This window comes from Chiloscyllium plagiosum, unplaced genomic scaffold, assembly GCF_037043375.1.
Source record: "Chiloscyllium plagiosum isolate Xiang-an unplaced genomic scaffold, Cpla_swu_hap1 HiC_scaffold_39, whole genome shotgun sequence".
Classification (NCBI taxonomy): Eukaryota; Metazoa; Chordata; class Chondrichthyes; order Orectolobiformes; family Hemiscylliidae; genus Chiloscyllium; species Chiloscyllium plagiosum.
In genome coordinates this window covers 34,771,235-34,843,323 of record NW_028270177.1, presented here as the reverse complement: position 1 = coordinate 34,843,323, position 72,089 = coordinate 34,771,235, and the positions used below count along the sequence as shown (strand labels likewise).

Below are 72,089 nucleotides of genomic sequence, written 5' to 3'. Positions count from 1 at the left end.
CGGGACAAGACTGCGACACCGGGACAAGACTGTCACACCGGGACAAGACACCCACACCGGGACAAGACTGCCACACCGGGACAAGACTGCCACACCGGGACAAGACCAGAATACCGGGGCAATACTGCCACACTGGGACAAGACTGCCACACTGGGACAAGACTGCCACTCCGGGACATGACCAGAATACCGGGACAAGACAGCCACACCGGGACAAGACCAGAATACCAGGACAAGACTGCCACACCGGGACAAGACCAGAATACCGAGACAAGACTGCCACACCGGGACAAGACAGCCACACCGGGACAAGACTGCCACACCGGGACAAGACCAGAATACCGGGACAAGACTGCCGCACCGGGACAAGACTGCCAAACCGGGACAAGACTGCCAAACTGGGACAAGACTGCCACACTGGGACAAGACTGCCACACTGGGACAAGACTGCCACACCGGGACAAGACACCCACACCGGGACAAGACAGCCACACCGGGACAAGACAGCCACACCGGGACAAGACAGCCACACTGGGACAAGACTGCCACACTGGGACAAGACTGTCACACCGGGACAAGACACCCACACCGGGACAAGACTGCCACACCGGGACAAGACAGCCACACCGGGACAAGACTGCGACACCGGGACAAGACTGTCACACCGGGACAAGACACCCACACCGGGACAAGACTGCCACACCGGGACAAGACTGCCACACCGGGACAAGACCAGAATACCGGGGCAATACTGCCACACTGGGACAAGACTGCCACACCGGGACAAGATTGCCACTCCGGGACATGACCAGAATACCGGGACAAGACAGCCACACCGGGACAAGACCAGAATACCAGGACAAGACTGCCACACCGGGACAAGACCAGAATACCGAGACAAGACTGCCACACCGGGACAAGACAGCCACACCGGGACAAGACTGCCACACCGGGACAAGACCAGAATACCGGGACAAGACTGCCGCACCGGGACAAGACTGCCAAACCGGGACAAGACTGCCAAACTGGGACAAGACTGCCACACTGGGACAAGACTGCCACACCGGGACAAGACTGCCACACCGGGACAAGACTGCCACACTGGGACAAGACTGCCAAACCGGGACATGACAGCCACACCAGGACAAGACACCCACACCGGGACAAGACTGCCACACTGGGACAAGACTGTCACACCTCGACAAGACAGCCACACCAGGACAAGACTGTCACACCGGGACAAGACAGCCACACCGGGACAAGACTGCCACACCGGGACAAGACCAGAATACCGGGACAAGACTGCCACACCGGGACAAGACCAGAATACTGGGACAAGACTGCCAAACCGGGAGAAGACTGCCACACCGGGACAAGACCAGAATACCGGGACAAGACTGCCATACCGGGACAAGACCAGAATACTGGGACAAGACTGCCAAACCGGGGCAAGACAGCCACACCGGGACAAGGCAGCCACACCGGGACAATGACAGCCACACCGGGACAAGACACCCACACCGGGACAAGACTGCCACACCGGGACAAGACTGCCACACCGGGACAAGACTACCACACCGGGACAAGACTGCCACACTGGGACAAGACAGCCACACTGGGACAAGACAGCCACACCGGGACAAGACTGCCACACCAGGACAAGACAGCCACACCGGGACAAGACAGCCACACTGGGACAAGACACCCACACCGGGACAAGACAGCCACACCGGGACAAGACTGCCACACCGGGACAAGACAGCCACACCGGGACAAGACTGCCACACCGGTACAAGACAGCCACACCGGGACAAGACAGCCTCACCGGGACAAGAGTGCCACACTGGGACAAGACAGCCACACCGGGACAAGACTGCCACACCGGGACAAGACACCAACACCGGGACAAGACTGCCACACCGGGACAAGACTGCCACACCGGGACAAGACACCCACACCGGGACAAGACTGCCACACCGGGACAAGACACCCACACCGGGACAAGACTGCCACACCGGGACAAGACACCCACACCGGGACAAGACTGCCACACCGGGACAAGACACCCACTCCGGGACAAGACTGCCACTCCGGGACAAGACTGCCACACCGGGACAAGACAGCCACACCGGGACAAGACAGCCACACCAGGACAAGACAGCCACACACGGACAAGACCAGAATACCAGGGCAAGACTGCCACTCCGGGACAAGACTGCCACACCGGGACAAGACAGCCTCACCGGGACAAGACAGCCACACCGGGACAAGACAGCCACACAGGGACAAGACAGCCACACTGGGACAAGACTGCCACACTGGGACAAGACTGTCACACCGGGACAAGACACCCACACCGGGACAAGACTGCCACACCGGGACAAGACAGCCACACCGGGACAAGACTGCGACACCGGGACAAGACTGTCACACCGGGACAAGACACCCACACCGGGACAAGACTGCCACACCGGGACAAGACTGCCACACCGGGACAAGACCAGAATACCGGGGCAATACTGCCACACTGGGACAAGACTGCCACACCGGGACAAGATTGCCACTCCGGGACATGACCAGAATACCGGGACAAGACAGCCACACCGGGACAAGACCAGAATACCAGGACAAGACTGCCACACCGGGACAAGACCAGAATACCGAGACAAGACTGCCACACCGGGACAAGACAGCCACACCGGGACAAGACTGCCACACCGGGACAAGACCAGAATACCGGGACAAGACTGCCGCACCGGGACAAGACTGCCAAACCGGGACAAGACTGCCAAACTGGGACAAGACTGCCACACTGGGACAAGACTGCCACACCGGGACAAGACTGCCACACTGGGACAAGACTGCCAAACCGGGACATGACAGCCACACCAGGACAAGACAGCCACACCGGGACAAGACTGCCACACTGGGACAAGACTGTCACACCTCGACAAGACAGCCACACCAGGACAAGACTGTCACACCGGGACAAGACAGCCACACCGGGACAAGACTGCCACACCGGGACAAGACCAGAATACCGGGACAAGACTGCCACACCGGGACAAGACCAGAATACTGGGACAAGACTGCCAAACCGGGACAAGACTGCCACACCGGGACAAGGCAGCCACACCGGGACAATGACAGCCCCACCGGGACAAGACTGCCACTCCGGGACAAGACAGCCACACCGGGACAAGACTGCCACACCGGGACAAGACCAGAATACCGGGACAAGACTGCCACACCGGGACAAGACCAGAATACTGGGACAAGACTGCCAAACCGGGACAAGACAGCCACACCGGGACAATGACAGCCACACCGGGACAAGACAGCCACACCGGGACAAGACTGTCACACTGGGACAAGACTGTCACACTGGGACAATGACAGCCACATCGGGACAAGACAGCCACACCGGGACAAGACCTGAATACTGGGACAAGACTGCCACACCGGGACAAGACTGCCACACCGGGACAAGACCAGAATACCGGGACAAGACAGCCACACCGGGACAAGACCAGAATACCGGGACAAGACTGCCACACCGGGACAAGACTGTCACACCGGGACAAGACCAGAATACCGGGACAAGACTGCCACACCGGGACAAGACAGCCACACCGGGACAAGACAGCCACACCGGGACAAGACTGCCACACCGGGACAAGACAGCCACACCGGGACAATGACAGCCACACCGGGACAAGACAGCCACACCAGGACAAGACTGCCACACCGGGACAAGACAGCCACACCGGGACAAGACCAGAATACCGGGACAAGACTGCCACACTGGGACAAGACTGCCACACCGGCACAAGACCAGAATACCGGGACACGACAGCCACACCGGGACAATGACAGCCACACCGGGACAAGACAGCCACACCGGGACAAGACAGCCACACTGGGACAAGACTGCCACACCGGGACAAGACCAGAATACCGGGACAAGACAGCCACACCGGGACAAGACTGCCACACCGGGACAAGCCTGCCACACCGGGACAAGACCAGAATACCGGGACAAGACTGCCACACCGGGACAAGACAGCCACACCGGGACAAGACTGCCACACCGGGACAAGACAGCCACACCAGGACAAGACCAGAATACCGGGACAAGACTGCCACACCGGGACAAGACAGCCACACCGGGACAAGACTGCCACACCTGGACAAGACAGCCAAACCGGGACAAGACAGCCACTAGGCCGGGAGAAGCCTCCTGCTAAAACCATTAAAAGAAGGTAAGATGAATCTTGATAATAACTATCATAACTGGAAACATTTTAAAAAAGCAGAGAAAGAAGAGAAATGTAGAACTGGATGGAGTAGGCGAGCTCTGCGCTCTGCGCTCCTGGGCTGAGAAGTTCACACATAGTGCTCCTTCTCCACCACCACCTTAAATATGACAAGGAGAGATGGTCTCCAAAGGATGTACAAGGACAGAGCCAGCAGTGAAGCAGTCTCATTCAGGGTCACCGGACTTCAAACACTCATTCTGCTCTATCTTTACAATGTTGCCAGACCTGCCGAGATTCGCTAGTAGTTTCTGTATTTGTTTGTTTGAGTCAAGGTGCTTCTTAGACACAGACGTTAATAGCTCTTATTCCATATAAAAATCTACACCACAATTATGGTCCCACAGACAATCTGCCAACCAGTTCCCTGAATTCTCCATGCTCGTATTGTTATGACTCCCTATACTTCGCCTGTACCTGCTGAGCTCATCATCCAAACAGACAACAGCAGGAAGGAGGATCCTAAACAAGGCTAGCTATTACTTATACTAGCCCAGCTGTCAAAAATGTACACCATGAATATATCTGCCAACTGCCTTATTGGGGCACAATCTCTGTAAGAAAGAGGTAATATAGGAAACTGGTACGTTACCATGAAACTACCCATATGAACAATATATACAAGAGTTTATTCAGACACTGCCATAAAAATTGTTAGCAGTAATCATGTTGACAAATCTATTCCAAAATTACCCACTATCGATGGATAATGATAAAAAACTGGATTTGGATATACATGATTTGCCATCCAATATTGCTTATCTCTGTAATAATCATGAATGAATCATGTGTCATACAATATACAGCTAGTGTAAGTGCTCCTTAAGTTAACAATACAACTGAAGGATAGTGTTGATATCCAATCCCTTTATTTAATTGCCGAGTGAAAATAAAGAAAGGCTTTTATTTATGTTCACCTTTCATATTCACTGGAGATAGCAGATAGGGACTCAGTTTAACATGTTAGCAGTTCCAAAACACAACACTCCCTGCATGAGAATATCGGCCTACATTTATTTTACATTGATGTCCTGAAAGTTACAAATCACACAACACCAGGTTATAGTCCAACAGGTTTCATTGGAAGCACCAGCTTTCGGAGCACCGCTCCTTCATCAGGTGGTTGTGGAGGGCTCGATTTTATATAAATTTATATAAATTCTGTGTCTTACAGTTGTGCCCTCCACAACCTCCTGATGAAGGAGTGGTGCTCCGAAAGCTAGTGCTTCCAATTAAACCTGTTGGACTATAACCTGGTGTTGTGTGATTTGTAACTTTGTACACCCCAGTCCAACACTGACATCTCCAAGTCTTGAAAGTGGGATTTGAACACAAAATGTTCTGGCTCAGTGTTGATAGTGCCACACCAACTGAAACACAGCTGACACATTTTCTCCAATTCCCCACCAAGGAGGCTGGAGACCTCTGTGCAGATCTATTTGGCTCTCTCTTGGTTGCAGGTCCTGTCAAAGGCAGGAGCTTGGACAACTCATTGCTGCATTAGCCTCACTCAACCCAACAGATGACAATGGCAGAGAGTCAGGGTACACTTCTCCATGCTCTTTGCTTGAGAATAGAACACTCAAATGGCCATGTTCTTCTCAGCTGCCAGCCTTGGCATTGCCACTTGCATGGGCAATGTCCAGCACTGCCTCTTCATTGAAACCATGGGCTGGTCCAGGTCTAGTGCACCATCACCAGTCCATGTCATCTCACAACTGTTTGCCAGCTGTCTTTGCCCACAGGATGTCAGGAGGATCATGTGTGAGTCAGCTGCTATTACTTAGCTTTGGCAGAATGACATTGATATCAGCTGTTAAGCTGCCATGATGCCCCATTTACAATTTCACCTCACACATCAGGATGCCTGGCACCTCAGTGATGCTGCTGGGCAGTCACTCCACTAGTGGGCACCATGGGTCCACAGGTTGTCACATACAGGGGTCAGCTGGAAAAATGACATTCCAAAACCTGATGACCTCTCAAAACTTAGCATAGACATTATTTAGAATTAAATGCAGAAATTGTTTGCATTTACAGAGAACCTTATCACATTGTTATAATGTAGGAAAGACATCAGCCAATCTGCAACAAATATGTTCTCACAAATAGAGCTGTTCTGGTTTGGTGATACTTGTTGAGGGATAGGAGACTGAAATACTGTATATTATATTGGTCAAAACAGGCAGATACAGCCCCCATCAAAGGCCCCAATGGAAAGACTGCTCTTGTCTTTCTCTTGAGTTCTCTTGAGTTCTCTGCCTTACTATCGTCACCACAGGCAGGGTAAGGAGGCAGGTCTCAAATTGACCCCAGCCAGAATGGACCCCAAAAATACTAACAAGAATCCCTCATCCCTACACTGTGGAGACAGCCTGAGGGCATGTGCCCCAGTCCACAATGAGCATTGATACCATGAGGGGTGACCTTATAGAGGTTTACAAAATTATGAGGGGCATGGATTGGGTAAATAGGCAAAGTCTTTTCCCTGGGGTTGGGGAGTCCAGAACTGGAGCGCATAGGTTTAAGGTGAGAGGGGAAAGATATAAAAGAGACCTACGGGGCAACTTTTTCACACAGAAAGTGGTACGTGTATGGAATGAGCTGCCAGAGGAAGTATTGGGGGCTGGTACAATTGCAACATTTAAGGGGCATTTGGATGGGTATATGAATAGAAAGGGTTTGGAGGGATATAGGCCGGGTGCTGGCAGGTGGGACTAGATTGGGTTGGGATATCTGGTCGGCACGGACAGGTTGGACCGAAGGTCTGTTTCCATGCTGTACAATTTCTATGACTCTTATGACTCCCAAATCCTGACTCAGAGGCACAACCGTTATCAGTTAGCTGAAGCTGATATTATGATTCAAAACAAATATCTAACTTCAGTGTTAATATCTTGGTCCTAAAAGAAAATGGATGGAAATGAATTTTCCCTTATTCTGTGTCAAGGATACAATAAAATTGGCAATAAATTAGCTCTCTGTCCTGATAGCGCAGTGAGAAAAAGCAACAGTCAGTTCTGTAATAACACACAGAATAGGTCACAGATCTGATTCACTATAATTCCCAATTAGCTGTTCTCGGTTGGGTAGCAATAGGGATAAAAAGAACAGAGCTTGGCTCCCTATAATCATGTTTTCATGACTTCAAACCATTCCAAAGTACTTTATAACCATTAAAGTGCTTTTAAAGCTGAGCTATTGTCATGATGTAACAAAAACAGCAGTTATTGTTCACAGAAAGATTCCATAAAAAATAGCAATGTGATACTGACCAGCCGAGACTGGGCAAGGAGCCCACATTCACAGACAAACTGAAAGCTTCCATGATGATTTGCTCTATTCTCAGCCTCACATGGGAATCAGATACGCAGCCATGGCCAAAATACTGACCCATCATTGAAAATCAGCGTCAAGAGTTTTCAGTCATGTACTTCATTCATTCATTGGCGGTCCCTCACAGACGAGGATGACTCTCTCCCATTCTCAGGGTGAGTCTGTAGGTGGCTGGACAGTCCGATGGTGCTACCACAGGCTCTGTTACACTGGGGGCAGAAGGTGGTCATGGGAAGGAGCTGGGTAGGGCATTGGTGTGGCAGTGTGCTGTTTTCATCTGGTTTCTGCTTTTCCCAAAAATGACAGCAGTGACGGACAGAGAAATGACAAAAGAGATGGAAACACAAGGTAAATGCTAGTCAACTCAACAATCCACTACCACCTCAGCTCACTGATCACTGATGGCCCGATGTAGGAGAACCTTGAAGACTTAAATAGGGCTCAGAAACTATTTGCGGTTCCACTGCCAACACTAACATTTCACTTCTTATTATTATTGCCTCTGACGTTGGCATCACTGGTAAGGCCAGCATTTGTTACCCAACCCTAATTGCCCTTGCAAAAGGTGATGGTGAGCGTTTGTACCCACTGTAGTCTATCGTGTGAAGCGACACCTACAGTGCTTTTAGGAAGGATTGTAATAATTGTAATCTAGCAACAGTGAAGGCCATAGTCCCACTTCAATTGAATGCGGCTTGGATGGGAACTTGCAGGTGCTGGTGTTCCCCATGCACCTTGTTCTTCGCAATGCGATAGGGATCAAGGGTTTGCAATGGCTCTTTTAAAGAAAGATATCATGTTACTGTACTGTGTTGTGTAAATGGTACGCATGCTGCTATCATACATCAGGAGTGTAAGTTTAAGGTGATGATCGAATGGGTGGTTTTATCCTGAATGATATTGAGATTCATGAGTGTTTTGGAACCATATTGATCCAGGCATGTGGACAATATCCCATCACACTCTTGATATGGGCTTTGCAGATTGTGGCTGGATTCTGGAGATCAGGAGCTAAGTTCTTTGCCACATAATTTCTATAGTATATAGCAATGTACAGAATGCTACATGGCACATAGCAATCCTATACTGTCACAGTTACTATATGGCTGGTCCAGTTAAATTTCCAACCAATGGTACCCCACCTCCCCGCAGACATTAATAGTTGGGTACTCAGTGATGGTGAGAAAGTGAGGGCTGCAGATGCTGGAGATCAGAGCTGAAAATGTGTTGCTGGAAAAGCGCAGCAGGTCAGGCAGCATCCAAGGAACAGGAGAATCGACGTTTCGGGCATAAGCCCTTCATTCCTGAAGAAGGGCTTATGCCCGAAACGTCGATTCTCCTGTTCCTTGGATGCTGCCTGACCTGCTGCACTTTTCCAGCAACACATTTTCTCCTCAGTGATGGTACTGACATTGCATGTTAAGGGGAAAGGCTCTTATTGGAGATGGACATAGCCTGACACTTGCGCAGCAGGAATAATACTTGTTGCTTATCAATCCAAGCCTGAATGTTACCCAAGCTTTGCTGCAAAAAGACATGAACTTTTTCAATATTCAGCCATATGCAAGGAATAATTATCCTGGACAAAATGAATTGCTGAAGAATGAATTACTAGATCACCTGTTGTCTTGATGTTGATCGAGGAATACCAATAAATTCTGGCCTGGACACTGAGGAGAGCTCTTGGGTTTCCCTATGAAAGTTTCTCATTGCAACTTTCACACCTACCTGACAGAATTGTTGTCATCCAATATTATCATGCATTCTCGTATGGTCCTTTTGCTTAATGTCCTGATTTTCATCCTGAGGAGACTGCTAATGATCCATACCTTTTTTGTGTCCAGGATACACATTAATCCAGTATTAAGCTATAGTTCAGCCTGCATTATATGCTCAGATTTCTTCAGGCTGCTTTGTGTGGATGTGGGATTGGACCTGGATCAAGTTAATTGTGATAGCCATTGTCTAGCCTCACAAATTTGGGAAAAGTAATCAGAGCTAAAACTTCACTTTAAGATTAAGATATACTTTAATCCAACTATAAATAAGTTCAACAACTTCAATCAAAATGTCTTCTGTGCCTACCAGGTGAATTATTTGCTCTGTTGGCAACTTACTCTTGAATAGGACATCAGAAACCTTTCAACCAAAAACTGCCCCTGGGCTTTGTAAGAATTCATTGTAAATACTGTTCAAATTAATTTGGTATGCTTCAAATAACCTTTTAGATTGATGAGGTTTCAACTTACATTGTTAGATACACCAGCAGGTTCTTAAGCATATCCTGACATTATTCCAATACAATCGCAGAAAAATCCTCCAAAGGCAGGTGCAGCACCAGATTATTATTATCCGTCCATCGTGGGTGAGGATGACTGTCACTGATGAGGCTGTTGAGGTTGTTTTGGGATCTGCAGACTTGTAGCCACAGAGGATATTTCTCGCCTTGTGAGACATCTGGTCATGGATTACTAGTTAAGGCGATGGCTAGTTCTAATCACCTCTGCATCTTTCCAACAATGTTCCCAGACTCTATCATCACCTGCCTCAATTCAGGACAGTGTTCTCCCAGGGGTTGTGATGCTGCTTTTGCCATTTGCTGCTAAACTTAACAAATCAAGTTGAGTTTATTTTCTCCAAATGCAGTCAAATTGTTTCATGAAATGGATTGATTAATCAATCATTGATCAATCATGTATAATTGTCCATCTTTATTAGGAAATTAGAAATTGAACTTTCTCAAACATTGCTTAATATCATCATCTCATCATTACTCTGCCATACTGAGTTTCCAAGTATATACCATACATATTGATTGATTGATTGATTTATAGTTGTAACATGTACCAAGATACAGTGAAAAGTGTTGTTTTGCATGCTATACAGACAAAGCTTAACATACGAAGTGCATCAGGGTAGCAGAACAGACTGCAGAATACAGTGTTACAGAGACGGTGGAGAGAGATCAGAATTAACATTTGAGAAGTCCATTCAAAAGTCTGATAACAGCCAGTAAGAAGCTGTTCTTGAATCTATTTGTACATGTATTCAAACTTTTTTATCTTTTGCCCAATGGAAGAGGGTGGAAGAGAGTATAACTGGGATGGGAGGTGTCTTTGATGATGCTGGATGCTATCCTGAGGCAGTGGGAAGTATAGATGGAGTCAATGGATGGGAGGCTGGTTTGTGTGATGGAGTGAGCTGTGCTCACAACTTTTGGAATGGCAATAGGTCACTCAGCCTTTCATGGCTGATCGGATTTAATTTCAAGTCCATATTCCCGCCCAGCCCTAATAACCTTTCATCCTCTTCCTGATCGAGAAGATACCAATGGCTGCACGGTGCTTCAGTGGTAAGCACTGCGGGCTCACAGCACTAGGGACCCAGGTTCAGTGACACCCTCAGGCAACTGTCTGTGAGGAATTTGCACATTCTCTCTGTGTCTGCATGGGTTTCCTCTGGGTCCTCTGGTTTCTTCCTGCAGCCCAAAGATCTGCAAATTAGGTGGATTAGTCATGCTAAATTGCCCTATAGTGTACAGGGATGTGGAGGTTAGATGTATTAACCATGGAAAATGTAGGGTTATAGGTTAGAGGAGAATGGGTCTCAGTGGGATGCTCTATGGAGAGTCGCTATGGACTTATTGGGCTGTTTCCACACTATAGCTATCATACCACTACATTAAAATATTCAAAGACTTTGCCTCCACATCATTTTTGAGGAAGAGAATTCCAAAGACTCACAACCCTCTGAGAGAAGAGAATTCTCCTTATCTGAGTCTTGACAAGGGTTACCTCAATATTAGAGCTGAAAATGTGTTGCTGTAAAAGCGCAGCAGGTCAGGCAGCATCCAAGGAACAGGAGAACCGATGTTTCGGGCATAAGCCCTTCTTCAGGAATGAGGAAAGTGTGCCCAGCAGGCTAAGATAAAAGGTAGGGAGGAGGGACTTGGGGGAGGGGCGTTGGAAATGCGATAGGTCAAGGTGAGGGTGATAGGTTGCAGTGGGGTGGGGGCGGAGAGGTCAGGAAGAAGATTGCAGGTTAGGAAGGCAGTGCTGAGTTTGAGGGATTTGACTGAGACAAGGTGGGGGGAGGGGAAATGAGGAAACTGGAGGAATCTGAGTTCATCCCTTGTGGTTGGGGGGTTCCTAGGCGGAAGATGAGGCGCTCTTCCTCCAACCGTGGTGTTGCTATGGTCTGGCGATGGAGGAGTCCAAGGACCTGCATGTCCTTGGTGGAGTGGGAGGGAGAGTTGAAGTGTTGAGCCATGGGGTGGTTGGGTTGGTTGGTCTGGGTGTCCCAGAGGTGTTCTCTGAACCGTTCCGCAAGTAGGTGGCCTGTCTCCCCAATATAGAGGAGGCCACATCGGGTGCAGCGGATGCAATAGATGATGTGTGTGGAGGTGCAGGCGGATAGGGAAGGATCCTTTGGGGCCTTGGAGGGAAGTAAGGGGGGAGGTGTGGGCGCAAATTTTGCATTTCTTGCGGTTGCAGGGGAAGGTGCCCCGAGTGGAGGTTGGGTTGGTGGGGGGTGTGGACCTGACGAGGGAGTCACGGAGGGAGTGGTCTTTTCGGAACGGTGATAGGGGAGGGGAGGGAAATATATCCTTGGTGGTGGGGTCCAATTGGAGGTGGCGGAAATGACGGCGGATGATGCGCTGTACATGGAGGTTGGTGGGGTGGTAGGTGAGGACCAGTGGGGTTCTGTCCTGGTGGCGGTTGGAGGGGCGGGGCTCAAGGGCGGAGGAGCGGGAAGTGGAAGAGATGCGGTGGAGGGCATTGTCGACCACGTCTGGGGGGAAATTGCGGTCCTTGAAGAAGCAGGCCATCTGGGTTGTACGGATTTGGAACTGGTCCTCCTGGGAGCAGATGCGGCGGAAACGAAGGAATTGGGAATATGGGATGGCGTTTTTACAGGGGGCAGGGTGGGAGGAGGTGTAGTCTCAATATATTAAACAGTGTTCTACATAGTCCTACCAGAGAAAATATCCTCTCCACATTCACCTGGACAAGTTCCCTCAAGATCTTCTATTTTCAATAAAGAACAAAGAAAGAACAAAGAAAATTTACAGCCCAGGAACAAGCCATTCCGCCCTCCAAGCCTGAGCCAATCCAAATCCACTGTCTAAACTTATCACTCAATTCCTAAGGATCTGTATCCCTCTGCTCCCCACCTACTCATGCATCTGTCCAGATGCATCTTAAATGAATCCACCGTGCCTGCCTCTACCACCTCTGCTGGCAATGCACTCCAGGCACCTACCACCCTCTGTGTAAAGTACCTGCCACATGTATCCTTCTTAAACTTTTCACCTCTCACCTTGAAAGCGTGACCTCTCATTATTAAATCCTTCACCCTGGGAAAAAAGCTTTTTTCTATCTACGCTATCTACACCCTTTTGTAAACCTCAATCAGGTTTTCCCTCAATCTCCTTTTTTCTAATGAAAGTAATCCTAACCTACTCAACCTCTCTTCATAGCTAGCACCTTCCATACCAGGCAACATCCTCGTAAACCTTTTCTGCACTCTCTCCAAAGCGTCCACATCGTTTTGGTAATGTGGCGACCAGAACTGTACACAGTATTCTAAATGCAGCCGCAACAATGTCTTGTACAATTTTAATATGACCTGCCAGTTCTTATATTCAATACCACTTTCGATGAAGGCAAGCATACCATATGCCTTCTTGACCACTCTATCTACCTGTGCAGCCACCTTCAGGGTACAATGGACATGAACTCCCAGATCTCCTTGCTCATCAACTTTTCTCAAGGCTCTTCCGTTCACTGTATAGTTCGCTCTAAAATTAGACTTCCCAAAATGCATCACCTCACATTTGCCTGGATTGAACTCCATCTGCCACTTCTCCGCCTAACTCTCCAGTCTATCTATATTCTCCTGTATTCTTTGACAGTCCTCCATGCTTTCTGCTACTCCACCAATCTTCGTGTCATCTGCAAACTTGCTGATCATACCAACAGTGTCCTCTTCCAGATCATTTATGTATATTACAAACAACAGTGGCCCTAGCACTGATCCCTGTGGAACATCACCGGTCACCTTTCTCCATTTCGAGAAACTCCCTTCAACTACTACTCTCTGTCTCCTGTTGCTCAACCAGTTCTTTATCCACCTAGCTAGAACACCCTGCACACCATGTGACTTCACTTTCTCCATTCGTTTACCATGGGGAATCTTACCAAATGCCTTACTAAAGTCCATGTATATGACATGTACAGTCAACTCTTACTCTTCTAAACTCCAATGAAATTAAGCACGGTCTGTCCATTAGATTGGATTAGATTCCCTCCAGTGTGGAAACAGGCCATTTGGCCCAACAAGTCCACACTAACCCTCCAAAAAATAATTCCTGTACATTTATCCCTAACTAATGCACCTCACATCTGAACAATGTAGCATGGCCAATTCGCCTAACCTGCACATCTTTGGACTGTGGGAGGAAACCTGCGCAGACACAGGGAGAATGTGCAAATTTAACACACAGTTACCCAAGGCAGGAATCAAACCTGGTTCCCTGGTGCTGTGAGGCAGCTGTGCTAACCACTGAGCCACCATGCCACCCTCACAAGAAACCCTATGCTTTCCTGATATAAATCTAGTAGATCTTCTCTAAACTGCCTACAAAGTGTTTGCATCTTTCCTTGGAGAGAGAGAGAGCAACACTGGGCTTGGTACTCCTGATGCGATCTCAACAATGCTCTGTATAACTGAAAGCTAAACTTCCGTATTTTTGTACTCAATTTCCTCGCATTAAAAATGACATTCTATATGCTTTCTTAATTACTTGGTGTCTCCATGTACAAGTCATGTACTTGGACACGCAGATGCATCTCAGAGCTCTACGATCTCTCATATGCTGATGTAAAAGGTCAATTTTTCAGACCAATTTTCCTAGTCATTGCGTCAATTTTTACAAGAGTAATGTTTTCAAGGAGTTGAAGTACATGTTTGGCTTGTGTCCAGAAAGGTTGGAATAACGGAATAAATTAAAAATCAACAACATTAAAAATTCAGATTGATTATCATTCATAATCTGCTTAAATTATTTGGGGTCAGTTTAGCTCAGTTGGCAGGATGGTTGGTTTGCGATGCCAACAATGTGGGTTCAATCCTAGCACCAGCTGATGTTACCATGGAGGACTCTCCTTCTCAACCTCTCCCCTCACCTAAGGTATGGTGGCCCTCAGGTTAAATCACCACCACCCATCTCTCTCGAATGAGAGAGCAGTCCTATGGTCTGGTAAGACTATGGCAAATTGTGATTTTTAATCATCTGGTTAAATAAAAACAAATTTAAATTATATCAATTTTTTAAGCATTTACTTTTTAGTACACATTTTCATTTATATACAATTACAATGAAATTGAACCATTAATATTCCTTGAATTATCCTGTGTTTCTGAAAGGTTTGGCTTTTCTACCTTAAAAATCAGAGTCAACATTTACATGAGGGATAGGATGTGTGTGGTTGTTCTGGATCGGAAATCATGGAGTTAACTTTTATATGAGAACAACTTTTACACAAGCAATCCCAGACTAGAGTCTCCCCCAGCTGCTATTTCCTTAGGTGTACAATGGCCAGGGACACAGAGTGGGAAAATCTACTCTGGATCATGAACTGGGGAAATTAGTCCAGCAGCAACACAAACTAGAAAAATCAGGCCAAATGTGTTTCTGTCATCTGACTGTGCAAGTAGCAGTCGCTTGTGTGTAGAAAAGAAATATTAGATAGAGATAACAAAAACAATTCATTTTAACCTGGCTGGGACCATACTTAAGCTGGCTGATTTCCCCATCCAGGGCAGTCCCCAATCGACATGGGTTGGCTGAACATAGTCCAATAGGTAGCAGGTGCTGGAAGGTGTGAGGCACAATAGAGGGTTATAAGCAATCTGCTTTAGGCTGGAGGTAACATCTCAATTTCCATCCAGTGATCTCCAGAGAAGAAACTGTGTGAATGTATATTTGGGATAAAATGAGGACTGAGCTCTCATGTCATGTTAAAATAAATACACTGATGTTTAGTGTGGACATGAATGGTGATCAGCTGAGAAAAATATTGAAAGCTGATTGCACTCCATCCCCTCCAACGAACCCTCTCTCCCCCACCAACAACTTTCGAAAAATGAACTAAAGGGCTGCCATTGATAGAGCAGATTTCACTACCTCAGGAGTGCCTGAAGTGCTCCACAGCCAATTAAGACCTTTGTAAATGTGGTCACTGTCACTGTTTAAGAAATGTAGCAGTCAGCTTGTACACAGCAAGTTCCCACAAACAAGAAGATAATTACTACACGGTCTGTTTGGGCAATGTTTATTCGAGGAGTTGAGGTTTTCAGGAATGGGAATGGCAAACCTTTAAGTGAAGAAATAGGAATTCTTGCTTTCTCCTGATAGATTGTAATGTACAGCATGTGAGTGGATGCAAAATTTACCTTCTTCGCTCAGCACCCGTGATTGGGTCAGGTAACAGACCTACCTCAGCACTCTGTCCAGGTAAGTGACAAAGGGATCATGTGCTAAATTATCATCGGTTAGCATAAGTTACTGAGTATCCCTACAATAATACCATCCAGAAACTGCCAAGGGACTTTCTGCTTTTGGCCAATTGACTGCAACATAATACAATAGGACAGGAATTTCCTGGAGGTCACTGTGCCTTCAGTGAGAGTATGGCTGGGAGAATCTGCCAGCAAATTTCCAAGGAGGATTCCAACTGCCACAATCAACTGGGTGGCACTATCAACACCTCTTCTAGTGTGAAACAGGAGAGAGAAAAAAACTCTTCCTGCAGAAGTGATGATTTGGAGATGCCGGTGTCGGACTGGGGCGTACAAAGTTAAAAATCACACAACACCAGGTTATAGTCCAACAGGTTTACTTGGAATCACTAGCTTTCGGAGCGACGCTCCTTCATCAGGTGGTTGTGGAGGGCACAACTGTAAGACAAAGAATTTATAGCAAAAGTACTTTGTCCTCATAACCACCTGATGAAGGAGCGTCGCTTCGAAAGCTACTGCTTCCAATTAAACCTGTTGGACTATAACCTGGTGTTGTGTGATTTTTAACTTTGCAGAAGTGATGGGCGACAGCAAAATTGCCCAGATATATAAATGCATTGTTTTTAACCGAGTTCAGTAAAGCACATTAAATCTTTTCACCTCAGAAATCCTTGAACTTAAAAGGCCTAAGCTTCCAAACATAATCGAGCTGCAATGGCTTTTGTTTTATACGTTATGTTCCAATGTGTGAGTTAATCATGTGACTCTTCTATTAGGGCACAAGACATTTCCTTCAGCATCAATCATATGTTCAGCGCTTTTCTTTTTTTAAAAAAAAAAATGCCTTGTTCGTGCAGTCCCAGATCACTCACAAATCTGAAATCTCACGCAGGCAACTGTGGAGAGTTGCAGAGCCAGCCAGTAGGGATAACTGAAGTGTGACCAGCGCTGAGACTGGTGCCAAGTTCCTTCCGTCTCCATCACTTCAGGAGCCTGCCTTTCCTTCGGTGTTGCGCCAAGTAAATTTGGCTGGGATTGGCAGACCACCAGCTGGACAAATGCCCGGTGAAAACGTCAGCTCAAACTTGGGATTCACATCCGGGTTTCTGGTCGCCTTGTGTTACCTCGTTTATTATGAGCGCGCTGTGTATGTAAACATTCTGTATAATAAGCATTCGGATTCAGCTATTAGATGTCTAATGCCGCAAATGGCTCTCAGTGCTATAATTATCTCTTATACTGTCGTTATTGTTGACATCAAAACAGTGTCCCCAGCAGCTTTGGGACTGCTAAATACTGTACATGTTTACATACAGTATTGGGTTTTCCAGTTTGCGTCACCAGCTGGCATACACTGAGCTGGACAAAGCCAAAATCTAATCTGGGTCATGGATGAAAAATACAGAGGCAAGAAGCCACTAAACGAAGTTCACGCATGATCCAGGAGACACTATATTTGCTTCATATTATATGCTGGCTTTATTCTACACAACTGAGAAAGAGAAAATGGCTGGGATTAAACACAAAGGGACAGAATCTTAAAGCCCAGTGGGCGCCCCATCGACCCAGCATGCCTATGCTTTTTTTTTAAAAAAAGAATGTCGTTTAAACAATTGATTCAATCGCGGTGATTTACATTCTGAATTGGGTTTGAATTTGTGGCGGCTTGGTCAGTCACAAGAACAAATGTGACCAGAAATAAAAAGGATGATTTGTATCTGTGGAAATTAGTGGTTTCAGTGACATGATTCATCGGTACATTGCCTCTAGCAAAACAATATAATAGTTTGTGTCAATATTGTTTACCATAAACTCCATTAGAGCTCCCTGTGGCACTGGGAAATAAAAGCACCATCTGGTGAAGGACTGGGCCATATGGAGTGTAGTCTTTGTTTTACCATGAGCTGGATCACTCAGCAAGGGCCATAATATTGGGGGTTACCTTTGGCACAGTGGCCCTTAGTCTCTGGTGAAAATCAGCCACAAGTTGTCCGCAGCTCATAAAAAAGGGACTTCCTTTACTCGACTATTCAGCTGCTTCGCCCTGAGCTCTGAAATTCCCTCTACAAACTTCACTCTCTTCAAGATGTTCCTTAACATCAATTTTTCACAAAGATTTGGGCCATTTTCCTAATGTCTCCTATTCAGTATGTTGTAGTGTACCCCCATGTAAATGTCTGATTATGGGAAACTTGATGTATAAATTCAACTTCTTGGATAGTTGGAGAGGTTTTGGGTTTGATTGCGCCATGGAATAAGCTGCTGGTATAATCCAGGAATGTGGCAAAGTACACATCTGGCCCAGACAATGGAGGGCGATCCATGGAGCCATACCCCATACAGAAATCGCTGGTCGACAGTGGTCAGATGCAGATTTACTCTGAGGCCAATTACAAGGGGAAAATATCAGAGGTAGAGTCATTTTTACACACCCAGGATTGATTGGCTGATATTTCACATTAACAGATGACACAGTGATCTGCTGCATCTTTGACAGTTAATGAACTGCACATAGCAAATTGCTATCTAAAGTGCAGTTAGACGATAATCAGATCAGCAATAATCATATTGAATAGTGGAGTAGGCTACAGGGCCCAAGAGGCCTACTCCTGCTCTGATGTCTGAAAAAATCTTAATATCAAATTTAAAAATAATTCTAAAATTCCTCCAAACTTTAAAAAAAGACAAATATAGCTGCACCGGAGGCGAACTGATCCCACAGTTACAAAGCCCATGGATAAAGGCTGCTCAACATAAAATGCTTGAGGAAGTATATGATATTTTAAAATGGTGCATCTGCTTTGGATAACATAAAAACTCAATCTTAAAGGTACATGCAATTTTGATCTTTGCTAATGAAGCAATATATGTTATGTACAAGAAATTAAAACACTGACATATTTGATGGCCTTGGCTACAATTGAAGGTTTCATAACATAAAGTCTTATCTTTTCTTAAACAAAACTATTGCATGGTTAATTCCTTTCAAGTTAAAAAAAATACTTTTAACAGGAATGGGTCACATTGGCCTCACAACAGATGAGGAGAAATAAATAGCCTAATTAAATAAGTGTTATGTATTCACAAATAAAACCATTTTGAAAGCAAAGCAGTTTCATAAAGACTATAATCAAATCCTTAATAGCAGTTAGGTATCACACTCATCCCTTGCCCTTTTTCTAAGACTTTGATATTGAAAAGTAAAAGAGGAATTTTTTTCAAACATGGAATGGTTACTTGTTGCCAAAGTAACAACAGATAGAAATTTGGACAACTCTGCTGATTAAACATTTACATCAGATCTCAACCTTGAGATCACAGATAATTGGAGGTCTTCTATACATTGTCAGGGACAGTCTGATGTGTGTGACTACTCAGAACTGGAGCTATTCACGACTCTGCTCTTGCACTCAGGTTTCCTGGTGGTCATTTCCTGTATACAGTTCTATTCATGCTTCCCACAAGGAGAGGTAGACTTTGAGGGACAGGTGCTGATATGGGTAACAAAATACCTATTTTCTTAGGACCTAAAATACTGTTTACATGCCATGTTTTAGTATTGGTTATGGCACAAATCCTACAAAATTAGGGAGAGAGATGACAAGTGGTGGTTTAACTCACGGGTCACACCTCAGGTGAGGGGAGGAATTCAGGAGAGTTCTTCGTAGTGACTTCAGCTGGTGCGCGGATTGGACCCATGCTGTTAACATCACACTACGTCCCAAACCATCCAACTGAGCTAACCAACCCCCAATTGTTAAGATACCACTATACCTTAGATGGTGGCTTTGGGATTACTAATCTGTTTTGAAAACGTGGGACTTCACCCACAATGTTCGAGAACTATTGATCTAAACCATTTGAGTGCAGGGTACCAAAGACAGAAACCTAAGTTCAAAGCCACACCAAAACAAACCAGGGAAGATGGTGAATGCAAAATTCTCTTGGTGTGGTTTTAAGGGTTATAAGACAGTTGCATTTAGTTGGATTTTAATTCATTGTTGCTTACACGAGCCCATGGATTGCTCCATTGAAAATAGCAAACTTTTTACGACATGACAACACTTAGTATGGTTATCAATTTCACAAATTTCAGCAACTGAACTAGTGAAATTAGCCTCATGTCTTAAAAGCCAATCGATTACTGCCATTTTAATTAACTCACTCACATTTGTAGTGAGCATTTGAATGCCTGAAATATCGTGACTGAATCCTGTCCCATCCGGTCTAATTATCTGGGAAAAAGAGGTTTTATTTTAAGGAAAAGATCTCCCCACAGAACATCTGCTTTACTGTTTTAGGGCCTTTTTCCCCTCTGAATGCAAGCTTAGACCACACCTAATAACAGTTAACTTTTCAAAAGCAGCTGCGGCCTCATATCCCCTGGATAAAGTCCAAGCAGCAAATTCACTGTAACAGAAGACGGGTCATGCAAGGCTAGTGAAAAGGAAACATTTCCAATTCATTAAATCATGAGCCACATAAGGCCAAGTCTGCACTGGTCCATTATTGTCACGACAGATGGAGTGTACGTCTGTTTGAGACCAGGGCACCCAAAGACCAAAAGCCATTTCAGAACTGCACCAAGTACCAGAATTAGCTAGGGTGCACCCAATTTAAAAAAGCAATTGGCAACAGACATTAAACAAGTAATTGCAGTTCTCCTACCCAATATTCTGAAAAAGCCACAATACTTTAAAAATAATTTGTATTTATTGTAAATTAACAACAGTCTGAACTACAAGCCAAACAGCACGTGCAGTAACTATTAATGCAGCTGGAGTACAGAGTTTTATTCACAGTATCTAAGCATGACTATTAATACAGATTCTAAGCAGATCTAAGCATCCGTAGTGTGCATGCATAGTAAAACCAGGTACTCTGTTCTGATGTAAATATTGGCTACCGCCAGTGATCTCATTAACCCATTCACATATTTGTCAGTTAAGAGGTTTAGAGCTTTCCTTACAAGTTTTCAATACCATTTTAGCAGTCTGCAGTGTGTCTAAGTGTGTGTAGTATATTAAGACCAACAGATGCTTCAAGAATTGTTGATTCCATGTACCAATTTTATTTATATAGAAATACTTAAAAAAAACATGAAGTAGCACCATTACTTAAGTTTTACCTTTATTATGTAGAACTTTAAATGTCAGAAAAATAAAACTCTTGATACAATTTCAATTCTCGTCTCAGCAAATATAATATTAGTATTTGACCATGAGGTTAAAGGCCCTTTATCATAAAATAAAATATATTTCGTCTTTAAACTTTGCTCAATAAAGTACATTTACGATCAAGTAACTTCACCTACATATACATAAACAAGTGGTAAACAAATGTATTAAAATAGAAATACTAAAAGCTATAGTGGTGCAACAGAATTTGTAATTTTTCACTGATTTCTACTTGTACAAATGTTAGAAAGCTTAACTGTTTCCTTTCATTGATTTTTGCTACTTTTATAATTTCATTTTCGTAATAATATAGAATAAAATATGTTTTATATCATTGACTAGAAAATATGTTGGGTGAAGCGGGTTTTTTTTTTAAAGAAGTCTCTTTTTTTTTCCCCACTTCTGTTTCTGGTGAAACCGCCTTCCCTCCTGAATACTGCTCGTGTCTACACATTGGTGTTGCGTCTCAAGAGCCAGGCAACAGTATTGTGTGAGATACTAACAAAACCATACAGTGTTCGTGGCGCCCTGGTTTAAGGCCATTTGAAAATAAAAAGATTTAACCCAGCTACAAAAAAGTCTCACTGAAATTAAATTAAAATACTTGTAAACATCTGCCATACGAAATATAATTTTTCAAGTCAAAAAAGAATAAAATACTTCAATCTGTAATGCAATTCTCCTTTTTTTAGAATTCTATTTCTTTTGTTAAAACCTGCGGATTTTCACATAATATACGCGATATGTAGTACTCTTTTTTTTTGCTCTTTTCTGGATCTCAGTGATGCAGTATGACAAAGGATTTTGCTCCTGCCTGGTGTTTTATTTTTAAGAAAATATACGAATCGCCTGAGTTACAGCTTTGCGGCAGACTGGACACTCAGGCTCAGTCTTTTCGCAAATTCTGTTTGCACACTCCATGCAGAAAAGGTTATGACCGCAGGGCACCAGGGCAGCGATCACCTCGCTCTCCAGACACATCAGGCAGTCCCGGCTGCCTTTCCGCCTCATACTGGAGGAGGAAGATGATGAGGACGAGGAAGATGAGGATGAAGAGGATGAGCAGGAGCCGCTGGGCTCGGCTGGGATACCGCCTCCGGCCAGGTGAGTGCCCCCGGGCAGCAAGCCACCAGCGGGCACCCCGTTGGCGAAAGGGACCAGACCGATGGCTGAGGGCACCCCGCTCAGGGGGTCACTGCGAACCCGCCGGGCGAGCGGGTGGTGCTCCCCGCCAGCGGCGGCTCCGTTCAGCCCCAGCGGCGGTGGAGGGGGCGGCGGAGGGGGGGGCGGAGGGGGCGGCGAGAGCCGGGGCGGCGGAGCTCCCGCCGAACCGACGCCGCTGGCCCGCCGCTGCTGCTGCGCCGGAGATACGCCGTTCGGGGAAGCGCCGGGCGGGTTGGAGCGCTCGAACTGCGACCAGATGATGGCCGGGGGCGCGGGGGCCGGGTCGAAAGCGGGAGACTCGAAACCCAAGTCCCGCTCGGTTTCCCCGGTCAGGGAGGCGGGGAGGGGCTCCGCTCCGTACACGAATCCGCCGCCTCCTCCTCCTCCTCCGCCGCCGCCGCCGCCTCCGTTAACGCCGTTGGCGGGGAAGTGAGCGGGCGGGCTGTAGTCGGCCAGGCGGCCGGCCGGGCTGAAGTAAGAGTCGGTGGACGCGCTGCCCAGCGAACTCGAGCTGTCGTTCCGGTAAGTAGCGAACGGCTTACGCCCGGGGGTCGGCTTGCTCCACAGGCTGCCCGGGCCGCCCAGCTCAAAACCCACGTCGGTGCCGTTCGCGTGGAAATCGTTGTCGTCGGTGAGTTCGATCAAGCCGCCCGTCCTCATGGCGATGTGGGCTTCGATCTCCTCCCGCGCCCGGTCCACGTTCTCGGGCATCCCGGTCACCTCGAAAACCGGCTCCTTGTCCCGGCTCGGGGTGACGATGTAAGTGTGGGTCTGCTGCTGGATGCGTTTGATGGTCGCCCCTTTCGGCCCGACCACCAAGCCCACCACCCGGTAAGGCACCCGCACCTGGATGGTGGTCTGACCCGGCAGGTTCGGCGGGCCTGGCGCCGCCCCGTTCAGCGCCGTGTTCTTGTTGCGAGAAGCTCGGATCATGGAGAAATGTTCGGCCGCCGAGATGATCTCCCGCCTCGCCATGGCCACATCCTCCTTGCGACCGGTCACAACGAAGACAGGCTCCTCCCCACGCACCGGGGTTTTGATGTAGGTGTTGGTCTTTGCCCGCAAAGCTTTGATTTTGCAACCTTTTGCAGCGAGAGAGAGAGAGAGAGACACACACACACACACACAAGGGGAGGAAAGAAAAACAAACCCCACCGTTTAGTCACAAACATCAAAAATAAACGTCTCGCCGAGTTAGAGACAGCATGAAAATTCAGACCGACCCCCACCGCCCTCCCCCCCCCCCCCCTCCCAATAAGGCGACCTGACGCATTTCTCCGCCTTGCACAATGCGCTCCTCTCGCATGTCTGCACTTTCCTTTGTCATCACTTACAGCACCATTACTCAAGGAGAGAGAACAAAGCAGCAGTGAAAACACCCAGCGTGGAAGATTTCCACCAGCAGCATTTCTCTCTGCAATGTGCCTCTTGTTTCACCTTCTGCATTTTTGCCGTCGCTCACTAAAATGATTTATTAATAATCAGCCGGAGCGGAGCAGCTCCCGAATAAAAGAGACACATGCACTCTGTGTTAATGAGGATGCACAGTGTTAAAAGATACTGGGCGCGATGCACACACACTGTGGAATATAGACAGGAGGCATGGGAAATGATGCATAGTTTCAGGAGATACAGAACAGGATGCAATGAAGATACAACACATGAAGAGATACATTGTTGCAGAACAAAGATAGATATAGATACATTGTATCAGAAACCTCCAGAGATAGTCACAGACACAGGATAAAGATACACTGTATCCTTTGAGCTCACGTCACCGCCAAATTGCAACATTTTAAACCCAGCGAAGGCATGGCAGGGCCAACACAAGCCGTGGCTGTCCTTTACCTTGTCTCCCCACAATCTCTGCTACATGCTCCGAGCTCGGCACAGGCACGCACTCGGTCATGTTGACGCTCTTCTTCCTCGGCTCGTTATCGTAAATGGAGTTCTCGTCGTTGTCCAAACCGAGCAGCGAGAGCTGATCCAGGGCGATCTGCAGCGCTCTCTGGTCATCCAGCGTCTCCCCTCCTCCTCCTCCTCCGTTGTTATTGTTGCTGCCGCCGCCGGGGTTCCGCTCCATGTCGGTGAAGAGCGAGCTCGGCATCTTTTTATGAAAGGGGAGAGAGAGAGAGAGAGAAAGGGACAGAGAAAGAGAGAGAGAAGAGAGGCTGAGCCCGAGAGAAGCAGGAAGGAATCAGACAAAAGCAAACGGGAGGGGAGGGTATAGGGAGGGAGGGAGGGGGGGGGTGGGGGGGGGTAGTGCAGGAGGAGGAGAAGTGGGGTGGGGGGGAGGGAAGGAAAAGAGACGAGAGGGAAAAGCTGGAATGGGATCGAAGCAGCTCTCAGCAGAGAGAGTCCCCGGCTGGGAGGGAGCCCGAACCCGGGACAGTGGCCGGCTCCTGGGGCCGCGGGTCCCCTCCCACTGCCTTTGTCCTGTGCTCCCAGTGGGAGGGGAGGCAGTGAACACAGCGAAAGGCTGTGTGTGTGGAGTGGGCACCCGAAGCCGGCTTGCCGAGCTGGCTGAGGGGGAGGGGGGGGGGGGGCTCTCTGTATAATGTATAGATTATATATCCTGAGCGGCTCTTCCTGACTTCCCCTCCCTCCCTTCCCCGGGCGGTAGCAAAGTCTAAGCTCCGCCTGACTGACTGCTCTCTCTCTCTCTCTCTCTCTTTGTGTGTGTGTTTGGGAGGGAGCTGGCGTGGTTGGCTCTCTCTTTTTCTCTCTCTCTCTCTCTCTCGCCCGCTCTCAGCACCGTCTCGCCGCGTCCTGTTCCAGCCTCAGCCCCGGCTGCGCTGGCGAGCAATGCGGCCCCATGACATCAGCCACACACGGCGGGGTCGGCGGGCAGAGGTGAAGTGGCAAGCCGCCTCATTGGCCGCTCCTGCCCGGGGAGGGACGAGGGAGCTCCGACAGCAAGTGAATGGGACCGTCCCCTCTCCTCCCTCCCTCCCTCCGTCCTGCAACTCTCCCAACAATGAAACAATGCGAGCTGCAGCGTGCACACACGCTGTTTTTTTTTGTCTAAGACAGAACAGGTAATCGAAATGTATCAAAGAAAACCTGAAAGCTTTTTCCCGCAATCTGGATTGCAAATGTTGATTATTTTTCCCCTCATATGAATTCTATACACAGGGTGCAATGTTGATGGAACACTGTTAGGCTAGGCGAGTAATTATTCACAGATAAAGGAATTCTTTCCTGTCAAATTGGCAGTATTGCACGATATAGTTAAGATACAATTTGTACTCGGGGCTGTTTAAGTCACAGTGGCACAAACACTCACCCTGCATCATTATCGCTCTTGCTCTTATTATTAATGACCCATTTGCTGATAATAAATCGAGTCAATATTTGCAACAGGCTGGGTGAAATGGGCGGTCACATCGGAGATTTCTTTTCAGATTGTACACTGATGGATTCACTGTCTTGAGGTTTCTGACAAAACCCATCGGCGCAAACTTGAATCCAGCCGAAACACTGAGGATCTGTTCCATGTGGAAGTGCAGATAACCGTTGTCCGGCGATATTTATCACTCGCCAAAGCCGAATGCTTCTCCGACAACACCAAAAAACATGCCCAAACCTGTCTTTGGCGATTTTGCAGCCTTAACTTTGGAGGTGGGGGGGGTCAGAGATTTGGGTTACTACTGTTAAACCTACAAATAAAATGGGAATTGTGTTTTTTTTTCGGTTCGAAACTATTTAAGATTGAAAGGAGAATATTTTAAAACCGAGCGGCCACGATGTGTAATTACGTCAGAATCCAGCTCTGAGAGTTAGAGAATTGTAAACCAGGTCCTCCCTCCCCCAACACGACACAATGAAGAATATATCTCTGGCATATTATCTCAGATTTAAGGCTAGAAGTGACTGTTCGGAAATTGTACTGTGATTTCTATTGTAGTGCACTAAATTCCTAGACTGTGTTAATTCAGACACGGCTTGGTCTGGAAACATCTTCGCTTGCACTGGCGACACCAAACTCGCATGTTCCGTTTGAGAACACGTTGCCCAAATACAACATGTTTTTCTCTCTGTTTCATGTAAGCACGAAATCACATTCATGTTGCTGTGGTTCCGTTCGCCGAGCTGGAAGTTTTTGTTGCATGTGTCAAGGAGGGTCAACTGTCTGATAACACTTGCTATCAAATAATAACAGCGCCATGCGATGAGCAATACAGGTACACATCCTCTTTCTGCACCCTCTTTACTTACCGCTGTTAGCTACTAAATGGTATTTCCATTGAGATTTCGAGTGACTTATTCAATCACGACTAGACAACCACAGACCGGGAAGAAATGCATCTAATTAGCGATGTTTTTTTTATTTATTATCCTAAAGTAAACGTCCGATATCTCTTTTAACATAAATAACTGGATGAAATCCCCAAGTGCCAATGCAATTTGGTACCAGTGATTGACTGATTTGACAATGATGACGTCGCAATTATGTGGTATTGATAAACCGTTTGGTTTGGGAGTTGGGAACAACCCCTTTTCTATTGATGTTAACGCCTTCCAAAGCTTGTACAGTCTGAAATATAATTGATGGAAGCGACATCATAAAAGTGAAAACGAAACGCCAAGCATTCGGAGAGTTAAACCTAAAAGGTAAGACTTCACAAGACTAAATATATATATATATATATTTCTTAAATCGGAATTTGCCCAACAAATGGAAATGAGGGTGTTGGGGTGGGGGTGGGGGGGGGACATGGTTTGAAAATGGTAACAGCCACACACATAATGCCATAATGCTCTCCTCTTTATTCAGATTCGAAGAAAAGGCTATTTGTGGACGTGAGCTCCGGGAGGGAGATGGATCAGCCCCTCGACCACAAAAGACATTTCTCCTCAGACAGAGATCGCTGGAACAGAACGTGCCTGCACTGTCTCCACTATGCTTTTGTTAATCTAGACTGCTTTAAACCATCCTTCAATGGGGAAACATGTCTTATTTTGATCCATCGCTTCTTGCCTGTCGAGTTAACATAACCACATTAAGCCTATAATACATTAACTGCGTTTAACTGTCCTAAACTCCTCCTGTTAAATATCCCTTTAAGATGTGCTCACTTCCATCCCTGTCAGCCTCCAACTCTGAGCTTCAGCCGGGAGTTGATATTCTATCTGCTGGTGTTTATGAACGCAAAGGTAAAAAAGATTGCCATCCAGATGTTTTTCAGGTCCTCCGGACAATGCGCTGCACCCCGTAATCTTAAACAGGATTAAGAAGTCAGCCCTTAGCCAAGGACGTTCCTAGCAGATGATATTCCTGTAACCGGGAATCAAGAGAGGCTGGTAGTAAATGGGTCTTTTTTTAAAATACTGTTATAAAGCAATGGTTTAACATGAGGAAAAAGTTCATTTTGGTGGCTGGTGCTTCGTTAGAGAGTGTTTTATTAACATTTAAGTGGAGTTTTACTGTGTTCATCAATACACTGTATCACAGAGCACGGGGTATTTAACTTTGCATGAAATGTTTGACATAGAGTGATGAGTGTTGATGTCCGATTTGGTATTAAAACACTGGTTTATGTAAACCCTGGTCGTTTCATGGGCCTTTTTTTTTGCAACGTCCCGCAATGCCAACGTTACGCCTCGTAAACAGAGACAGAGGTTATTTTGTGATATGACTGACTTTAACTGCTTTCAGTTGTAAATCAGTATTCAAGAACATTTGTCAGTGAACGCAGGGAAGAGCCTTCACATCGGCTGGATGAAGAATGTAACCAGCAATTTGTGCCACTCTGGTTGTGGTAGCCAAGAGGGTCTCATTCTGGCTGCTAAATGTTGATGTCGAGTAGCCAATAAAAACCCGACAAACATGTAATCATGCAAATTAGAGGGGGGAAAACAACAGGCTTGGCCATGGGTTGGAGCCACTCATTGTTCATCATTTATAATCTTCACACCCAAGCTGCGTATGCACCATTCTTCATATCTGATTGGTTTTAATCTTTTCCAAAATAAATTGAATTCCGAAAATTTGAGCATCAATTTTATTTGTTTTCCATAGGCAATTGTGTCATCAGTTTAACAATAGATTATTTACAGTGCTGAAGTATTTTCATGTATTTATTTTAGGAATAGACACTGTACATGCAATGCCTACATAAGGCTAAATTCTAAATTCTTGTTTTATATGGTTGATTACTCACTTTGGATTGATTCTCTTGCTGCTCAATTTAGTCCAAGATATGCATTTTTTTAAAAATCAGTATTGTGTGGTGGCATGTGCCAGGGAATTTGAAAGAGCGCATGTGTTGAAAATGTTGTGGGTGAATTTCAATGCACACAGCCAATGATTCTGGCTTGCCTCATCCCCCAGCCCATTAAATAAAACTGATTGTATCAGGAGTTCATTCCTCTCCGGCCTCAAACAGTGAGCTGTGATCTTACATTGCTAGGTTTGCTTGCTCCAACTAAACTTGCCACTGCAGATTTTGTTAGATTTTTTTAAAATTAAGAATTGAGAATGTAAAATAAAAGACATGTGGAAGGAGTGCAATTGCACATAAACATTAGGACTGGATCCTTAGCTGGATCAACATGAATGCTGTCACTAAATGCACAGAGGGCCAGAACAAGACTTACATAAGAACGTAAGAAATAGGAGCAGGAGTAGCGAATCTGGCCCATCCACCATTCAATACGATAATCTTTTCATGGACTCAGCTCACTTACCCACTGTTCACCATAATCCCTAATTCCTTTACTGTTCAGAAATCTATCTATCTTTGCCTTAAAAACATTTGATGAGGTCCCCTCAACTGCTTCACTGGGCAGGGAATTCCAGAGTTTCACAACCCTTTGGGTGAAGAGGTTCTTCCTCAACCCAGTCCTAAATCTGCTCCCTTTGACCTCTCAGTAATGTTTCGCTGAGCATCTCAGCCAGGCCCGCAGAGGCCGACCAGACCTCCCAGTCACTGCCCATTTTAACTCTCCTTCCCACTCCCTTTCCAACATGACCATCCCTTGGCCTCCTCCATTGCCACAACAAATCAAATGGCAGATTGGACGAACAACACTTCATTTTTCGCTTGGGCAGCCTACAGTCCAGAGGACTCAATATTGAGTTCTCCAATTTCAAATAACCTCCCTTCCCATCATGCAACTTCCTTCCCAGCCCCTCCCCCTCCCTTCCATTCCTCTCATTGACCCTACCTTCTAACTACCAACCGGAGTCATCCCTCCCATCGACCAACCAGGTCATACCCTCTACCTGTGTTCGCCTGTCCCCACCTCATTAACCTGTCCCCCACCCCCTTTATCTGCAGCTCCCCTCACACCTACCCCCAGTCCTGAAGAAGGGTTCCACCGAAACATTGACTTTTCCACCTCTTGATGCTGCCTGGCTTGCTGTGTTTTTCCAGCCTCCTGCTTATCTACCTTGGAATCCAGCACCTGCAATTTTTTGTCTCCCCCTTATTTTGAAGCTATGCCCTGTAGGTTTAGTTTCAAGTTGTAAGTTTAGTTGCAAGTTCATGAAAACAGGGAAAAATACTGTTTACTGAAGAATTGACTTGTATCTCCAAGACATTATAGAAGTATTGCAAATGTTGTGTATATAAATTAGTTATGTGTAGCAGAGATATTTGTCTCTAGGATCAGCATTTGCTGTGAGTATATGCTGTATTGTATGCCATTACCATGGTGCACCTATGCCATTGCATATATCACACCATCATTTCTGGGGATTTTTGTGTTGCTGCACAGACTCCTCCTAATTGCCACACCTCTGCCCATTTCACACATAAAACTTCCCCCTACCCACAGTGTGGACCTGTTAAAATCAACGGTGAGACTGAGTTTGCTATTTAATTGCAGTTGATTATCAGTGCCTCTTAAACTATTACAGAATATCATTGGATGGTTCAGAAGCCAGAAAGTATTCCACCAATCATCAGATTGCCCCATAAATAGCATCTTCACTGACTTGCTGGAGAACCTCAGAACATGCACCAACTAATAAAATATGTGGTTTGGCAACCAATCATTTCCTCAAATGATTTTGGGCTCAAATGATTTTGGGCTCAATCTTTCTAAAATATCACCATGTATGTTGTAATTAATATACAAATTGGCTAGCAAATTTGGAGGATTAAGATATACAGTGAGAGCTACAAATTTCTAGAATTTACTGGTCGATTTATCATTAGTTTCACTCATCCTTAATCACTCCATTATTTTAAAGAATTTGCTGGATTTGAACATTAATCACCCATTAAACTCACCACAGAATGCTGAGACTGGTAGTAAAAAGAGTGAGTATCCTTTTAGATGATATGACAACAGGAGTCAACATCTGGTCTAGGAAGTGAACCATTTAAACCGTGGAGTCTCATTCTGTAAGTGGCACATTATTCTTAGAAATTTCTGAAATGTTACATTTTGAACCAAATTTTATCTATTACCTTCCTGTCACTTTTTCACTGATGTGGAGGTGCCTGTGTTGGACTGGGATGGACAAAGTCAGAAATTACGTGACACCAGGTTATCGTCCAAAAGGTTTATTTGAAATCACATGCTTTCTGAGCGTAGTCCCTTCAGCAGGTAAAACGAGAGGGAAGCACACGGAAAACAGAATATATGGGCAGTGAGATCAAAAGATCATACAAATGGTGTGGGTGGACAGTCAAATAATATGTCTCTGCAGGTGACCAAGGGTGTTAGACAGTGTGAGTAAAGTGTCAATAGCCAACTGAAGGGATGATCGATAATCAATGAAATGAGGCAGGGAGATAATTACAAAAAATTACAAATAAGTTGGTGCTGGAGACAAACCAAATGACTGGATTAACATGGAACAAAACTAGAAGCTGCTAGAAAAGCCCAGCAGGTCTGACAGCATCTGCAAAGAAAAAAAAACAGAGGAAGGGTCACAGGACCTGAAACATTAACTCCGATTTATCTTCACAGATGCTGTCAGACCCACTGAGCACCCCCAGCAACCTCAGCTCTTGCCCTAATTTACAGCATCCACAGTTTTTTTCAGTTTTCATTTGGACTGGAATAAGATGATAGGTATAAGAGCTGTATGCTAAGTATCTAACTAAAGTAATACAGAATCCAAAACTGTACAAAGTAATTAAGGTAGAGCGATCATAATTTATCAAGGTGATGGTGTCAAAACAGAACAGTAAGCAAGACTTTACAGATACAGGGGCAGCACGGTGGCTCAGTGGTTAGCACTGCTGCAACACAGCGCCAGAGGACCCAGATTCAATTCCAGCCTCGGGCGACTGTGTGGAGTTTGTACCTTTTCCTCGTGTCTGCATGGGTTTCCTTCAGGTGCTCTGGTATTCTTCAAAATCTTTATGTTCCTCCTCATCCGAGTAGATCCCGTGAATGCACAGGGCTTGTCCATAGGGGATGGCTTCTTTAATATGTTTAGAGTGAAAGCTAGAGAAGTGCATTATCATGAGGTTATCTGTGGACTTGTGCTAGAGTGACGTACTGAGGTATCCATCCTTGATGGAAATTTGTGTGTTCAAAAATGAGACTGATTCTGAAGAGTAGGCCATAGTAAGTCTGATGGTGAGATGAAACTTGTTTATATTGCTATGTAGTCTTTTCAGTGATTCCATGCAATAAATCCAAAGGAAGAAAATGTCATTGATGTATCTGGTGTATAACGTTAGTCGGAAGTGAAGAAGTCTTGCTCGAACCTGTGCATGGAAATGTTGGCATATTGGATGCAAATTTGGTCTTCATGACTGCTCCGTGTATCTGGATAAAGAACGAGTTGTTGAAGGTGAAGACGTTGTGATTGGGGATAAAGCGGATGAGTTGTAGGACGGTGATCAGAGATTGGCAGTTGTTGGTGTTGAGTACTGAGACTGTTGCCGCAATGCCATCATTGTGGGGGATGCTGGTGTGGTGTGCTGAAACGTCCATTGTGACAAGGAATGTTCCTGTTTCGACTGGTCCATGGGTGCAGGGTTTCTGTAAGAAATCTGCATTGTCGCGACAGATGCTGGGGGTCCCCTTTACAATGGATTTCAAGATGCCCTCAGTATAGCCAGAGAGATTCTCACACAGGGTCCCATTGCCTGATATGATAGAACATCCAGGTGTGTTAGCTTTGTGTATTTCAGTCTGTTCAGTTGACAGGTGTGTTCTTTGGTCGGATAGACCGGTAGTTGTCTGCAGTGTTCCTGCTTGTTCGGTTATCAGTATGCTTCTTGCAAATGCTATGACAACAGATGAATGGACACCGCACAACAATTGCCAGGCAGGAATGTTCCCTCTCAGTTGGGGAACACTTCAGTGGTCAAGGACATTCAGTTTCCGATCTTCAGGTAAGCGTCCTCCAAGGCAGCGTTTGAGATAAACCAACACGGAATCACCGAGCAGAAACTGATAGCCAAGTTCCACACCCATGAGGATGGGCTCAACTGTGATCTTGGGTTCTTGTCGAGGGACACATGATCCCACCACACCCCTGTATCTGTAAAATCTTCCTTATTGTCGTGTTTTGACACCATCACCTTGATAAATTGTTATGATCCCTTTACCTTAATTAGATTGTACAGTTTTGGGTTACTAAGGAACCTCAATTATCTGAATATTGATTATCCAAATTTTGGATTATCCGAAGAAGATTTCAAGGTCCCACAAAAATGTTACATTAAAGAGGTAAGTATATTCGGATTACCTGAACTGAAGAAAACGTGAAAACGCTGGCGAAAACAAAGAAATACAAGCAACTCAAGCATCAGTGACTGGATATTCTTTAGGTAAGGGTTAGTTACATAGCTCTTTGTAAAAGTATGTGTTTTACAGTACAGCGTATTCTTGTCACTTTACCAAGCCGTTTATGAAAAAAATGGCTGAGAATGTAAACACATGAGCGAGGTGGTGCTCCGGTCTTTCTATCACAACACTGAGCTCCCGGAAACTGATAAATGCTCTTGTGATCATAGAGATTGTTTGGGACCTTGTTTAATGCTGGGATTTCATATACAGTATCTATGTGATGGTAAGTCCTTCTCAGTTTAACATTTAATTTGCAGGACTCATTAAAATTATAGATTTAAACAAATTCTCCGGTACAGCACAACGTTAGATCAGAATGGCTTCCCTTGTTTAAGGTAAAATCGATTATTCGAATAATCAATTATCTGAACGAAATAGTGCCCGCCCATCTTGTTCGGATACTCGAGGTTCCTCTATTACTTTGGTTAGATCCTTCGCATGCAACTCTTATGTTACCATGTTATTCCATTCAAACAAAAAACCAAAAGAGCTGCAGATGCTGTATATCGGGGCATGGCCAAGGGTTGCTGGGGGGGGGGGGGGGGCTCAGCGGGTCTGGCTGCGTCTGTGAAGATAAGTCAGAGTTAATGTTTCAGGTCCGGTGACCCTTTCTCTAGTTTTTCCTCAAAGATGCTGCCAGACCTGCTGGGCTTTTCCAACAGCTTCTGTTTTTGTTCCATGTTTTTCCAGTAATCTGGCTTGTTTCCAGCACCACCTTATTTTCACTTTTTTGTGTAATTATCTCTCTGCCTCATTTAATCGGATTATAGATCATCCCTTCGGTTGTTAGTCAGCTGTTGACACTTTACTCACACCATCTAACACCCTTGGTCACCTACAGAGGCATATTATTCGACAGTCCACCCACACCATTTGTATGATCTTTTGATCTCACTGCCCATAAATTCTGTTTTCTGTCTGCTTCCCTCTCATTTTACCTGCTGAAGGAGCTACACTCAGAAAGCTTGCGATTTCAAATAAACCAGTTGGGACTATAATCTGGTGTCATGTGAGACTTTCTCTGGTTCTCAATCCAATCCTTCCTTTCTTATTATTTCCTTTCCATACCAGACTAAACTCTAATTCGTTATCATGCTGAGTCATTCCTCTTTATCTTTGTCAGTCATTAAATGTCATTGAGTAAGGAGACATACCATTTGTCCCACCCTTCACTGAAGTCTCAGCTTCCCAGCCTTTGCCACATCTTTCTTAGCTTGCACAATACAGTCTAAGAACAGACTGAACAGAAATTGTAGAAGGTACGTTTAATATGGCAAGCTGTGAGTTGCCCTGCATCAGCAAGTTCCAGTCCATTATTTTTATCTTAATATTTGTTGAGTTGGTACATCAAGTTAGATTGCATCTTGGGGATGAAATGTCTAGGGGTTGCAAACAATTTGGGAGATTGACCAATACATATAAATCACTTCTTTTCGACAGTTTATTCATTTACTCATAAATCACTGAAAATAGTTTTTAGGAAAATTGCTATCACTTTACTTGTGAATGACTGAAATTTCTGAAGTCCAGGATTTGAGTTCAAACAAGATTATCAATTTATATGAAGTACATTTTCCAATAATAGGATTTAACTTACCAAACAATTTGTATTTGTATTAAAATGCCTTCAACAAAGAAAGATCTTGGGTTTATACAGAGCTGTTCATGTCCTTGCAAAATCTGAAATGCTCCATAGATGATTTGTTTTTGAAGTGTACTTGCGGATGTTATGTAAACAAACACAGCAGCCAATTTGTTTACAGCAATTTCTCAAGAATAACAGTCAGATAAGTGACTGAATGTGGCATTATTTGAGGGAAAAGAACATTAGTCAGGCCCATCAGAGAGTTTTGACACTATAAAAATCGTTACAGCCACCAGATTGGTTCAAAATTTAATTGTGAAGACAGTGCAAACCTCAGTATTGTAGTGGAGAGTGTTAGACTCGACTATATGTACACAAGCACTTAATCAGTTGTGAACACATAACTTCTAGTGATGAAAGGGCTAGATCCGAGTCAAGTTGAAACTGATTTCTTTAAGGCCCTATTCTGCAGGACTTGAACTTGATAAACTTTCCCCAGAGCTGATACGGCCTGAGAATATGCCTCACCCTTTCAAGGATATATCCAGACTATTTAACATTTGGAAATATTGGAACAGTTTTCTTTAAGTTCCAACCATTTATGATCAGTTCTTCTCTGAAATTGTTTACAGCAAAGCTGGAGGAGAAATTTGAAAAGCTTTATTCAGATAAAGTTTATCGTGGTGGTTCTCTTATTAACATTTGCACTTTGCTATAACCTTCTGATGAGCCTTATTACTGAATGTTCCTGTAAGCCAACTATCAAAATGGTCTGGCTCCCTCTCCAGGACACCTGAGCCCTCTGTGAACAACAGGGCAAGTAACGCAGTGTCTGCCTAACCACTCAGACTGAAGGACCATTACACAGCAGCAGAGTCCAAACCAGAAAGTGTCCTTTAAGCGATTCAATTCAACATCAAATCAGATGCAAGCAACAAAATAAAGAAATGGAAGATATATTTGATTAACAGAGCTAAAATAAAGAGGAAAATACATTTTTTAAAAAAGTTTACGCTTTTTTGAAAATCTCTGACAATAGTTAAAATAGAGTGAGACTCGATACATGTTCAAGTTAATTTTTAATGTCAGATTGTGTGGCAGCGTGCAATGAAGAGAAATTGTGTAGAAAGGGCCTATCATCTTTGGGGTTTCTAGGAATGAGAGGTAAACTCTTCAAAACATACAATGGGGAGATTGCTGTGGTTCTGTTCGCCGAGCTGGAAGTTTTTGTTGCAAACGTTTCATCCCCTGAGATTCACCACGACGTTGCCTGGGATGGACCATTTTAGCTGTGAACAGAGGTTGGATAGCATGGGTTGATTTGTTTGGAGCAAAAATGGTTGAGGGTGCAGTGGAGATGTATATGTTGTGAAAGGTATGGACAGGATGGATAGAAAACAACTGTTCCCCTTAGTTGAAGGGTCAATTGTAGGGGTACATATTTTAAAGATGAAAGCCAGGAGGTTTAGAGGGAATTTGAGGAAAATTCTTTTCAGCCAAAGGATGTTGGCAGTCTGGAATGTACTGCCTGGAAGGGTACAAACAACAAAGAACAAAGAAAATTACAGCACAGGAACTGGCCCTTCGGCCCTACAAGCCTGCACCAATCTAGATCCTCCATCTAAACCTATTTTCTAAGGGTCTGTATCCCTCTGCTCCCTACCCATTCATGTATCTGTCGAGATACATCTTAAATGACGCTATCTTGCCTGCCTCTACCACCTCCACTGACAACGCATTCCAGGCACCCGCCACTCTCAGCGTAAAGAACTTTCCACCCATATCTCCCTTAAACTTTTCCCCTCTCACCTTGAATTCGTGCCCCTAGTAATTGAGTCCCCCACTCTGGGAAAAAGCGTCTTGCTATCCACCTCTCATGATTCTGTAGACCTCAATCATGTCCCCCCCTCAACCTCTGTCTTTCTAATGAAAACAATCCTAATCTACTCAACCTCTCTTCATATCTAGCGCCCTCCATACCAGGCAACATCCTGGTGAACCTCCTCTGCACCCTGTCCAAAATGTCCACATCCTTTTGGTAATGTGATGACCAGAACTGTATGCAATACATCAAATGTGGTTGAACCAAAGTCCTATACAACTGTAACATGACCTGCCAACTAGTTATTCAAGTACTTGGATGAGCATTTAAGGTGTCGTAACATTCAAGGCCTAGAGCTTGAAAGTAGAATGAGCATAGATTTGACTGATGTTGGCGGTACTAGTTCGACTGGGCCGAAGAGCCTCTCTATAGTGTACGATTCTAGGAATATTCTGTTCAGGCTCACAGGGTGATTGTTAAAAGGCTGTTTCTCTAAATACTGCGTTCAGAGTTGGGGGGCTTAATCGCAAGATAAGGAGTTAGCCTTTAGGACTGAGATGAGGAAAAATTTCTTCATTCTAAGGGTTTTGAACTTACGAATTCCCAATGCCAGAGGGATGTGTTGATGGGAATGTCCAAGGCTGAGATCGATAATTTTTTTGGGTTCTAATCAAATCAAGGGATATGGTAATTGGGCAGAAAAGTGAAGTTGAGAGTCAAATGTCAGTCAGCTCCTAAGTGAAAGATTTTTATTGGCCATTTGGCCTACACATACTTAGACTTCTTAGATTCAGATATAATTAAGATTTATCAAGGTGTTAAAAAGATACTTAAACAGAAATATAAAACTCCATGTTTTTGGCAGCTTCAATTTACTCATTTGGTAGGAATAGTAACTTTTTGTTCTTCAATATTCTTCATTTCTTTTGGTGAGATACGGTTATTGCTCAGATTTTGGAGGAGACAAAAAAAAGGCAGATGCTGGAATCCAAAATAGGCAAGCAGGAAGCTGGAAAAACACAGTGAGCCAGGCAGCATCAGGAGGTGGAGGTTTTGGTTATAACCTTTCTTCAGGAATGGAGGTGGGGGTAGGGGGAGCTGCAGATAAAGGTGGGGGAGAAGGTTATGGCTGGGGAGAAGGACGTCGTGGTGAGGCAGTGAAAGGTGAATACAGGTGGTGGGTATGACCTGGTTGGTTGATGGGAGGAATTAATCCAGTTTAGCTGGAAGGAAGGGTTGGTAGGTGGAATAGAAGGGAGGAGGCAGGGCTGGAAAGGGAGTCAGGGGTTGGGTGGGAAGGTTATCTGAAATTGGAGAACTCAATGTTGAGTTCTCAGGGCTATAGGCTGCCCGGCCAGAAGTTATTGTTCCTCCAATTTACGGTCAGATTCACTGTGGCAATGGAGGAGACTGAGGATGGACATGTCGGACAGCGAGTGGGAAGGGGAATTGAAATTGGCAGTGACCAGGAGGTCAGGCTGGCCCTTATGGTCCCGGCTAATATACTCAGCAAAATGTGACCTTAGTTGACATTTGGTCTCCCTGATGTAGAAAAGACCACATCGGGAACATCGGATACATTAAACCAAGTTTGAGGAGATGCAGGTGAAGCTATGTATCACTGTTTGGGACCTCAGATGGAGGTGAGGGGAATGGTGTGCCAGCAGATTTTGCATCTTCTACAGTTGCAGGGGAAGGTACCTGGGGGTTCGAGGGTTTGGTGGGGAGGGTTGTGCGAACCAAAGACTGGTGAAGGCAATGGTCTTTGTGGAAAACAGAGAGGGGTGTGGAGGGGAAGATTTTCTGGGTGGTGGGGTCTAGTTGGATTTGGCAGAACTGTTTGAGGATAATATGTTGGATGCGTAGACTGGTGATGTGGAAAGTGAGAACATGGGAGACCCTATCTTTATTATGTTTGTGGGGGAGGGGGGTTTAGAGCAATGGAACAGAGAATGGAGGAGGTGCAGTGGATGATGGGGGGAATTAAAAGCATTATTTAAACTATGCGGTCATCTGGGATGCTTGGGAGTGGAATATTTCCTCGTCTGAGCAGGTTCGATGGAGTTGGAGGAATTGAGAAAATGAGATGGAGTTTTTGCAGGATACGGGTTGGGAGGAGGTGTAATCCAGGTAGTTATAAGAGTCTGTAGGTTTGTAGTAAATATCAGCCCGGAGGAGAAAGTGAGGACTGCAGATGCTGGAGATCAGAGTCGAGAGTGTGGTGCTAGAAAAGCACAGCAGGTCAGGCAGCATCCGAGGAGCAGGAGAATCGACGTTTCAGGCATAAGCCCTTCATCAGGAATGAGGCTTGTGGGCCAGGGCTGAGAGACAATTGGGAGTGGGTGGGGTTGGCGGAAAGGTAGCTGAGAAAGTAATAGGTGGATGAAGGTGAGGGAGAAGGTGATAGGTCAGAGAGAGCAGTGATGGATGGGTCTGGAGGGCGGTACCGAGTAGGAGGTTTGAGACTGGGATAATGTGGGGTGAGGGGAAATGAGGAAGCTGTTGAAATCCACATTTATCCCATGTGGTTACAGGATCCCAAGGTGGAATATGAAGCGTTCCTCCTCCAGGCGTCAGGCGGCAACGGTTTGGGCGTGGTGGAGGCCCAGTACCTCCATCAAGGAGTGGGAGGGAGAGTTGAGGTGTCCCGGGCAAGGGGTAGTGGGGTTGGTGGGTGCGGGTGTCCCAGACGTGTTCTCTGAAATGATCCGCAAGAAGGCATCCTGTCTCCCCGATGTAGAGGAGTCCACACCGGATGCAACGGATGTAGTAGATGACATTGGTAGAGGTACAGGTGAATTTCTGATGGATGTGGAAGGATCCCTTGGGGTCTTGGACGGAGGTGAGGGGAGTGGTGTGGGCACAGGTTTTGCACTTCCTGCGGTGGCAGGGAAAGGTGCCAGGAGTGGGGGTATGGGCTGGTGGGGGGGACATGAACCTGACAAGGGAGTCGTGGAAGGAATGGTCTTTTTGGAATGCTGATAGGAGTGGGGAGGGAAATATATCTCTGGTTTTGGGGTCCGTTTGGAGGTGGTAGAAGTGGCGGAGGATGATGCATTGTGTGCGGAGGTTGGCATGGTGGAAGGTGAGGACTGGAGGGGGGTGGGTTCTGTCCTTGTTAAATCGGGAGGGGTGAGGTTCAAGGGCCTTGTTACATCCCAGATTGCCTCCTTCTTCCATGATCGCAACTTCCCTTCCCATGACGTTGATGATGCCCTCCAGTGCATTCCCTCCAGTTCACATACCACCACCCTTGAACCTCACCCCTCCCAATGTAATATGGACAGAATCCCCCAATCCTCACCTTACACCCCACCAACCTCTGCTTATATCATCCTTCGCCACTTCCACCAGCCCCAATGGACCCCACTACCAGAGATATATTTCCCTCCCCACCCCTATCAGCGTTCCAAAAAGACCATTCTTTCCATGATTCTCTCATCAGGTTCACACTCCCCACCAGCCCACACTCCACTTCTGACACCTTCCCCTGCCACCGCAGGAAGTGCAAAACCTGCGCCCACAGCACACCTCTCACCTCCATCCAAGGCCCCGAGGGATCCTTCCACATCCATCAGAAATGTACCTCTACCAATGTCGTCTACTGCATCCATTGCACCCGTTGTGGTCTCCTCTACATCGGGGAGACAGGATGCCTTCTTGCGGATCGTTTCAGAAAACAACTCTGGGACATCCGCACCCGCCAACCCCACCGTCCCGTGGCTGAACATTTCAACTCTACCTCCCACTCCGTCAAGGACATGCAGGTCCTGGGCCCCCTCCACTGCCAAACCATTACCACCCGATGCCTGGAGGAGGAGCACCTCATATTCTGCCTTGGGACCCTGCAACCACATGGGATAAATGTGGATTTCAACAGCTTCCTCATTTCCCCTCTCCCCACATTATCCCAGTTCCAAGCCTCCAACTCGGCACTGCCCACTGGACCCGTCCATCTCCTCTTCTGACCTATCACCCTCTTCCTCACCTTCATCTACCTATCGTTTTCCCAGCTACCTTCCCCCAGCCCCACTCCCCTCCCATTTATCCCTCAGTACCAACCCACAAGCCTCATTCCTGATGAAGGGCTTATACCTGAAATTTCGATTCTCCTGCTCCTCAGATGTTGCCTGACCTGCTGTATTTTTCCAGCACTACACCCTTGACTTAAATGCCAGTCCATAAACTATCGCTGGAGATGGAACCAGAAAGGTCAAGAAAGGGTTGGGAGGTGTCCAAGATAGACCAAGTGAATTTGAGGGTGGGGTGGAAGGAGTGGGTGAAGTCAATGAACTGCTGTAGTTTCAGCCTGGATGCAGGTGCTGCACCGATGCAGTCATTGATGGAACGGTGGAAGTGTTAGGGAACCTGTGTATGTGCTGAAGAGATTCTGTTTGACGCAGCTGACAAAGAGGAAGCTATAGCTGGGACCCATGCGAGTGCCCATGGCCACTCCCTGGATTTGGAGAAAATGGGAAGAGTTGAAGGAAAAGTTTTGAGGGTGAGGATTAATTTGGCAAGGTGGAGGAGGGTATTGGTGGAGGGGGACTGGATGGGCCTATTGGAGGGGACGAAACTGAGGGCTTGCAGACTGTCAGTGTGGGGAATGGACGTGTATAAGGTCTGCACGTCCATAGTGAAGATGAAAAGCTGGGGATCAGGGAGTAAGGCACTGAGGAAAGCAGCTTTCTGATTTACGCAGTTTACTGTGCATGCTCTCTGATTGACATGTTAATGATATTCAGTACCGTTAATGAAGTAAAATACAGGTGGATTTTGAGCCTGCCACAATAAGGTGTAAAAATGACCGCTCTCAGTAAGTATCAGACAACTTCGACAATGTGTGGCGAATCTGCAATTTTCCCACCAAGCAGTAGCGTTACACTGAGATGGCAAACTGAATATGTAGTCCCCAAGGAGCCATGTAACGTATTCAGAGATTTGTTCTGGCAGTGCATTTTGAAAATCCAAAATACAATTCTATGCTTCAATTTGCCGCTTTTGTTTTGAGCTTTTTTACATTCAGAAATCAAAAAGGAATGTAATTGATATGAATGGAATATGGATTTTCAATGTTGCATCTGCTTATTTTATCTACTTTACATTTCAAAAAGTAACAAAATATCCTGTTACACTGATGTTCTGACAAATCTTGAATGAGGTTCCTCAATTTGGTACGGAGCCAGGTGGGATCTCTCAAGCTGAGGATTGGCAACTGTTTCCCGTTCATTATCACCTGTCCCCCTTAGTCCCTTCAATTATGGGCACCTTTTCCCCAGACACAAATTAACTTAAGATGTAAAGAGAACCATTTTAACCAGGTGTCCTTGAATAATCAAACAGTTTATTAATTACTAAATACCAGAAGAAATAGCAGCACAACACACAGATGCACAGATTAGAAATAGGAAGTGAGTCCAAAAAGGTATAGTAAAGACGTTCAGAACAGACCCTGAATTGTTTGTGAAGAAGTGATGGTTGTATGTTGCACCCATTACAGTAAATCTTACTTTGAAAGTGGTAATTGAACACTTGATTTCAAGATTCTGTGCTCCTTCTCTGTAGCTGGAACATTGTATTCTCCACTTTGTTTTATTACCCTTATGCACTTTTGTATGATATGATCTGCTTGTACTGCACACAAAACGAAACTTTTCACTGTATCTAGGTACCTGTGATAATAATAAATCAAATCAAATCAAATCAAATCTTGGCTTTGTAGGCTGATTGAAACTCTGACCTGATTCAGTTGAAGAATGCATTTCCTTTCCTATTACCTCCAATGCGGGGGTGTTTAAATAGCTGTTTCAGAGGGCTGTGTCATTACATCACATTAAGATGTCAGGCCACTAGTACACACTGACCAGGGTTGAAGTTCACTTTTAATTCCTGTTCTTATGTATTCTTGAAAGGGGAAAAGTGTAAATTTGTATCTTGTACAAACTGCTGTTTTATTTTACCATGATATTCACAGTGTGACATACTACTAGAAGATTACAAGTTCAGTTTGCAGTGAATTTTCTCTCTTTGAACTTCTTTGATGCCTTGTCAAATGTGACATTCCAGTATCTCTCTCTCTCTCTCCAGTCACTACTTAATCTCATATCTGCAGTCAACCTTTGACTGGATTCCCTTTTTTAATTAAAAACTCATGTTGTAATTAAAGTTCGATATGTCCATATCGAACTAGGGTTATAACCTGTGATTATGAAACATTCCCTCTGCAAAGGTGGCATTGCTGCATTATGTTAACCAGGAACAGCACTGGACTAGCTCCATAAACACAGTGACTACAAGAGCAAGTCAGAGGCCAGAAATCCTATAGCAAGTAACTCACCTCCTGACTCCCCAAATTCTGTCCACCATCTACAAGACACAATTCAGGAGCGTGATGAAATACTGCGCAATTGCTTGGACGAATGCAACTCCAGCAACACTCAAGAAGATCAACACTATCCAGCACAAAGTAACCCATTTGATTGGCACTGCATTTAAGATATCTGGTCGGCATGGATGAGTTGGACCAAACAGTCTGTTTCAATGTTATACATCTCTATGACTCTAAATGACACAGTCTTCGATGGAGAATATGGGACAATAACTCTGTATCTTAAAGGGGACCTACATGTCATCTATGTTCCCAAACATTGCCAGCAATAATGTCTGACTAGCTAATGGAACTTGGACCTAATTGTCATCAAGCAAAAACTTTTCATGACAAGAAGATCTTCTTGATAAGACTCCCAGTGGTTGATCCTCTATCACTGTCGACCAAATGGACCCTTCGAGCAAGTCAAATGAAAGACAATCGGTGTCAGTAACCTTTTACCTTCCCTCACCAAGAATAAAACACATCAGGGGTAGGCAGCATTGTTTAGTACCACTTGGTACAACAGTGAAAACATCCATTGGATGCAGGAGAAGAAATTTCCAGAAGATCAAGTGAGTTCACAGCTTTAAAGACTTTACCACTTCAAGCAATACTCAAGCAGACAGCAAGCTGCTGCAAGTGTTTGAAAAAGTGATCAACAAGAACTTGTAGAAAGACCAACCAGGGAGAAACTGTAATCAAGGCTAAAATCTTTACTTCAGACATTGTACAAAAAGAAGAAGAAGTTGGGCTAAGGGATAACTAAAATTAGAATTCCTACAGTGTGGAAACAGGCTCTACGGCCCAGCAAGTCCACACCAATCCTCCGATCAGTAACCTATTCCCTTATATTTACCTGTGACTAATGCACCTAACCTATACATCTCTGAACACTATGGGCAATTTAGCATGACTAATTCACCCTAACCTGCACATCTTTGGACTGTGGGAGGAAACTGGAGCAAACCCACACAGACACAGGGAGATTGTACAAACTCCACTCAGATAGTCGCCCGAGGCTAGAATTGAACCCTGGTCCCTGGTGCTGTGGGGCAGAAATGCTAACCACAGAGCCACTATATCACCCACTCTTAAGGGCATATCTTACCTGACAGTTATAGATTCCATTGGGAAGCAAGGGATCTTCGGGGGCATTCCCAGTTGGAGGTACGGTTAGGAAATAATGTATCATAACTCCAGGAATAAGCAAAAACTGTCTATTTAGACAAAGGAGGACTGAACTTTAATGGTGTAAAAAGAAAAGATAAGGCTGAGAGGGCTGGAAGGTGAAAAAAAGTACTTTGAGTTCACAATGAGCATCACTCTCATGGCGAGTGAATACCTCAAGGTACAGCTGAAATAGAGCAATGAAGGGCCATAAAAATGGTCTTTACCACTGTCACAGCACCAGCAACACCACAAAGTGAAATTAAGGCACCCAAAGGAACAATTTAAAAGTTAGAGCACACTGAAGAAGAAGGTTGGTAAGAGGCTATTCAGGCCACAATGAGAACAGGAGATCCATCATTTAAACTGAGGTCTGGTGGGAGAGATGTATTAAGATCGCGGGTACAAAACGTTCTTTGGAAAGTCACAGAAAATAATGGGTACTGTTTATTAGATGTGAATTGTAGAAATCATTCATTTTGACTACTAAAGTCTTCCTTTTACCTGAAGTAGGCTAGAATTTTTTGACTGCACAAATACTGGAAAATCCAAAATAAGGCAGGACAAATGTACAGCATTATTATTTAACAGAATTCACAGCTTTAAAAAGGGAAAATAATTTAACATTGCTATACAGCACAATTTGAGAGCTTTAAGATAGGAAAATGAAAACAAAAATGAACATTTATAGAAGTAAAAGTCATCAAGGGAAGGAGATTACAGCAGCTTTGAGATTCTGCAGAATTTAAAAGCTTTAAAGAGAAAAGAATGAAAAACATTATAGCAGGATGATGTGGCAGAAAAAATAACACAACCTGCAAGATTTACTACGAATGGATGTTGGATAGGATACCTTGAAGAAGATAGTTCGTAAGATTGCTTCAAACCTAAACACCAAATCACAAGCTGAACAAATAGATGTACTACTATATTCAAAAGACTTACAGCTGATGATGTGATAAATTAACAAAACATAAAATAAGGCACAGATACTTTGGAAGATGTTCAACAAGCTTGTGCTAATTATTTTCATTCCAGAACTAACCACATTCTTTAAAGAGCAAGGTTTAACATAACATTTTACACTATGATACTATTGGATGTTGGAGTCTTTTTGCCTTAATCTCTGTCTTATTCATATTGCCAGGTGGATATGGGTGAGAAAAAGGAAGCCATATTTGCAGGCCTCTGGCCTGTTTCTCAATTTTGAGTGTTGAGGTGGAATGCTGAGCTGGCAAGTAAAGTTACCACCTTACACAATATGGGAAGCAACCATTGCCAAATGAATTATGTTTAAAACAAAAACAATCTAAATTGTGAAATGTTCCCAGCCCAAACCCTATGAACTTCATTATGTCAAAGAAAGGAAGAAAAATAAATAAAAACTATATTCATATAGTAACTTTCCTGACCTGTGAGTGTCCAAAAACATTTTGCAGTGAATAAAGTACAATTGAAACTGTTATTGCTGATGTAATATAGGAAACACAGCATCCAATTTATGCACAGCAAGATCCCCCGGTGACAATGCGGTAATGGCCAGATAATTATTCCTGATGTTGATTGAGGGATAAATATTAGATGTAACACCAGAATAATTCTTCTGTCCTTCTTCAAACTTGTTCTGTAAAATCCTTAATGGACCTGAGAGGGAAATTGAAACCTTATTTTAACATTTCATCTGGAAGACAGATAACATAATGTACAGTATGATGGCTACTTCTTTGACATAATTCATTGACACTTCAATCATTCAAATCCCCACCAAGAATTTCCTAAGTATTATTTCAAGTCGATTTTAATGCCCAGCTGAAAAAAAAGCTTTATGTCCAGGAGTTAACACTTACGTAGTGCAATATCATAACATTAAAGTTAAGTCCTTTCTGAGCCATTAAGGTAAAGGTCTAGGGCAGCATGGTCAGCTTGGTCCAGATCTTTGTTATAGTACGCTATGATTGTTAAAATATTGCAGAAAATATGACAGAAAGTCAGAGCTTAAGAAAACAGCTGTCAAACTCCAGTCATACAAGAGTACAGAAATTAGTCACAAGATGTTAAAGTCCCCACAGGAGCAAAGAAACCATCACATATTATTTCAATATGTCTAATGTGGAGGAGTGACTGACGCAATACTAGGAATATCACCCATGGCCCATTGCACCGTTGCAGATAGGAAAGTGTAGACTGAGATTAGCTTTGAAAAACATTACCCACTATCACACTTGCTTTATAAATCAATGATTATCTATTTATGTGGTTTCTACACCTGAACTATGATGTATAACCTTCAGTGCATTACATTAACATTTCCTGTATTATATTAATATCTGTCCTTTCTTATCTCCCCAGAACAAAGTGGGTAATCTAAGATCAAGTGTAATGTTCAAAGAGCTCTATCTTCAAGCTGAGAGAGGAGGTAGAAAACAAAATCAGTCACAAGAGCACATTCTTTTCTCTTTAGAGATCCATGTTGTTGTGTTCGCATGCAGATCTCTGGCATTTATAACAACCACTGACCTAAGTAGTGTAGTGCAGAGGCAGAAGACTGAAACCCACAACACAAGCCAATTCCAGATGTTAGACAGTCCAGACCATATTTACTGCAGTGCATTTTTATAGTCAGTAGAGGCTGAATTGCAATATTCCAAGGCAGCACTGTGTCTGATCAATCAGACTGCTGAATTCTGCACAACCTGAAAATCTGCAATAGGATAAGGCTGGTTTGGTTGCCAGAAAGACAGCAAAGCTACAGGAAAGAAGCATTCATTTTCAAAGAGAAAGAAAGTTAACATTTAAATTGCCCCTGTTTGCCCACATTGCAAACACCAATGTGGTCGAAGCTCAGCTGCTTTCTGGGATGAGCAGTAAAATGCTGGCCTAGCCAGTGATGCCCTCATCCCATCAAAAAAATGAATTTAAAAAGTGTTTGTAAAATGTTTTTGCTTTTCCCCTCTTTGTTACATATGCCTTTGACTAAGTACAGTGCAATAGAAAGATATCTCAGTTGGAATATTTACTGTTTAGCAATAGGATGGAACTGGCCAAGGGTTTAACAGCAGATAATAACCTATTGTTATTGCAATCTTTATGGACCAGTCGTGACAATGTTTCTCAGAGGGGCTACCAGGTTGTTACATACATGTACCAGATTCATGGATGAGGTTTCTTGCTTTCACAGTCAGGAATTTCTTGGGTGCAATGAGCATTAAATCAGAACACTGCAACCCTCAAACCCTTAGGCATTAATGTGGAATGTGTGATGGGCTGTGATCTCTTTGTGTGCACCATCAATGATATTGAAAGTTAAGTGCAATCTAGCAGAGATGTATAATTGTTGCTATCTCTGCAAATAATGCTCGAGATACATAATCCACTATTTCCATACTTATTCCATTTTTTCTTCTGGTCTTCATGGTTACTGACCTTTACATAGAACATAGAACAGGCCCTTCAGGCCAAGATGTAGTGTTGAGCGTTTATCTTAATCTAAGATCAATCTAACCTACACATTCCTCAATTTTGTGCCATCCATGTGCTTGTCCAGCAGTCACTTAAATGTCTCTAATGTATCTGACTCCAGTACCACCATCGACAGTGCCTTGCATCCACTCACCACTCTCTGCGTAAAGAGCCTACCTCTGACATCCTCCCTATACCTCCCTCCAATCACCTTAAAATTATGACCCCTTGTGACAGCCATTTCTGTCCTGGGGAAAAGTCTCTGGCTATCTACTCTATCTAATCTCTCATTACCTTGTACACCTCTATCAAGTCACCTGTCTTCCTTCTTCTCTCTAGTGTGAAAAGCCCGAGCTCACTCAACCTCTCTTCATAAGACATGCCCTTCAATCCAGGCAGTATCCTGATCAATCTCCTCCACACCCTCTCTAAAGCACTTACATCTTTCCTATAATGAGACCACCAGATCTGAACACAATATTCCAAGCGTGATCAAACCAGGGTTTTATCAAGCTGCAACAAAACCTCACAGCTCTTAAACTCGATCTCCCTATTAATGTAAGCCAAAACACCATATGCCTTCCTAACAACCCTATCAACTTGGGTGGCAACCTTGTGGGACCTATGTACGTGGACCCCAAGATTCCACTGTTTCTCCACACTGCCAAGAATCCTGTCTTTAACCCTGTATTAAGCATTCAAATTCGGTCTTCCAAAATGAATCACTTCACATTTATCCAGGTTGAACTCCAGCTGCCATTTCTCAGCTTAGCTCTGCATCCTGCCAATGTCTTGTTGTAGCCTGCAACAGCCCTCGACACTATCTACAGCACCCCCGACCTTTGTGTCATCAGCAAACTTACTAACCCACCCTTCCATGTCTTCATCCAAGTCAGTTATAAAAACTACAAACAGCAGGGGCCCAAGAATAGATCCCTGCAGGACACCACTGGTCACTGACCTCCAAGTGGAAACTTCCATCCACTACCATTCACTGTCATCTTTCAGGCCAGCCAATTCTGTATCCAGACAGCCAAATTTCCCTGTATCCCATGCCTCCTAACTTTCTGAATGAGCCTACTATGCAGAACCTTAACGGCACGGTGGCACAGTGGTTAGCACTGCTGCCTCACAGCGCCAGAGACCCGGGTTCAATTCCCGCCTCAGGCGACTGACTGTGTGGAGTTTGCACGTTCTCCCCGTGTCTGCGTGGGTTTCCTCCGGGTGCTCCGGTTTCCTCCCACCATCCAAAAAGATGTGCAGGGTCAGGTGAATTGGCCATACTAAATTGCCTGTAGTGTTAGGTAAGGGGTAAATGTAGGGGTATGGGTGGGTTTCGCTTCAGCGGGTCGGTGTGGACTTGTTGGGCCGAAGGGCCTGTTTCCACACTGTAATCTAATCTAAATACCTTGCTAAAATCCACATACCACACATCCACTGCTTGACCATCATCAACGTGTCTCATCACATCCTCAAAGAACTCAATGAGGCTTGTGAGGAATGACCTGCCCTCACAAAGCCATGCTAACTATCTTTAATCAAACTATGTTTTTCCAAATAGCCACGAATCCTATCTCTCAGAGTCCTTTCCAGTACCTTGCTTACCACAGAAATAAGACAGCCCAGTCTGTTTTTCCCAGGGATTTCCCTATTCCCTTTCCTAAACAGAGGAACAACATTCATCTTCCTCCAATCATCTGGTACTATTCCTGTGGAGAGTGAGGATGCAAAGATCATTGCCAGAGGCTCGGAAATCTCATTCCTCATTTCCTGTAGTAATCTTGGATATATCTGGTCCAGCCCTGGGGACTTATCTATCTTGATACTTCCCAGAATTTCCAACACATCCACTTTTTTAATATCAATCTGTTTAAGCCTATTAACCTCGTCCACGGTGTTCTCTCTATTAACAAGGTCCCTCTCTCTAGTGAATACTGAAGCAAAAAACTCACTTAGAGCCTCCCCTACCTTTTCAGAGTCCAAGCACAAGTTCCCTCCACAATCTCTGATCAGCCCTACCCTCTCTCTGATCATTCTGTTATTCCTCACATACATGTAGAGGGAGCGTCTTTGGGTTTTCCCCAGTCCTTCCCACTAAGGCTTCTTGTGCCTCCTCCTAGCTCTCCTCAGTCCATTTTTGAGTTCTTTCCTAGCTACCCTGTAATCCTCAAAAGCTGTGCCAGATCCTTGCTTCCTTAATCTTAAGTAAGCTTCCTTTTTCCTCTTGACGAGAAGCTCCTCTTCTCTTGTCAACCAAGATTCCTTCACCTTACCGTTCCTTGCCTGTCTCAGTGAGACAAAGACATCCAACACTCACAACAAGTGCTCTTTAAACAGCCTGCACACTTCTGTTGAGCATTTCTTGTGGAACAATTGCCCTCTATTTATACTCCATGACTCCTGTCTAATCACATTATAATTTTCCCTCTGCCAGTCAAATACCTTCCCATGCTCTCTGTTCCTATTCCTCTCCACAGGTATGGTAAAGGTGAGGCAGTTGGGGTCACTGTCACCAAAATGCTCTCCAACCGAGAGATCTGACACCTGGCACGTTGCCTAGCACCAAATCCAATATGGCTACAGTCGCTGATCTACATATTGAGTCAGGAATCCTTCCTGAACACACCTGACAAAATTGGCTCCATCCAGACCATCTGTACGAACAAGGCTCCAATCATTATTGGGGGAGTTGAAGCCACCCATAATAACAACTTTGTTACATCTGCCCCTTTCCAAGATCTGCTGACCAATCTGTTCTTCCACCTCTTTGCTGCTACTGTGGGGGGAGAGGGGGGGAGCAAAGAAAGCCCCCAGTAAAGTGACTGAAGTGACTGCTCCTTTCCTGTTGCTGACTTCCACTATACTGACTTAGTAGACAAACCCTCCTCAAGGGAGCTGCACTTGCTCCCTGTTCCTCGCCTCATTAGTACGTGGCACCGGTAGTAATCCTGAGATTACTACTCTGCCCATTCTGCTTTTTAGCTTCCAACTTAACTCCCTGAAATCACTTTTTCGATCCTCATCCATTTTCCTAGCTATGCCATTGGTGCCAATGTGCACCACGACTTCTGGCTGCTCACCCTCCCCCTTCAGAATCTTGGAGACTCGATCAGAGACATCCCGGACCCTGGCACCCGGAGGTAACATACCTTCCGGGAGTGTCGTTTGTGACCACAGAATCTCCTGTCTGTTCCTCTAACGATTGAGTCTTCTACCACTAGTACTTTTCTATTCTCCCCCTTTCCCTTCTGAGCCACAGAGCCAGGCTCAGTGCCAGAGACCTGGCCACTGTGGCTTTCCCTTAGTAGTTCATCTCCTCCTCCAAAACAGTATGCTTATTATTGAGGGGAACGGCCACAGGGGATCCTTACATTGTCTGCCTGTACCCTTTCCACCCCCTGACTGTAACCCATCTACTTTCTTCCTGTACCTGAGGTGAGACTACCTCCCTGTAACTCCTCTCTATTACCCCCTCCACCTCCCAAATGATCCGAAGTTCATCCAGCTCCAGCTCCAGTTCTCCAACTCAGTTTCTGAGGAACTGGAGTTGGGTGCACTTCCCGCAGGTGAAGTCAGTGGGAACACTAGTGGTGACCCTTAAAGAGGAACATGCAGACAGTCCCTTCCCCTCTCACTCCTAGTCAAATCTGCTGCTATCAAAACCCATTTAAAAATTCCATACTAGACCCCTCTTTTCTTTGAAATGTCATCTCTTACGACATTTGTCTCTCCAAGATTCTTATATTTGTTGCCACCTCCCAAATCCACTCACATCTCTCCCATGATTGATTACTGGCATCTCCCGATCAGCCTTCACTCTTACACAGCATCAAGAGGCTCCAACAGAGCTTTGGATCATATTCTCTGTGAGCACGTTGCATTATTCTTATTCATTATTAAAGCCTTTAACAGATTTGATGACCCTTTGCTTTGGTCTTCATCTAAGAATGGATGTCCATGCTTGGTTGCATTCTTATTCTCTAAAGCATCTTCATTTGCTCTTCCCACCCCATACCCATTATAGTCCATTAAAGTTGTGGCCTAGTTTCCCTTCTCTTGCTCGTGTGCAGACTTTACTTGCAGATATGGATGCAACCACCACATGTGTATCAATAACACTGTCTCACCACCTTCCTTGCATTTATCTTGTGAGTTATTGGCTGGAATCTTCCCATCACCTGAAAAACATGGGCCATGATGCCAAATTAGGGGAAATCAGATGAGCTAAGGCCCTTCTTGACATCAAAACCAAACATTTCCATCACCACCCACTCCATCACAGGGCCCTATAGCCGACCCTGGCCACTATTTGACCTGCAAACTAAGCATCTGACGAAATATACATTGTCTATCGCCCTGATTTCCATTACTCCCATCGGCCCATCTACTATTCAAACCCCCATGCCAAGGACACCACCAAGCTCCCTTAGGCTAATGTCAAGCCTCCAATCCTCATAAACATCAGTTCAAGCAGAGTTTTGTGCCTGGATAGGATGGGAAGTTGGGGGGGGATTACGGATATTGGTTGCAAGAGTGGAAGCTGAAAGCTGAAGCAAGAGATGCAATACAATTCGAGAATTGCTGGAAATCAGCAGTGAAAAGGCCCTAAGATTGAATGAGTTGCAGGATGTTAGGTCAAGTGCACGCTTTGAGATTATTTTGCTCATTGACGGGACCTTTCATAATTTTCATTCTGAATGAGCCTCAGGTGCAAGAACCAGCACCAGCTTCTGAAGCCGTTCTTTGTTCATTAGGGGAAGCAATCTGAGATGGGAAGGTTGCAATTCCCTCAGTTATACTTTTCTATTTGGCCTAGAGCAGAGTCGGACCCAGAAAATCCTGACACAATGTCAAGAGAGCAAAGACCTAAAGTGAGGGCTTTAACCTTTCTCTGAACTGCTTGGCAAATGAGTGTTCACCAGGCGTCCCGAAGGGTAATCACAGTCTTGTTAGGAGCTTCTCTTCCTTCACATCCCATTTGTCCGGTTCCCTTTTCTAACTAGATGATAGTAGCCATGAAATATTCATGTCACTGTCTTCTTTTGGAGTCTCATGCTGTCAGCTCTAGCTCTGCATTGGTTGTCTAACTGACAGGTCCATTGGGCTGTGATATTTATGAAAGCTGCAGTGTAGCCTGCATAATAAACAATCATTTGCATTTCACAACATCTTCAATAGCCATTTCCCAATACTACTGACTGATGCAGGAACCCAGTAGTATTCACATTGCTTCTTCCCAATCCCCTTGGACAGAGACGTCTTTGAAATGCACTATACAGAAACAGGCCATTTGGCCCAACAAGTCCATTCTGTTCTTATGGTCCACATGAATTTCCTCTGATTTCTCCAAACCTAACACAACCAACTTAAGCTTCTGTTTCTTTTTCCTCTTGTGTTTATTGAATTTTCTGTTTAAATGCAAAATCGATCCAAACAGCATTAATTCTAGGTTTTAGACTCAACTCCAAATGCAAACTCCAAGTCTCATTGGCTGAATTCCTATCCATTAGAAATATAGCCACTGCTGTACTTACCAATAAAAATCTGGGCTCCAACAGGAGAACCACTCAATACTCCACTCAACCACTCAAGCCAACTTTCCATCCATTGATTCCATCAACACTTCTCACTGCCTTTGGAATGTAGCCAGTATCATCAAAGACCCCTCCCATTCAGTTATAATCTCTTCCAACCTCTTCTGTCAGGCAGAAGATACACAAATGAAAACACAGGTACCAAAAGACTTCTGAACAAATTTCACAAATTTCAAATCTATTGTTGATCTTGCTTTTTATGCACCTTCATTGCAGTTGTAACATTGTATTCCTCGCTCTGTTCGATCACCCTATGATCTTTGTCCGGTTTGATCTCCTGTACTGCACACAAAATAAAACTTTTCACTGTATCTAGATGCATGTGACAATAATAAATCTAATCAAATACTGAAAGCAAAAAAATGTGTTTTGGAACCATTTTCACCAAAGTTACAGATCAGGGATAGAAAGGGACCCATGAGATATTCCCAAGAGGAAAGTGTCAGCTGAGAGAACAGGAGATGACAGTGGAAATAAATGAGAGTAATCCATGCCCCCAAACTGTCAAGAGAAACAAACGCAGAACATTGGAGAAACTCAACAGCTCTGGAATCTTCTATGCAGAGAGAAACAGAGCTAATGTTTTTGGTGCCGTATAACATTTCTCCGCGATTTACCCTTTATTTGTCAATAGAAGACAGGTGTTAAGGATGAACAGTGTCATTCAGTGTGTTGGGAGCTGCATAGAGATCAAGGATGGTAATGAACTATAGCCAGAATCACATGTGACTGGTTGGGGCTGTTCAATGCTGTGGAAGGAATAATTTTGATTCAAAACGAAAGTAGCAGGAAATCTGGGCACAAACTGAGTGAGGGAGGTTGGTTGGGTAAAGTGTTCGAGGAGTGTAAAGACCAGCAGGAGACAAAGTACTAGTTTGCAAGGATTCCACACGGACTATTCAGTATGATTGGTGTGCCAACACATTGACTTCCAGTTTCTTTCCAGTCGCTGCCACACACAGACTCAGAGGTCTGCACCTGAAAAAGAAATGCAGGCAATATTGATTATCATGTCAGCTGAACGGATCCAGGAAGAGGGCACATCATTGCTTTAGTTGGCAGTTCCTAAAGCCACATTGTAAATTCTTTTTGGGTTAGGCATTTGTCAAATTGTTCACCTCTACTCCCTGGGTGCTCTTTAAAAACAACACTGTTAACTTCACACCATTCCTCCTACATTTGAAAACAAACTCTATGTTGCATCTTCACCAGTTGTGATATAAATTGTGTGACCTCCAGCACCAGGACAATATATCCTTGTTCTCTGACAGTGTAGCTCTAAACTGGAGCCTTTACCACAGACTATAAGATCAATTATGATGAGAATGTAAGCCATGGTTATTCATAGCAGGGTGCTGCACAACATTCCCTTTTTGTTGGGCTATTAAGAGGTGTGAAATTGCTTACTGCACAGATATTATGTTAAAAGGCATTTGTGCTTCTTCTGAAGCACGCGAGATAAAATTTACTGTGCATTTGCTGGAATCTCTGATGCGTTAAGATGCACTAGACATTACGTACAAGCAAGGGGTGCCTGAATTAACTGATAAGCTTCAGACTATGATTTTTCTAAGGCATGAAAACAGGGAATGGAAGAGGACCTGGCCAAGTGACATCTGCAAATAAATGCAGCATTACAGCAGAATGATGTAGCAGGAATGGGATCCATTTTGGTAAGTGACTGTATTTTCCTCAATACCAAAAAAAAAGCAGGAAGCAGTGGAATAGTAGGAACATTGTGCACTGAGTCCAAGAACTACCCCAACATCCCAACTTAAGTTTCCCTCTCCCCTTATGCAGCCAGGAAAGCTGCTGTTCAGGGAAGTGAAACCTGGGTCCTCAGGGGATTCTCCTATAGTCTAGCGACAGTAACACCGCAATTCAGGATCATCGCGGAAGGAGGAAGTAAGGCCTCAAATGTGGTTAGGCTTTTGATGGAGAGATTGGAACAGCCTTCTTTCCTCTTACTCTGGTCCCCAGTATCTTACCCATCTTAATCAAAGGTTCACAAGGCTCTTGATTGTCTGTCCCTCTGGGGACTGGCCTTCTCTTCAGGAGGTGCATCTTGGCAACCTTCACCTTGGTGGCAGAACACTCATCTGGAATATGAGAAAACTCACTCGGAAAGATTAACCTGACATTGTTTGCTACTATGTACTTACCTGTCCATGCCAGTATTGGTCGAAAGCAGGGACTGGGACATGGGGTTCCATCAGGGCCCGCTAACATAAACTCAGGGATTGGGGCTTGCAGTGCTCAAGCTAGAGGCAAGGCTGCTGGTCTTAGGTCCCACTAGGTTTAGGGTATGGCTGGGGCCATTGTACTCAGGACAGGGGTGGGGCCGTTGTATTCAAGATGGGGTGGGGCCGTTGTGTTCAGGATGGGGGTGGGGCCATTGTATTCAAGATGGGGTGGGGCCATTGTGTTCAGGATGGGGGTGGGGCCATTGTATTCAACATGGTGTGGGGCCATTGTGTTCAGGATGGGATGGGGCCATTGTATTCAAAATGGGGTGGGGCCATTGTATTCAAGATGGGGGCAGGACCATTGTGTTCAGGATGGGGGTGGGGCCATTGTGTTCAAGATGGGGTGGGGCCATTGTGTTCAGGATGGGGGTAGGGCCATTGTATTCAAGATGGGGGCAGGACCATTGCGTTAGGATGGGAGTGGGGCCATTATATTCAGGATGGAGTGGGAAAATTGTATTCATGACAGGGGTGGGACCATTGCATTCGAGGTGGGGTGAGGCCATTTTATTCAGGATGGGGGTGTGGCCATTGCATTCTGGATGGGGGTGGGACCATGGTATTCAGGATGGGGGCAGGACCATTGTGTTCAGGATGGGGCGGGGCCTTGTACTCAGGATGGGTTGGGGCCTTGTACTCAGGATAGGGTGGGGCCTTGTACTCAGGATGGGGTGGGACCATTGTATTAAGGATGGGGCGGGGGCCATTGTACTCAGGATGGAGATCAATTCTGGTCTCTTTGCTGTAGAACAGATGTTGTTACATTTGAAAGGAGGCAGAAAATCTTACAAGCTGTTGGTGGGATTGGAGGGTTTGAGCTATAGGGAGAGGCTGAATAGGCTGGGCTTATTTTCCCTGGAGCTTCAGAGGCTGACAGATGACCTTGCAGAGATTTATAAAATCATGAGGGGTATGGATAGTGTGAGTAGCCAAGGTCACTTACTCAGGGTAAGGGAATCCAAAAGTAAAGGGCATGGGTTTAAGGTGAGAGGGGAAGAATTTCCCTTCTCACTTCTAAGGGGCAACATTTTCAACGAAAGGGTGGGGTGTGTATGTAATGAGCTGACAGAGGAAGTGATGGAGGCTGGTATAATGACAACACTTAAAAGGCATCTAGTTGGGTGCATGAATAGGAAGGGTTTAGAGGGATATAAGCCAAATGCTGGCAAATGGGACTAGATTTATTTAGGATACCTGGTCAGCATGGATGAGTTGGACCAAACGGCCTGTTTCTGTGCTGTATGACTCTATGAGTGGGGATACTGTGTTCAGGATAGAGGTGGGGGTTGTGTTTGGGATGGGGTGGGGCCATTGTATTCAGCTACCTGAAAATACCACTGCCCAAATTGGTGGAGATCAAGTCCTGACTTGATTTGACTGAAAGAGCTGCAGGAGAAAGTGAGGTCTGCAGATGCTGGAGATCAAAGTTGAAACTTTATTGCTGGAACAGCACAGCAGGTCAGGCAGCATCCAGGGAACAGGAGATTCGACGTTTCGGGCACAGGCCCTTCTTCAGGAATTCCTGAAGAAGGGCCTGTGCCCGAAACGTCGAATCTCCTGTTCCCTGGATGCTGCCTGACCTGCTGTGCTGTTCCAGCAATAAAGTTTCAACTTTGAAAGAGCTGCAGACCTTCTTACAGCTTTGCTTCAAACTTGGATTAAAGAGCTGAATTCCATATCTGATGTGGCAGGGGCTAACCTTGACCCTTGATTCAGCAGTGCCAAGGAATGCTTGTAAAGCTGTCAATGGGAATTAGGAGAAAACTCTTGGCTGCTTTAAGTCATATCGAGCACAAAGTAAGATGTTTGTGGCTGTTAAATCATCTCAACATCACTGCAGGAGTTCTTCAGCTTAGAGTCCGAGGTCCAAATAACTTGCGTTATTTCATTGGTGACTGTCCCTCCATCCTCAGAGGAAATGTGCACTAATGATTGCACGATGTTCAGCTCCAGCCATAACCCCTCAGCTGATCAAACATTCTGTGTTAGCTTGCAGCTGAACAACTGCAAAGCTTGGGCAGATCAATTGCAGTAACTACATTCCACAAGATTGGAGGGCAGTGAGCATCTCTAACAAGAAAATGTCTAGTCACCTTCCCTTACCATGAAGAGGCACTACCACCAATGACTCTCCCACCATTAACATCCTTGAAGTCACTTTGACTCTAACCAAAAACCTAGACCAGTCCCAAAAATAGTCAGATCACAGCTGCAGATTGCAGAGGTTATGACAGTTTCAACTATGGGCGCACCTGTTGGCTTCCCTAACCCTTTTGCCTTGCTCCAAGGTGTGTGAATATTTAAATACTGCTGAAATATTTTGAGAGTTTCTGACTCAACTACCCTTTCAGGCAGTGAGTTCCAGACTCCCACCACCCTCTGGGTGACATCACTTCTCCTCAATTCTCCTCTTCGCTCTCCGTCCCTTAGCTTAAATCAATTCCTCATTTACCAACACCCGCTAATGGAAAAAAAGTGCCTTCTGATTCACACTATCCACGTCCCTCAATCGGATACATCTCTACCAGGTGCTTTCTCAAACTTCTCTACCCTAAGGAAAGCAAGCCCAGCCTTTTCACTCTTTCCTGATAGCTCAGAGCCTCCAGTTCAGGCAGCATCGTACTAAATCACCTTTGCACCTTCTGCTGTGTAATTACATCTGTTACAGGCCAAGCTTTCAAATATATCCAGGAGATAGTGTAGGAGATGTCCAGGAGACAGATGTATCCTGACTTTGATCTTATTTAAAGGCAAGTGCAAGGTGCTGTGTTCCAGAGTTAAGTCGTTTGGTCATACTATTCAGCTTTAAGCAAAACACACTTTGTCCTTACTCTACAGTTAAAACACAAATCAACAAAAAAAAGAATTGATCTAACTTTAACTCTACTGGAAATCTTAACAAAATAATAGACTATTTAACCACTAAACAGCAACTATTCCAACGTAGCAGCATCCCTTAAGCATATCTTTGGCAAAGGCAAATTCAATAAAATGGATTGTCTTACATGCAATGTTTCTCGAGTTGAACAGAAAAGAACACCATGACAGAATTCAGGCAAAAAGAGAACTCTAACTCTTGGATTTAGTCGAGAGAGATGTATAGCAGCTCCCACAGCCAACTTTAAAATCCCAACTACTGAAAGCTAAACTAAACCCCTGGCTCTATAGGGGTCTGATTCCACCCCTTTATGCTGCTTCTATTGTTCTAACTTTAACAAACAAAAGGGCCTCACAAGTTATTTTCTCTATTGGCTTGGAACAGGGGATTTGGCAGCTCAGACTCAAAACTTGTCTTCTAAAATAGGGCAAAATATACCTCTTAAAGCCATAGTATCATCACACATCATTCTTATAATATAGTGACCAGAAGTCTGGAGTGTAATGGAATAATCTCCACTTACTTGGATGAATGCAGCTCCATACAAGTCAAAGCAGCCCTATATGATTAGGATCCCAGCCATGATCTTAAGCATTCACTCCCACTGAACCATCAGCACACTGTCAGTGAAGTGTGCCATCTACAAAATGCTCAATGGCAACTTGCTAATAATGTTTTGAAATGCACAGCTTTTACCACCTAGAATAACAAAGGCAATAGATACATAGGAACACCATCATCTGCAAGTTCCCTGTAAGCTGCTTACCATCCTGTCATGGAATCGTACTGCTGTTCCTTACCTGTTGCAGCATCAAAATCCAGAAACTCCCTTCCTGACAACCCTGTGGATGTATCTATACTTCAGTCACAGCAACAGTTCAGGAAGATGGCTCACCACCATAGTGTCATGACAAATGGAGGCAGGCAATATATTCTGGTCTTACTAGTGACACCATTTTAAAAGATTCACAGAATGTGGCCATTATTGGCTAGGCCAGCATTTATTGACCATCCCGAATTCCCCAGAGGGCAGTTGAGAGCCAATCACATCGCTGTGGGTCTGGAGTCACATGGAGGCCAGACCAGGTAAGGATGACAGTTTCCTTCCCTAAAGGACATTAGTGAACCAGATGGGTTTTTTCCTGCACTCAACACATGGTCATCATTAGATTTTTATTTCCCAATTTTTATTGAGTTCAAATATCACTGTGTGCCATGGTGGGATTCGAACCCAAGGACCCAGAACATTACCTGGGTCTCCAAATTAATCATCTAGCTACCAGGTCACTGCCTGTGAATTATCTGGTTTTAAAAGCATGTAATGAAAGTCAATAATATTTTACTATTTTGGAGCTTGAGTTCTAGAGAAGAGGTAAATGGACATTTTTGTTTTCCATTCTATGAAGAATTTTCTTTTGAAGGACCAGAAACTCATTTTTGAGTGTGAACTATTTGTTGAGATAATTGCTGAAATATTAATCAAACAGGTTCAGTTCAGAAGAAAAGATCCATACCAGCAGCTACTAGCATGGCGCAGTGACTCAGTGGCTTGCACTGTTGCCTCACATCATCAGGGACATGGGTCAAATTCGAGCCTTGGGTGACTGTCTGTGTGGAGCTTGTACATTCTCCCTATGGGTTTCCTCCCACAGTCCAAAGATGTGCAGGTTCGATGGATTGGCCATTGGAAATGCAAGATCGTAGAGATGCAGTTCGTCTAGATGGGATGCCCTTTGGAGAATTGGTGTGGACTTGATGGACCAAATGGCTTGCTTCCACACCATAGGGATTCTATGCTGTTCTGTTTGTCATTGCGTTAATTCATATGTGGGTCTTGGGGAGAGTTAGAGAGACTCACATTTGATGAATGTGCAGCAGATTATGGAAAGAAAACACGTAACCTCATTAGTTGAGTAATAAACTAAAGAGTGATTAGGAGTCACTGGGGTTGAGTGTCTGTAAAAGATATTGCTGGGAAAACAACAAAAAGAAGTTCAATCTTTCCTTTTGGCTGTTTCTGATCAGACTTTCCCAAATCATCCCTCATAGAGAGAGCTTTTTTTAAACTCCTTTTCTTTTGTGTAATAAGCTTCTGGAATTTTGTTAATCGTACGGTGGCAGCTCCTCACCTCCACCCCCCTCCCCCCCCTCCACACTCTCCCCCCCCCCCCCCTCCTTATTTCAGCAACTCCCTTCCATGGTAACAAAATCACAAAATACAACTGACGGTGTTTCAAGCTGGGTTTCAGACTTGGCTCTGACTTATCCCGTATTGTCATCAGCTGGGATCATGACTGAGAGCCTAGAGAGTAAGTAAGTGGAAGGACTAATTAGTCTGAACTGCTCAACCCCATCAAGGATGCTGGCATAGTGGTCAGCACTGAAGGGCTTCACGTGCTTGCGTAATTTGCTGGAGGAGATAATTGTACAATTATACTTGTTTACCTTCACTGCACGAATATGTGCCTGGTTTGAATATAAAGCAGGGATTGTGTTGTACCCTATATTCTCTGTGCTATAACAGCAACACTATCTCCTGTTTGCTTACCGTCTGTTCATTGTTTCTTTTGGAAAATGCACCAAGATGCAGAACGTGTTCCAGCTCAGGGCAGTGTGGAGCTGGACAGAAGGTAAAGCTGTGGAAATGTTGACTGCTGAGGGGTGTGAGCACTGAGATTCTAACTAAAGGTTGCCAGTTATGACATGAGGAATACTTAAAGAGCCATTTGGCATCTTGCAGACGCTGTTTCAGCTTACTCTGAGTAAGGCCTCTGGTACTCAGTAGGATATTGTCAACAAGCTGAGAGTGCCTACACTGAAAGATAGTAATGACCAACAGTACTGTCATGATTAGCGAGCTCAGGCACACATGCAGGGAATATTTGTTATAAATTATGTTGTTAAGGTTTCATGCTCAGACTCAGCTTTGCAAAAAATGGTCAGTTTCTGTACATTTGGTGACAGGGAGTAGGAGAACTATGAATGACGGACTTGGTCACAGCTGAATTATAAAAATTCTTCCATAGGATTTGGGTATCTGGCATTTAATCCCCATCTTTAATTGCTCTTGAGTGGAGTCACTTGCTGGTGAGCTGTACCGCAGAATGCAATGGAAACTGTTCAATTCTCAAAGTGAAGAGTCGACCACCAACAGGGCGAGTTTACCCTGAAGTCCGAACCAAGCAGGTGAAGCAGCTGTTTCTGGACAAGTGACAGGCCCAGATTCCGAAGGAAAGCAGAGCTTCACAGCTGGAATGGGACAGACTATTCCTGGACAGAGGAAAGACTGTTTAGATATGCCACCTGTCAAGGCAAGTGGCTGCGAAATCAGAAGCCACTCCACAGCAGAGCCCACAGGAAGCCTGCACAGCTATCGATGAGTAATGGTGTGGACAGTTGACCATTTCTTTAAACTTAATCTATTTTCATCACAAAATCATAGGGCTGAATTTTACCAGGAGTCAGCTCAGTGTCAATTTTGTCAGCTTTCAAGGAGGACATCTCTCCCTGAGGCCTAGCAAGGTTTCTCACACTGTTTTCTAAACTTTTTTTTTGTTGTCTATGCACCATGCTGCATGACAATGAACTCATCCTGTCTTTCCTTGCCCCCAGCTCTGGGCGGAAGGCTTCACCCTTCCCTGCATCTCCTCATCAGTGCTAACTTTAAAGGCCAATTGTATGTCTGTTGCTATTTAAGACACAAGCAAGATATAGCTTTCATGTCCTTTGCCTCATCCCAACTTACAACCATGTCAACGTCAGTGTTGCTGTCTCCCCAATGCCGAGGGTAGCCCAATACACTCTCATTGTTCAATGTGGGACCATCGAATACTGGAAAGTCTTCAAACATTTAAAAATATTCACTTATATTCAGCAGAAGTCAATGGAAGCAGTAATCAGATAAACAGAGGCTCCAGTTCCCTCTGGGAACAGATTGGGGCTACTCGCTTTTCAACCAAGGACTAAGGTTCAGTCGACAAGTGATCACTGCACCCTGCTCAAATCTTTGGAACTGGGGGTTAACTCAGTCTTCTCTGGTTTGTTGTACCTGACACAGCAATGCTCCATCATGCTGATGTCCGAACTGCTTAATGTCCTTATCTTCCTCCTGGGAAGACTGCTCTCCTAGCTCTTCAGAGTCCATCACAGCCTCTCCATGCCTCCCACAGTTCTGCAGACTGCCACATGCTGATGAGAGTATATTGCAAGGTTCCCTCAGCCCAGGCCTAATGTCTGCTCCAACATAGCCTTATTTAAACATTGGCTGCATTGTATCTATAGCTGAAAAAGTGTTGCTGGAATAGCGCAGCAGGTCAGGCAGCATCCAAGGAGCAGGAGAATCGAAGTTTTGGGCATGAGCCCTTCTTCAGGAATGAGGAGAGTGTGCCAAGCAGGCTAAGTTAAAAGGTAGGGAGGAGGGACTTGGGGGAGAGGCGTTGGAAATGCGATAGGTGGAAGGAGGTTAAGGTGAAGGTGATAGGCCGGAGTGGGAGTGGGAGTGGGAGTGGGATTGGGGGCGGAGAGGTCAGGAAGAAGATTGCAGGTTAGGAAGGTGGTGCTGAGTTCGAGGGTTGGGACTGAGACAAGGTGGGGGGAAGGGAAATGAAGAAACTGGAGAAATCTGAGTTCATCCCTTGTGGTTGGAGGGTTCCTAGGCGGAAGATGAGGCGCTCTTCCTCCAACCGTCGTGTTGCTATGGTCTGGCGATGGAGAAGTCCAAGGACCTGCATGTCCTTGATGGAGTGGGAGGGGGAGTTGAAGTGTTGAGCCACGGGATGGTTGGGTTGGTTGGTCCGAGTGTCCCAGAGGTGTTCTCTGAAACGTTCCGCAAGTAGGCAGCCTGTCTATCCAATATAGAGGAGGCCACATCGGGTGCAGCGGATGCAGTAAATGACGTGTGTGGAGGTGCCGGTGAATTTGTGGCGGATATGGAAGGATCCCTTGGGGCCTTGGAGGGAAGTGAGGGGGGAGGTGTGGGCGCAAGTTTTGCATTTCTTGCTGTTGCAGGGGAAGGTGCCGGGAGTGGAGGTTGGGTTAGTGGGGGGTGTGGACCTGACGAGGGAGTCACGGAGGGAGTGGTCTTTTCGGAACGCTGATAGGGACGGGGAGGGAAATATATCCCTGGTGGTGGGGTCCGTTTGGAGGTGGCGGAAATGACGACGGATGATACGATGTATATGGAGGTTAGTGGGTGGTAGGTGAGGACCAGTGGGGTTCTGTCCTTCTGGCGATTGGAGGGGCGGGGCTCAAGGGCAGAGGAGCAGGAAGTGGAGGAGATGTGGTGGAGGGCATCGTCGATCACCTCTGGGGGGGGATATTGTGGTCTTTGAAGAAGGAGGCCATCTGGGTTGTTCGGTATTGGAACTGGTCCTCCTGGGAGCAGATGTGGCGGAGGCGAAGGAATTGGGAATATGGGATGGCGTTTTTACAGGGGGCAGGGGGGACTGACTTATTCCCACAGCTACCTAGACTACACCTCCTCCCACCCTGCCCCCTGTAAAAACGCCATCCCATATTCCCAATTCCTTCGTCTCCGCCGCATCTGCTCCCAGGAGGACCAGTTCCAATACCGAACAACCCAGATGGCCTCCTTCTTCAAAGACCGCAATATCCCCCCCAGAGGTGATCGGCGATGCTCTCCACTGCATCTCCTCCACTTCCCTCTCCTCCGCCCTTGAGCCCCGCCCCTCCAATCGCCAGAAGGACAGAACCCCACTGGTCCTCACCTAACACCCCACCAACCTCCATATACATCGTATCATCCGTTGTCATTTCCGCCACCTCTAAACGGACCCCACCACCAGGGATATATTTCCCTCCCCTCCCCTATCAGCGTTCCGAAAAGACAACTCCCTCCGTGACTCCCTCGTCAGGTCCACACCTCCGACCAACCCAACCTCCACTCCCGGCACCTTCCCCTGCAACCGCAAGAAATGCAAAACTTGCGCCCACACCTTCCCCCCCATATTCGCCACAAATTCACCTGCACCTCCACACACATTATTTCCTGCATCCACTGCACCTGATGTGGCCTCCTGTATATTGGGGAGACAGGCCTCCTACTTGTGGAACGTTTCAGAGAACACTTCCGGGACACACAGACCAACCAACCCAACCATCCCGTGGCTCAACACTTCAACTCCCCCTCACACCCCACCAAGGACATGCAGGTCCTTGGACTCCTCCATTGCCAGACCATAGCAACACGATGGCTGGAGGAAGAGCGCCTCATCTTCCGCCTAGGAACCCTCCAACCACAAGGGATGAACTCAGATTTTTCCAGTTTCCTCATTTCCCCACCCCCCACCTTGTCTCAGTCCCAACCCTCGAACTCAGCACCACCTTCCTAACCTGCAATCTTCTTCCTGACCTCTCTGCCCCCACCCCCACTCTGGCCTATCACCCTCACCTTAACCTCCTTCCACCTATCGCATTTCCAACGCCCCTCCCCCAAGTCCCTCCTCCCTACCTTTTATCTTAGCCTGCTTGGCACACTCTCCTCACTTCTGAAGAAGGGCTCATGCCCGAAATGTCAATTCTCCTGCTCCTTGGATGCTGCCTGACCTGCTGCGCTTTTCCAGCAACACATTTTCAGCTCTGATCTCGAGCATCTGCAGTCCTCACTTTCTCCTGCATTGTATCTATACTCAACCTCAGGCTATGGTGGGGGTTGTTGCATAACAGAACCATCAAAACAAGCCCACTTTATTAGGTTGTTCGTCCTAGATACCCATGTTTTGAGATGTCAGCCCTATTTCTAAGCCCTACAGTTGGCTCCATCCTGAATGGTCCCTTTGGGATGCTGTAGCATCGCATTTGAACAAATTGCAGCTTTTAGACCAACTTCAGGGAATATGGTGCTTCTGCCAGTCCTTTCTGGCAGGGTGGGCCCACATGTGGAATAATGCCCATCTCCCAGCACCCATCCCCATGAAAGAAAATACTTGCAGCACCCACCTGTGTGCCCTGGCAGCTCCCTGCTCACTCACAGGCCTCCCAGGTCTTCAGATAGAGCAAATGTTGTCCAGTCTTTTCCACAGGCCACGTGGTTACGAGGTCTTTTCCTTTGGATAGGGGACATACTTTGAAGGTGAGTGAGAAAGATTTAAAAGGAACATGAAGGGCAACCTTTTTTGCACAGATCGTGGTTCATGTGTGGAATGAACTGCCAGAGGATGTGATGGATGCAGTAAAGTTATAACATTGGAAAGACATTTGGATAAACACATAAATAGGAAAGGTTGGGAGGAATATGGGCCAAATACAGGCGGGTGGGATCTGTTTAGCTTGGGAACGTGGTCGGCGTGGACGAGTTGGGCCAAAGCCCATGGTTCCCATGCCATATGACTCTATGAGTACTTGAGCATTTAACTTAGACCAAGAGGGCAGAGTGCAATGAGGCAAAGCAAGATGGAGGTGCTGTGAGCATTGAAGTAGGCACTGAGTCCAAACCATGAGATGGATATCTGTCCCTGTGCATAGTGTCTTTTAAAGCTCCAATGAAAGGTGTCAGTGCTCTCTAAAGAGCAGCATTGAAGTGCAGATCCATATTGTAATTGGAGCAGAAATGTTGCCAATGGGTTATGGTAAGGCTAGTATACGGTCCTTCACCAACCTCCATGGATAAGGTGGGGGAGGGGTGACGTGGTTATTGCCTGTGGAGAATGCCTTGACAAGTTGGTGATGGCTGTGCAAGCTGAAAGCCTCGAAGAGTAAGCAGTGAGCTGGAGTCACACACTCTGACTTCCCTGTCAGGAATTATCACCATTTTGTTTCTCCCCAGCTGGTGGGAGACAGGGAAAATGCATATCAATGAGATAAGATTAGGTCATAATGGTTTGCAAATAGGCTGTAAGATTTGTGTCTCACTGGGGAGGACTTGGTTGAAGAATAAGATTCTTTTTTCTTGATGTCAAGAATCTGCTTACTGTCAATCTCACTTGATTTTCCCAACTTCCTCATTAATGTCCATGTCATTCAATGGCTGGGAAGATTCCATGCACAATTTAGATACTCATCTAAATAGATGGCTCCAATTAAAGCAATGTATCTAAGGGCTGGCTGTGTTAAAAATATAAATGTAAGACCTTAATCAGAACCATGGCCATCCTAATGCTTCCTGGAAAGGATGATTTTCTGTTAGCTCTTCACCTTTCATCATCTGGTTAGGGTTTATTATTGGTCATCTTACACTCAGAATGGTCCCCTTCCATCTCACTCTCTGGGGCAACCACATTGGTGTTCAATCACTGGAATGATCATTTCATACTAATCAGGGAGTCTTCACTTTCGGTCTCCAGAACTTATGTGGAGCGTCACTCAAACACTATGAACGGCAATTTCCATCCAACATAGAGTAGCCCGTCAGGAAAAATACCTCAAGAAAATTCCTGGCGGAAATTCCAAGGTGCCAGGCATGTCCAAGCGGCAACACACTCACCTCCGAGTCAGAGATCATGGGTTTGAATAGCTATGGCAGAGTATTGAAGGAGTGCTATGCTGTTAGATGCTGAAAATGTGTTGCTGGAACAGCGCAGCAGGTTAGGCAGCATCCAGGGAACAGGAGAATCGACGTTTCGGGCATAAGCCCCTGAAGAAGGGCTTATGCCCGAAACGTCGATTCTCCTGTTCCCTGGATGCTGCCTGACCTGCTGCGCTGTTCCAGCAACACATTTTCGGCTCTGATCTCCAGCATCTGCAGACCTCACTTTCTCCTATGCTGTTAGATGTCCCAATTTTCAAACTCTCTCAACTGGGTTCAAATGATCCTATGGAATGACTCAAAGAAGAAAGCGATCTCCTTACTGACCTGGTCAACATTGCTTCCTGAATCATTATCGTTAAAACAGATGATCTGATGGTTTGTTTCATCACCGTTGGTGGGACCGTGCAGTACACAGATTGGCAATTTCTCTCCCTAAATTACAACAGTAAGTTTACATCTCAAGTCCTTCATTCATTGTAAGCCAACTATCTGAGAGTGGTCACATTCCATCGGAATATCCATTGAGTAATAACTGTTCCAACTGACAAGGGCTGCTGCAGGAGGACATCAATAGGTCCAGTAGGCAGACCTGCTCATCTCGTATCACTAGTCTGAGCCAGGCAGCCTGGGTTCAAGTCCCACCTTCATGTGTAATACATCTCTGACAGGTGGATTAAAATATTATTGAATAAGCAGGGTCTGAGTCTCCAGTCACTCTTTCTGCAGCTTAGTACTAATCGCAACAGATTAATCCGTGAATCTACACAAAAATCACAATGACTGGAGGGGGCATGGCAGTGGGACCCTGGAGTTAATGTTACCTGATGCTCAGGGTGAGACGGTTCCATTGTTTGTTATTATTCATCTGACTCAATGTAATGTACTGAAACATTGCTGCCCTGCTATCCTGGGTGGTTGCAGCAAGGGTCAATTGGTGGAGCCTTCCACACTGTCATATCACCTGGATGAGTAATCCAGAGGCTTAGGTTCGAAACCCATCAGAGCAGATGGTGGAATTTGAATTAAGTGAATAAAGCTGAATACAGTGCCCATGCTGACCGTGAAATGGTAATCAATTGTTCCAAAAACTCATCTCATTCACTCACATCCTTTAGAGAAGGAAATCTGACATCCTTGTCAGATCCGGCCTACGTGTGGCTTCAGACCAATAGCAATGCACCTGACACACCACTCCATTCAAAGGCTTTGCCAACAAAGTGCTGACCTTGCCAGTAACCCACACCCCATGTAAGCAGTTTCTCTATGTTATGGATTGGACTTACCTTGAAGAGAAGTGGCAAGTAGAGGTACTTCTCTACATAGTGAAGGTGTAATGGGAACTTTATTTCTCTTACCCCAGTAACCAGTGGTTCAGTGGTTAGCACCGCTGCCTCACAGAGGTAGGGACTTGTGTTCAATTTCACCCTCAGGTGACTATGTGGAGTTTGCATATTCTCCCTATGTTTGTATGAGGGTTTCCTCCCACAGTCCAACATTTGCAGGTTAGGTGAATTGGTCATGCTAAATTGCTCCGAGTGTGTAGGAGAGGTGGATTAATCATGGGAAATGCAGGGATCAGGTAGGTTGAGGTGGGAGCTGTTTGGAGGACCCCTTCCACACTGTAAGGATTCTATGAATAGATAACTTTCAAACTTCTTTCCATAGACTTAAGACAAGTAAGGTCAAGTGAAAACTCCATTCATTTTGATAAAGATGTATTAATTATCTGCATATTTCTGAGTGTAAAACTCTATGCCCTTTAACTTTAAAACTTTTACTCTGGGGAGGCTCCTGATTTAACAACTATATGGCTAAATGATTTCCAGATGCACCAAACAGACCCCAATGCAAACAGTAACAGATTTTAAAAAGTCAATAGTTTAACCATTAAAAAAGAAGCAAATACTGGGGGCACTGGAAACCATATTTTTTTTAAAGTTAGCAAAGTTTAGTTACATAATCAACACTCTTTAATAAAAGTACATTTTTCTTTACAACATCTTTCTGAAATACAAATCAATAAAGATGTTCCAGTTGGCATTGATACAGGTTCAGTGAAGAGTTTGCCTGTGGGCTATTCAAGGGTGCAGAATCTAAGTTAGTTTAGGCTGTGAAGGCAAATTACAGGATGCAGGCCAGGAATTGACCGACATTACAGTAAATTCGTCAGTTAACAGCTTTCCCTATCGGCAAGCTCAAAGGAAGACCACCATAGTATGATTCATCTTGACTCATCCACAAGTGGGGAGATCCCACCAGAGTCTCTGCAGATCCCCAGCACTGGTGGGTTTTGTTTGTGTCTGAGGTTAAATTGTGAAACATCTGGAATAGGAACTGAGCCCACTCAAACATGCCCACTTCTAATTTGTATTTTAATGGGACTTCCTGTCTTCACTTTGTCAGCCTTTTTTTAACCACAGGTGACTGAGTTTTCCAGGTGACAGGAAACTGGGAAAATGAAAGTAAGCACAAAGTTACAAGTCTTCAGTGCACTGTTTGTGGGTCAGGTGGACCCAACCTGTAAAGACCACCTTCACCCCCCACAACCCTGTGATCTTCTCCGTCTCACCATCTGCCGCCCTCCAACCATTACAGCACTCTCCAAGCTATCAGGGTGGGTTAGTCCCAGGTTTGCTTCCAGCCTCGCGCAACTGTCTGTGTGGAGTTTGTACATTCTCCCCGTGTCTGCATGGGTTTCCTCCGGGTGCTACGGTTTCCTCCCACAGTCCAAAGATGTGCAGGTCAGGTGAATTGGCCTTGCTAAATTGCCCATAGTGTTAAGTGCACTAACTAGAGAGAAATGGATCTGGGTGAGTTACTCTTCAGAGGGTTGGTGTGGACTGGTTGGGCCGAAGAGCCTGCTTCCACACTGTAGGGAATCTAATCTAATATGCTCCCACTCTAGTCATCGTCACATCCCTGAAGGCCCCCAGAGCCACCATATCATCAACCAATGTGCCCAGTGTAATCCAACTACCCTCTCCCATCCAGTTATTCATCTGACGCCTCCATCGTCCCCTCAATAATCAGATCCTACTCGTGATCACTCTCTCTCACCCTATCCTATTGCAGCTCCTTGCCCTGATTGGGTTACTGACTGTCAATTAGCCTGCTTCTGAGTTGGTAGAGGAGTCAGGCGTCAAACCATATCGGGCATTTGGGCAACTGTGCATCCAGTTTGTCCCAATCCTGTGACAGTAGCAGCCCTAACCCTGCCCACTCTCAAGCCTCAATGGTCATGCAGAATTCAGCTCCAGACTAGAATTGTGGCGAGATGATGGCATTGGTGGTAACGTCACTTATGCAGAGCTCGGGTCACGCAGAACTCCCAGGCTATTAGCTCTGAGGATGTGCGTTCGCAACTAACCATGGCAACCCCTGGCTGGGAAATATATCACTGTTCTGTCAGTGTTAGTGGGCTCAAATCCAGGAACTCCCTCTATGCCCCAACAGGCAGCTCACTACATCCTTCTCAAGGGCGACTAGTGAGAAGCAATAAATGCTGGGCCCAGTCAGTGTGAGGGAAAATTTTATAGAGGTGAAATTTGAATTCATCAAAAATTCTGAAATTAAAAAGCTAGCCTAATGGTGGCCATGTTGTTAAAAACCTATTCTGGTTCACTGACAGCCTTTGGGAAAGAAAGTTGCTGGGCGACATGTGACTCCAGATCTACAGCAAACAAGTTGACTCTTAACAGCCCTCTGAAATGGCCTAGCAAGCCCCTAAGTTCAAGGGCAGTTAGGTTGGGCATCAAATGCTGGCCTTAAGTGATGTCAACATCCCATGAATGAATAAAGAATAATTCAGCTCTCCAAATCTGTTCAACTTTCAGAATGAGAACAGAGCCCAGCTTCAGGGATGCTAGTCATTGAACTTCCTCACATTGAGAAAACAAGTCACATTCTGCTTGGTTCAATCAAAAAGTTACAACTTCAACTTTATTTTAATGCTCTCTGAATGGGCGGCACAGTGGCTCTGTGGTTAGCACTGCTGCCTCACAGTGTCAGGAACCCGGGTTCAATTCCAGCTCTCAGGTGACTGTCTGTTTGGAGTTTGCACATTCTCCCCGTGTCTGCATGGTTTTCTTGTGGGTGCTCCAGTTTACTCCCACAGTTCTAAGATATGCAGGTTAAGTGGCCCCCAACACCTCACCTTCACCATGGATATCCATTCCCTCTACACCTCTATCCGCCATGACCAGGGCTTCCAAGCCCTCTGTTTTTTCCTCTCCCAACGTCCCCAACAGTACCCTTCCACCGACACTCTCATTCGTCTGGCCGAACTGGTCCTCACCCTTAACAATTCTCCTTCGAATTCTCCCACTTCCTCCAACCAAAGGGGTAGCCATGGGCACCCGTATGGGCCCCAGCTATGCCTGTCTCTTTGTTGGCTACGTAGAACAGTCCATCTTCCGAATTACACCGGCACCACTCCCCACCTCTTCCTCCGCTACATTGATGACTGCATTGGTGCCACCTCGTGCTCCCGCGAGGAGGTTGAGCAATTCGTCAACTTCACCAACACATTCCACCCTGACCTTAAATTTTCCTGGACCATCTCTGACATCTCCCTCCCCTTCCTGGACCTCTCCATCTCCATTAATGACGACCGGCTTGACACCGACATTTTTTACAAACCCACCGTGAAAGGTGTAGGTTTGCTTGCTGAGCTGTAGCTGTAAGTGAAGTGAAGCAAAGCTGTTGTCTCCTGCTTTATATGTTTATCCTGGATGGGATTCCTGGGGTTTGTGGTGATGTCATTTCCTGTTCAAACAGGAATCCCATCCAGGACAAACAAATAAATAGAAAGCAGGAGACAACAGCTTCGCTTCACTTGGAGGTCGCCACTGATGATGTTACCTAGCCAGGTAATGAAACGTCTGGATATCAAACTTACAGCTCAGCAAACAAACCTACACCCTAAACCTCAACCTGAGCTACAAACCTTCACAAACCTTGCATTACACCTCTTCCCACCCTACCTCCTGCAAAAATGCCATCCCATATTCCCAATTCCTCCGCCTCCCCCATATCTGCTCCCAGGAGGACCAGTTCCACCATAGAACACACCAGATGGCCTCCTTCTTTAGAGACTGCAATTTCCCTTCCCACGTGGTTAAAGATGCCCTCCAACGCATCTTGTCCACATCCCACACCTCCGCCCTCAGACCCCAACCCTCCAACCGTAACAAGGACAGAACGC

General features: G+C 45.3%; 1 protein-coding gene and 1 long non-coding RNA gene across 2 annotated transcripts; one reads left to right on the top strand and one right to left on the bottom strand.

Annotated features, from left to right (window-relative positions):
* Positions 1-21,292: 21,292 nt before the first annotated feature.
* On the bottom strand, positions 21,293-26,066 carry mex3b (mex-3 RNA binding family member B). Its single transcript, XM_043677606.2, has 2 exons — positions 24,365-26,066; positions 21,293-23,598 (listed from the first exon to the last, which is right to left on the bottom strand). The coding sequence occupies exons 1-2, from the start codon at positions 24,621-24,623 to the stop codon at positions 22,181-22,183; spliced, it is 1,677 nt and encodes a 558-aa protein (XP_043533541.2). The 5' UTR covers positions 24,624-26,066; the 3' UTR covers positions 21,293-22,180.
* On the top strand, positions 22,905-28,440 carry LOC122541081 (uncharacterized). Its single transcript, XR_006309516.2, has 4 exons — positions 22,905-23,038; positions 26,568-26,700; positions 26,862-27,130; positions 27,294-28,440. It is a non-coding gene; the product is annotated as an uncharacterized LOC122541081 (long non-coding RNA).
* The last annotated feature ends 43,649 nt before the right edge of the window (positions 28,441-72,089 follow it).

What these genes read in the sequence shown, in the direction of transcription:
- mex3b (XM_043677606.2), bottom strand. Translation starts at nt 24,623, where the DNA reads ATGCCGAGCTCGCTCTTCACCGACATGGAGCGGAACCCCGGCGGCGGC. An exon ending in AGAGATTGTGGGGAGACAAG is followed by an intron (nt 23,599 to 24,364) that starts GTAAAGGACAGC and finishes TCGCTGCAAAAG; the next exon opens with GTTGCAAAATCAAAGCTTTG.